Source organism: Ixodes scapularis, unplaced genomic scaffold (assembly GCF_016920785.2).
Source record: "Ixodes scapularis isolate PalLabHiFi unplaced genomic scaffold, ASM1692078v2 PGA_scaffold4__175_contigs__length_147842914, whole genome shotgun sequence".
Classification (NCBI taxonomy): Eukaryota; Metazoa; Arthropoda; class Arachnida; order Ixodida; family Ixodidae; genus Ixodes; species Ixodes scapularis.
This window is the reverse complement of record NW_024609879.1, coordinates 144515934-144582637: the sequence shown is the minus strand read 5'-3', so window position 1 is coordinate 144582637 and position 66704 is coordinate 144515934. Positions and strand designations below refer to the sequence as shown.

At 46.4% G+C, this 66704-nt stretch overlaps 1 protein-coding gene and 1 pseudogene across 1 annotated transcript; one reads left to right on the top strand and one right to left on the bottom strand.

Annotated features, from left to right (window-relative positions):
- Nucleotides 1-7777: 7777 nt before the first annotated feature.
- LOC115311292 (inositol 1,4,5-triphosphate receptor associated 1) lies at nt 7778-35986 on the top strand (the record flags this gene model as incomplete). Its single annotated transcript, XM_040208917.3, is given in 9 exon segments — nt 7778-7798; nt 8294-8434; nt 10326-10460; nt 15653-15808; nt 22521-22598; nt 26570-26736; nt 29305-29442; nt 30099-30308; nt 34438-35986. Coding segments are annotated over 9 exon segments (1308 nt in total). The 3' UTR covers nt 34700-35986.
- Nucleotides 35724-46216, bottom strand: LOC115308266 (annotated as a pseudogene).
- Nucleotides 46217-66704: the final 20488 nt, after the last annotated feature.

Here is a 66704-nt window from a genome sequence, read left to right as displayed (position 1 = left end):
AGGTCTAAGTGCTCCAACCGCAGAAGGGGTCACTTTAGCGCTTCACCGTTCCACGTGCTTCAGGTCTCTGAAATTGACTGATTTAGTGGTTTTCGATGACTCTGAGCAAGTTTTCTAATTGGAATCGGCGTGTTTATTTACACTAAGTAAGAGAGTTATAATTAACATGTTTTAGTTAATCAGTAGACATTGTTGTGACGATTAGTCCTCTCCCCATATGTTACGTCCCCCTGGCCGCTTAACGTGACTGCGCAAACTGCATTAAAGTAGCTTTTATGGTTTTTTTTTTTAAATATTTTAACAAAAGTAAAAGAAAAGTCACTATAACAGAAAAAAACCTAGTTTTTGACGGTTTAAGAAAAACAGGGAGGGACTTAGTGTTTTCACGCTTTCTGATTGGTCCTTGGGTCGCCATTGCTCGGACACGAAGCGTCTGATTGGTTCCGAGTTATCGCCGAACGCTTACGCAGCAGTCCTCGTCTCCAATACGCGTGCTCGGAGTACGAAGGTCTATTAAACCTCCTATATACCGGGTGTTTTTGCGAAGACTTTCAAAAATCCTAAAAATTAAGGCGATTGAAAAAAGAAGAAACTCTCTTCGGGAACAAACTACCAGCCACGGCGGACGTCAGTAATTGCCAAAAACCTACTAATTAGCCAAATAATTAATTAAAACTTGTTAATTAACTTTTTAATCAGTGGAAATAGACATATGATTCCAATTAGAAAGTTGCTGAGCGTTATCGAAAACCACTAAATCAGTCATTTTCAGAAAGACTTTAAGCGCTTGAGAAGAGTAGTAGCGCACTAAAATTACCACTCGTGGAGCAGGTACAAGGCTGGGGCTAGATAAGAGGCGGAAAAATCGCGCGGGCGCCTTACCGCAACCGCTAGCCTTGTACCTGCTCCACGAGTGGTAACTTTAGTGCGCTACTACTCGTCTCACGCGCTCAAAGTCTTTCTGAAAATGACTGATTTAGTGGTTTTCGATAACAGTCAGCAACTTTCTAATTGGAACCGTATGTCTGTTTCCCCTAATTAAAAAGTTAATTAACAAGTTTTAATTAATTATCTGGCTAATTAGTAGGTTTCTGGCAATTCCTGACGTCCGCCGTGGCTGGTAGTTTGTTCCCGAAGAGAGTTTCTTCTTTTTTGAATCGCCCAAATTTTTAGGATTTTTGAAAGTCTTCGCAAAAACACCCGGTATATATATATATAAGGAGACGATATAGTCTTGCCAAGGGAAGGTGAAAAAGGCAAAAGAAAGGAAGTGAGCGGACGGACCTCTGTATGCACGATAAATTACCGGGAACGGAAGTGGTTTCGACTCCCGTGGGGCCACATGCGGAACATGTTCAGAATTAGTGTACCTCGGATGCGGCACTATAGAAGGTGGCTCGCACATGAAGAAAGTATCCACGCGAAAAAGGGGAAAATATAAAAAGCTGTAACAGCTGGGTCGGCGATATCTCAATTTCAGCAAAGCTAAACTCTGGCGCTTCCACGAAGCATGTATTTCAAAGTCGTTGACTTCCATTTTCCGGCAGTTCAAATCACATGCTGTTACCTCGGTTTTTTTTTTTTTTTTTCCTCTATTGTGTTTGGGGAGCTGCTGTTTGGTTGTGAACCCGAGCTCATCGCAGGATTAAAGGGACCATGAAATGATTTTAAAATCGAATTTCATCCACCGCACGTCGTAAAAGGTGTGAAAACTGAAACACAAAAACACAAAAATAGGGAGCCAAAAAAATTATTTGCTATAGAACTTTTAAAAGAAAACTGGACTCTTTTGCGCCTTCCTTCCTTCGAAAGCTCTCTGCCTTTTCGCTACGATGCATTCGCGGAAACGGAGCACGTCAGCCGAATCCACGTCGCCTATTGGGTTAGAGCCTACCTCACCAGCACCGCGATCGTAAACAATAAATAGCCGGCGAATGTTTCCTTAAAGTTTTGTTAAATAATATTCAGATCCACATTTTGTAGCATAATTAGAGATGTGTGGCGAAAATTGCCAAATTTGATAATGCTGAGAGCCAAGCGCCATCTATCGTGTGGTAAACGAAGCAACCACTGCGCGTGCGCCGTAGTGCAGGGCCGACTTCAGTCACTTGGGTCCGCTTGGGTCGCGACGACCGACGAACGTTTATTTCCTTTGATTTCCTTCCTCTCAAAACTCCGACTGACTGAACGTTTATTTTTCTACGTGTTCTTCTCGCGCGTGCCGACTTCAAGCAGCAAGAAAACAGTAATTAAAACAGACCACGACGAACAAGAACGCTGGATCCACAAACACCCGAGAAAAGCGACAACGGCCACGAATCCATCGACTCCGACAAAGCGAGCTGCTCAGAATATAGGCCTAGCAGGCACTCCGACTCGGCGCAGCGTTGCTTCGTCGCAAGACCGTCTGCCTACGACCGGCTGGCGTGCTAAATGGAATATGCCCGCGCGACCCTTGTAGACCCTTCCCGTATTATAGTTTGATCGCTGACTTCAATTTTAGGTTAAGAGGTGAGGTCAATCTCTTCCCCTTGTTTTCCGAGGCAGTGTTGACGAACACTCGTCGAAAAGGGACTCTCGTCGATTCTGTCTTCTTGTTTTGTGTGATATAGAGCTGAAATAAACGCCGTATGGATTACCTTCGTAACACGGTATGTACACTTTGTTATTGGTATGCCATTTTTATTCTGACAGACTGCACGTCACTGTCGAGCTATAACAGTTCGTGGGAGGTATACATGCAATGCCGGTCCAACCTTTCTTTGCCGAGTGTCGCATCAGTATCGAGTTGCAATCGTGAAAGATCGGTCCCGAAGCGCTTACCAACAGCGCGAATACAGCACTTCCATCAAACGCGCGCGTCCGCTCCGAGTGTGAACAGGTATTTACGTGGCTCTTGCTGACACTCGTACTTGAAACGTATCTTTTTTAACGTCGGCTCGCTCCTGCATCTCCGAGGCCGCGAAAAACGCCACGGCAATTTGTTTCCATCTACGTCGCTTTGCAAACGACTGACACGGGCCGCCTTTTACCAACAATGACAGTTGGGTTGACTTCTGGAGTCTTCACCGGAAGACTCGCTGCACTTCCCAACAGGCATACCGGCGTATGGGACTAGTCCCATGCTATAGCGCAACATATCTCATGGAATTTCGCTCAGCTGCGATGCGGCGATGAGAGGCGCCGATTCAGAAAATACGTCGGTGACATCAGCGCAGTAAAACCTACCGGCGCACCCCAACTCGTCGCCGCTAACGCTCCCGTTCTCCTACTGCCGAGAGAACTTCCGGTTCCGGAAACAGTGTACGTCACGGCTTGTTTTGCGGTCAGTTGGAGAGAAAGAAAAAGTCGATATTTCATTAATTTTTTGTGTAGAAGTTAATAAACCGAGACGAAAACGGATGCCTGTTCGGCATTCAGTGAACATTGACGGTTTAATGTAAAAGTTATCTGGGAAAAAGTAAAAAGGTCATTTCATGGTCCCTTCAATTGACCGAAATACTGTAAAGGACTTAATTTTCGCGAGTCGCCCACGATTCGCGAAAAAGAGGTCTCGCCATTGATGCATACCACCCTTCAATGGCGTAACCAGGGGGGGGGGGGGGGGGGGCTTATAGGGCTTCAGCCCCCCTCCCCAAAATCCAGCCAACCCTGTAAAATACACATGCATTTTGGCCTTCCTTCCTTTCCTTCGACACACGAAATCATGGACATCCCAGCCACTTTAGCCCCTCTCCCTTCCAGAAAAAGATTCCTAGCTACGCCACTGACCCTGATTCGCGAAATTTCTAGCCCGCGAAATATTCCCGGACACTTTACCGAATTCACGAAATATTGCCTGCGAAAATGAACTCGTTCACAGTATGCGGTCAAGCATAGAGCTTTCTTTTTGTCAAGTTGCCCTAGCGCCAGGGGGAACTTTGCGAACGCGTGCACACTGAACGACGCCATCGGCACGACACCCAGTCCGGAACTTCGTATTTTTTTCTTTGCGTTCGCGTTCGTTGGAGCTTTTGGCTTTTTACGTCGAAAGGGCAGGCATCAAGTTTTACAGGATAGGTCTCAAATGAGCACTTTCTACTACTCTAGTAAGCTTCATTGCACTACTATCCTAAAAAAAATAATCCTGAAATAAAAAAAGAAAAAAAAGCAAAAAAAAAAAGTCGATCGCTTGTTTGTGCTAATAGTGTATGCGGGTGCTGCAGTTGCCTATTTCGTGCTGCATTTTGTGCTACGTCACTGCGGCGAAGTTTTGCTTCCACAGTACTCCAACCAACGTTACTAAAACACTCAGTTGGGAAACTCGCCGTCGAAACCTGGGCCGCTGGCGTCCACCGAGACCGAGCTAAATGCGACAACAGCGCCACTCTTTATCGTTTGTCTGTACTGTGGTCACCTTGAGCTATTTGAAAGCCTGTTTTGGCGTAAAAACAAACGGAAAAGACTCTTCTTGTATGACATTTATTGGAGTTTAGTACCAAAAAAGGGACGCGTGATGTTTTTATCATCTTTAGTTCGCAAGGTTTTGAGGAACAATTAATATTGTTTTTATACAACCATGCCTCAGCGGGCCTTTCAGGTAGCACGTCCTGACCTAGGTGCATTTTAACTTCGGTAGTTCGACGCGGCGCGTGCGCCGGGGAGACGGGGATGGCACCCCTGTAACCTCTTCCGCTGTATCTGTTATTAAAGCCAAAATAGAAGTCACGTGCAGTTCCTCGAGTGGCCGCTGCGGGAGTAATGGTGGCGTTGTGTTCGTCATTAGCTCGGTGCTCGGAGACGGATTGGGGCCACTTTCTCAAAGCCGTCTGTATGGGAGTTTCCCAACTGAGTGTTTTAGTAACGTTGACTCCAACTAACTCTGTCAAAGCTAGTTGCGGGAAATCAGGCGCGAGATAAAGTCAAGTATACTTTCGCAGCAGCGTGCAGCTGCAACGCTGTCGACGTTACGCTGGCCTTGGCAATGTAGCAGGAAATAGTGGACGTCGAGTAATGATAATAAATCCTTTTATTTCCATTCATTGGTGGCGGAGACCGAGGGAAAAAAGCTACCCACAGGCAGCCTTGACGAGTGCTCGGCCCCCTTACAGTGGCAGCAATGAAAATAATACTAACATCTAAGAAAAAGCATGTTACGAAAATAAAAGATCCAGGGATTTATAAAAACATGAACTTAGTTCCTTTACGCGGCAAACAAACAGTATCAGAAACAGAACGAAAACACTCCAAAGGCAGCTTTGTCACACAATATAAATATCTAAAGAGTTTCTAAAAACATGTATCATAGTGAAAATTGCACAGTTTTTTCGCAACGTGCATTCATGCCGTCAAGATTGCCGGTCTTGGCAGCTGAGTAATGTGAGCTCGTTCTGAGCATGTGGTCTAAACGGCGCACTCAAATATGGCGTCCAGTTAGTATACCCGCTATAACTATACAGTCAAAGCATAGGCTTCTTGGCATCGAATAATCTAAGAAAAGGTACATTCCTGATAAATAAAATAAGGATGAGAGGCTGGAAATCGTCGCTTTTCACACATTCTGTGGATGTAAGGTCGCCTGTCGTAGCGAAAACGGACAAAAAATCTTTCTTTGTCACGAACGTATAAGAATCAATCCATAAAAGTAAATACCCTCGCGTATTTACTGCCGAGGTGCACGGGAGATTTGGCCAGGGGCGCGTTTGCTGGGCTTGCACTAGCACGCAAGAAACTCAACTGATAACGTGCTAGTTGTCTACAAGGTCCGATGGACACAATTGAACCCGGGTTTTCGGCCGCCATTGTAGAAGGCTGAAACTCGGTGTGAATTTACACCTGCGGTGGCGGTAATATGCGACTTTGGTAAGGTGACGTTACCTGGATCAAAAGGTCAAACCGAAAAAATAAAGCTTTTCGATAAACGTCAAACCAACAACGAGCGCCCATGGCATTTATTTCGGGGAAGAAACTTGTCACCAAGGAAGCGAACAAAATTGTCTTAGTGACAAGTTCTTTTTTTTTTCTTTTTACCGAAATAGATGTTATTGGCGCCCACAATGTCATTTCCTGGTTTGACTATGGGGCCTATATATAGATGCACGGACTCGTAGAAGAGAAATCTCGTTTTTTTTCTGTTCGATGCAGGTAACCTCATATTCTCAAACTTTCGCCTTCTCTATGACCACCGCTGCGGCGTCATAATTTCACGGAGTTTCCGCATTCTGCGACGCGTTGTTTGTTTACGGGGACGAAAAAGAAACGGGGTTTCATTTTCTCTGTCGGACCCCCGTAGTTAGGTTTTCAAGCAACGGACATTTGACGGCTTCTTTCCCGCGTCGTGAAGAGGGATCTAGCGTCGAGCCGTCGCCGCGAACGCGGAAGTCGTTGGCGCAAAAACCATTAGGGTCGCCCACATTGTCCCTCGGTTGCGGATAGCGACCGCCTAAGAAAACAAAGAAATTGATCGGAGCCAATTGCATTCGACGTTCCCAGCTCGTCTGCTACTGTGGGCGTAGCGAAATGCTCGCTTCTGAATGAGAACGCGCGTGTTAGGGGACTATAGGTTCGAAAGGACCCTGGCCATTTTGTTGTAGCTGTTGCATTTCTAGAGGCTAGAGACACAACGTTCACTTCAGTGCACGAACACACTTTTTATCGGGCTCGTCAGTTGCTGGAATGAGGGTGTCTGATGACGGTGTGTTTTCGAAGGAATGAGCGTCGGCCGCGCCTCCCATCGTCTTTTCGACGCACTGCGGCAATTTTATGTGCGTTGCGTTAAGGGGTACCCATGAATAGAAAGAGCGGTTCACGTTTGCCTAGCATTTTTTGCGATATTAAAACCGCAAAGGAGAGCGAGGCAATAACAAAACGGGGTATACGTTTCGGCTTCGCGGTGTCTTCGCTGTTTTCTTCGTGTTCGGAACTCGCAGTAGTGAGAGAAAAAGAATCGAGCCACTTCCACCCGAGCGTACATCGGAACGGCCCCATAATGCCCCGCGCCGCGCGGTGCAATGTGGGACTGCCGAGAGGCCTTTTGGGATTTCCCGGAGAGGTCTATTCGCAAGGGGTTGTTTTGTGCGAATCCCGACCGAAATGCTCCCGTGGTCCGACGGAGGCCTGTGGCGGAGAAGGTCTTGCCGTGTAACCGGGATTTCTGTTGCACGGGTGTGAGTCAGTCCTTTGCTGGGGCGTTCCAGATGCCCTCGTTGTTGGTTTTGGGACGTGAAAACCCCAAATTTGCATGTCGTGTGGTGTGTATACCCTTGGGGTTATCGGTTATTGCTTCCCCGTTTTCCGGGGTATAAATCTGCACGCGCTTATTTTTCTGGTTTTAGTCGCACGCGAAAAGGGATCGAGTACTCGATCTTGTTCCATCGGTTGGTGGGCACCCGTTTACTAAAGATAAATAACTTACCGCGATAAGTGATTCGAGGATGAGTCACTCTGAAGGCCGTCTCACTTAGTGCAGAATTCATCATCATTTTTTTTTTTTTTTTATTGGGATGAGGATTGTTTTAACGTGTAATTATTTGTGTTTTTTTTTCTTTTTTTTTTTGTATGCCTCTTTTGGAGGGGTGGGTTCGTTGTAAAATTCCACGATTGTATAGCATTTTATTCATATCTTCCAGTCCCGCTTTGGCCCCTAACGTTTGGCGGTAATGTGAAACCGATAATGAATAAATAAGTGATGCACGAGTATGTGCATTGTTACCTCATGTTTAGCGTTATGTGTTGCAGTTTTTATCCGAGTGAATATATTGTTTTCTGGTTTTGTTCCATGGCTTGCAGTTCGGATCAGATGAGCGAGGAAGAAATTGAGGTAAGAGACCACCTTGCTTGTCTCGATGGTTTCCTGTGCATGCTTGATGTATACGACCACAATTGAACAGATATATGGCTCACGCAGCGATGATTTCATCGCTATCTGGCCCTTTTGTTCTCATCGCATGTATTAGGCTTAACTCCTAGTTTTCGGGGTTATCGTTTATGGTCTTCAGAACAGGACGATAGTAACGGTTGCTGCATGTTCTGGTAGTGAACATGCGCCACGACGACATCCAGAGAACATCAGCAGCAGGAAAGAGAGTTACGTCTAAACGGTAACCAACTTTGGGTTTGTTTACTGTTAGGACAGGACTGTAGCTACGCTATAGTTTGGATACCCTGGTAGCGAGCATCCTCCACCAAGTCACTGAAACGACATCAGCACAAGACCAAAGTGCTGTACTCCCGGAGCGTGAAACGACCCTCTTTATGTGTACGGTTTCCAACTTTGGGGTTCCGTCCTCGGCCCCTGTCCGTCTTCCACTCTCAGACCAAGTTCACCACACTCTCGCTGGGATTCAAGACGGACCGGCTGACGCTGGCGAAGCGGCTCGAACTCCACCAGCGGCACAGGGACATCGCCGAGGGCAACATCCACTCGGAACTGGACGCCATCCGGGACCTGGCAACCGTGAGCAGACGAGATCCTGTGCAGTTCAAGTTGATTATCCTCAAACATCCGTCAAATCTAAACGAGTCAAGAAAAACAAAACAAAAAAAAAAAACTCTTCAATATTTTAGAGCAAAAGAATTGCAGAGACACCGAATACCATATGCATATCCAAAAACGCTTTGTACTTGGAGCTGAACGAAAGATGGTTAGCATCAGTTACTATCAGGTCAGCCAGCGAATTCCAGTCATTGATGCTCAGCAAAGGCTGGGAAAATGTGTGTCGAATAGTTCGCGATTCGAACAGTTCAATTTTGAGAGGACGTAATCTAGGTTGGAGGATGACAGTAAGTGGATCTTTCATGTGGAAGATTATGAAAGAAGCACAGCCGAGACAGTGTTCTACGTCTAGATAAAGCCGAGAGATTAAATTCGGGTTCGAGTTGTGACACACGCTCGTGAGCAGTGTTGTGTTCGTTACCGAAAGTTATTAGCGGAATAGCTTTTCTCGTTTGTTAGTAAAAGAAATAATGCATTACTAAAGTTTTAATAGATCGTTCCGTGGACTCCAATAACGGTACCCGATATTCCGCTGCCGCCTTTGCGCATGCATCATATCGTTATCGAGGGTATCGGAACTATCTACTAAAACTCTCTAATGAGATTCGTTACCGTCCTCCATATGTCACGAAATACCGTTACCGTAATCACTTCCAAAAATCTAACGAACGTTACTGTATTTCGGTATTTTTCAGCAGCGATAAGCCGTGGATACGAACTTCGACTCAAATTAAATGAAACATTTACAAGGAGATTTAATAGTGTTTGTTATATCTTTGATTCGACTTTTTGTAGAAGGATCCTTTTTTAATCGGATTGGAGAAATGAAATAGTTTCCTTTTTTCACTCATACCTAAAAGACGAAGGACAACACATTACACAGAGAGACTGTGTGTTGTGTTGTCCTTCGTCTTTTCCCCAGTCTCGGGGGTTTGTCCAAAAATTGTGTTAAACCTTCACCAGCTTGTTTGTGCCCCAACTTTTTGTTCGTTAAGACTAAGGTGGCCGTTTTTTTTTTTTTTTTGTCTGGTGACTTCTTCGAGTGAAGCTCGTCATCCAGGTTCTTGGCACAATTGGGTTTGTACTTGGTCCGAAGTTGTTACTAGTAGCGGCATTTCCGTAAGAGATGAGTCGCGTCTCCTTTTATGTTGTTCGTGCATTTGTTGCATGTGCCAGAGCGTCTCCCTTGGCTCCATGCGGCCACGCGTGCCGGGAAGTGGGTGGCGCCCGCCGTGATGCGGGTGTGGAGGACCTTGTCCCTTCTTCCCGTCCCTCTCGGTAGAGGGTCTGGGCGTCTGGGGCAGGCTTTCCCACAACCTTGTTATGTACCTCTCCTTGATGAGGATCTTCTTCTCGCCAGGAACCGACCATTTTCTCATCCGGAACCTTGAAAATAAGGGTTTGTACGCAGGATACCATGCGACCCTGCATACGGGCGCGTTGGCCTGGGAGCGGTAATGGTGGACAGGCCCGCGCCGCTCGCCCGGCATTTGCCGTTGCTAGGCCTGACGTCATTTCTATGGGAGGAGTCTGGGAGGAGCGAAGCTACGGCGAGATGTCACCGAGGACCATAGATGTCCAGACTCTTCCCCTCGTGTCGCACGGGATCGCAAGAGGTTGTGAGGCACTCGGTCGTAAACAGTCGCGAGCGTGGGAGAGTGAAACGGAGAATAGTTACGGTAACAGTTGTGAACAGTGAGCGATTGCGTTGCATTTTTTTTTTAAATATAATTTCTTACACGATTGCACTGTAAAATGCATTTAGTTACTGCAACCCTCATTCCAGTACGTTTTCATAGGTTCCTTTTTATTGGCGAAGTTTGAGGGTGTGTGTGTGTGGACGGATGCGCAGAAGCTGGACTCTCTTTGTCCGGAAGACGAGAAGATCCGCGAGACGGTGGCCAAGATCCAGAACCACGTGGCTGTGATCCAGCAGTCCACCGACCGGGTCTCCAGTCAGGCCGAGGTGTACGGCGCCGTGCAGCAGGTGCGTCTACCCTGATGACTTCATTACGGCCTAGCCTCGAAACAAGTTTGTATTTGATACTTACTAATTAGTTCGCGAATTAACTTCTTTATTAGTGAAAATAGACACAAGGTTTCAATTAAGAACTTACTGAGCGTCATCGATAACTACCAAAATAAGTCATTTTCCGAAAGACTTTGAGCGCGTGAGAAGCGTAGTAGTGCGCTAAAAGTTACCACTCGTGAAGCAGGTGCGAGGCTGGGGCTCTCCTAAGAGACGGAAAAATCGCGCGGACGCCTTACCGCAACCGCTAGCCTTGCACCTGCTCCACCTGTGGCAAGTTTTGTGTACTGCTACCCTTCTCACGCGCTCACAGTCTTTCGGAAAATTACCGATTTAGTGGTTTTCAATGACGCTCAGCCAGTTTTTAATTGGAACCATATGTCTATTCTACAAATTAAAAAGTTAATTCGTCATTTTTATTAATTAGCGAACTAATTAGTAAGTACCGCGCGTTTTCTGATGTCCGCCACCACGAGTAATACAGTCCCTAGAAAACGATCTCTTTACCTGGAATACACTAATTGTAGGAATTCTTGTCAGTCTTCGCTGAAACACCCGGCATATATTAAACACTTACTCGCTCTGTATACATGTCGTGGCGTCTGCGGCGCAAACTCTACCCTAAAGCGAAATCCTAGAACAAATAGCACTTTGGTGCGCTTGCGCTCGTCATCGCCTCATTTTAATTATTTACTTCGAATTATTTTTTTTTCTTTTTTTGTACTAGCGAGGCAAGTGCGTGCATCTCTACGTTCCCGGCTTTTGTAGTTTGTGCTCGGGTAATTTGCCTGGGTTTGTCCACGTCTGCTCCTGCTCCGTGCCGACGGTGGCGCCACCGTGGCGACTTGGCGTCAAAGCCGCGTGTCGGTCTATACTCGGAGTTATTAACATGAAACATTTATATGGGTAAGATATATATATATATATATTTTTTTTTTGGGGTGGGGGTGGGGGGGGGGGGAGGGGGCACTTTGTAGTTATTGGGTTTTTATGTTGTATAGGACTATAGGACCAGGACGCCTCTTTGCAGAGGCGTACTGGTCCTCCAGTCTGTCCAAAGTATACTCGCACAGGCCGCCACTGATTCAGAAGCATCTCTTGTCGCGATGAAATTGAGAGGATAAACGTGGAGTATTTCTTTCAGTCTTGTCTTCGCAAAGCTCGATGAGGTAATTGTGAGGTTGAAACCACTCGCCTGGCGACAGTCGAGCGTGGCTCATGGATTGGACCCGAGAACTGCGTGAGCACTTGACTTCCGTTCAGTGCCTCGGCGAACACTCGGGTAGTGGCTCGTGTCCAACTACTGCGGTTAATGAGAATAGCCGAACTCTAGCAATGCCATGAGCTCAGCGCGCGTTTTCTATTTTGCCAAACCCAGCGCGTGGCTATGATTAACGTTGGCGGCGTATAGGATATCGGCATCAGGCCACTCGGCCGCTTGTTCTGGCTCCGAGTTGAGGGCCTAAACGATGCTCGTATTTCTCTTTTTTCTTGGTTTCGATTGCCATTGTTTAGAAAGCTAGCAGTGACGGATTGCGGAGGATTAGATTATCATCGCTTTCCGCCACTGCTAGTTTTGCGGCCTGCTGCACGAGGGGTACTTTGGTGCGCCCCCAATTTTTTCCCATGGGCTTCGAGTCGTTCTAAAAAGAGTAGATGTAGTGGTTTTCGATGACGCTTTCTAAGTTTCTAATTAAAACTACATGTCTATGTTCACTAAATAAAAAGTTAATGAACGAATGTTGATTAATTATCCGACTTATCGCAAAGATTAGCCACCCCCATAATGTCCTCCTGGCCATATAAGTCACCTGCACAAACCGCATGTAACTTTGACGGCTTTTTCTAAACAAATCTGTAAAGATTAAAAAAAAAAAAAAGCTATATTCGCGGTAACGGAGCACGCCAGCCGACCCCAGCTCACGAATTTGACAGGAGCAGTGCGTCACTATATACGTTTGTCACAATCAATCCGTCGACGAATATTTGGATTCGCGTTCGTGCTCCAACGAGTGCCGTGACCGCGCTTATCATCGCCTGCGAATGACCAAGTCCACGGTGTGCTCGAAAAGCGCAGTGGAAGTTTGGAGTCGTCGCATACGGGGCCCAGAAATCACGTCACAATCACGGGATTTCTCATTTCGCTTTTTGAGTTGAGGATTAAAGCCAAGGAGGAAGATGTTGAAAAAATCGTTTCATGGTACCCTCAGCGACAAAAGCGCGAGCCACTGGGCATTTTTTTTTTTTTTTGTTTATGATTGGTTCCGCGATGAAAGAACACTTAGAGGATCACGACGAACACCTTATGATGGTGCGATTTCTTGACAATGTCCGATTGGTTCCATCAGCTCGTGACGTCCGCTGCGTCTGGACTGGAGGCGGAACGAATTGTAGATGTATGCGCTGTTTCGTCTAGGTCAAGGTTCGCGAAACTTGTTCGAACAAAGGCCGCTAGCGAAACTTGGGAACGGATGCCGCGAGCGAAAGTTGCTCGAACAAAGCTTGCTACCGGACCGGAAAACTCATTTGCTCGAACAAAGGCTCCGCGAGGTTCTTCGAGCGTGGTCTTTAAGTGACCCTGATATCGCTCGCATTGGGGTCTCGGTTTGCGCGAGAGTTTCTTCCGCCCGTCATCAGCATGCAGACGAGGCTAGAGAGGTCTGGCGGGGAATTTTTATGGACCTGGAGGTTAATTTGAGTCAGGGTTACTAGGAATTATAGCTATGTACATCTATACGACGTTTGTGAGGTGATTACTAACTGTGTGTGTCGGAGAAGAAAAACCGCCGGAAGGTCGCCGTGGATGTGGGTCACCTTCCCTCCCTGCGTGTAGCGTCTTGCGCGGAAATTTCTCGACAAGTTGGACCGATTTGCGACACGCAGTTTCCTATCTTAATCCTTTAAGCCTAACATGTTACTGCTAATCTCACCTGTTGCTGCGCAAGTTGTTGGACTCTGTGGGCGGTGTTTAGCATAACCGGAACTGACTTTAACGCCCTTTGTTTGTTTTTTTCTTGTTTTTTTTTTCTCGTTCCTCGTATCAAAACGCGCGATGTAGCATTTCGTAAGGTATCGCTGTTTTTGTTTTGCTTAGGTGTGCAGGGGACGGCACACTTAGCTGGAATGCGGGACCCCGCCCGCACGAGGCTTATTGCGCCATGCGGATTAGTGTGCGACTCTTGCAATTTGTGCGCGCACATTTCCGCGCGCGCATGCGCTGATCGAACGTATACATCTAATAAATCTAGAGCGTCGACTTTCCCGCAAATCACTTAGAGAAGCCAATCGCTGCAATCTACATAGGGACCTCCACGAATGATGAAGCTTGAAAAAAGTTTACATCTAAAAAAGAAAAGAGCCTGCATTGTGACACCGAACATGAGTATGACACTCATGTTCAGTTTAGACCTAAACATTTGGCGTGTGTGTATTCTCGTCGATCACACCGGAAAAAAGAAAATGGTTGGCGGTTATATATACCTTTTGACGCGCGGCTCAATGCATCATCTCAAACCTGTATTCAAGACTCGCCAATTAACCGCGATCCCTAAAACAACCATCGTCTTCCCTTTATTTGTGAGCTACAGATTCCTCAGGGTTAGGTTATTTGCTCGGGGAATTTACCGCCGCTAGCGAATAGCGCATTTCACGCGTGCCGGGACGATGTATAAGGTAGATGTACATGGGAACCGAACGGAAAAGAGCACGGTACCCCTTGGTAATTCCTCCTGAGCCGCAGTATTGCCCTAAGGCGTTCTTGCCGTGGGGAGTGGTGTTTAGGGGGATTGCAAAAGACTAGGTTTCCGCCGCGATTCCAAACGATAGCGTGAGCATCGCCTCGTCGTGAGGGGCAGCCCTTCAACCGAAACGTACTATGGGCCTACGGCGGCAAAACCAAAGGGTACGGCTATGCAGTCGGTGGTATTTCCAGCCAAAGCTCGATCGGCCTTCTCGCCTTTTTTCTTCTTTATTTTTTATATGTCGATGATGGTGACGTGCTCCGATGCATTCGCAGAAACGAACACGCGATTGCGAAACGACAGGCGTATGTCCGCGCTGTAATTTCATTGAGGGATTAACCGTAAATCTGATGGCGACGCCTTCTGCCTCGCGGGCTGCCTCTGGCGTGGACTTAGTCACCCGGCCCCGATGTCGACATCGCTGACGGGGACGGCAGAATGAACGGTTGTTGATTCTGCACTTCGGTGCCGGTAGGCGATCTTTGTTTATGGCTTTGACTGATTGAGGTCCCGCTCTGCGGGGACGCCGTGCGTTCGTGGCCTTGAGAGCTGGTTCAGTGGCGAGAACACTCTATGGGCAATCCCGAACCGTAGATGGCGTTCCAATCTGACGCACAGAAATGGAATATTATGCACTTTTGGGGCTGGTTCAGTTTGCTTTATACTGTATTGGGAGTGTCATGTCGGGTAACTGGTTGCGCCGCACTGCTGTTTGTCCCGCAAATGATCGGAACACTTACAGTGTAGGTTCTTCCAGTGTGAGGTACCCTTTTGGGGGTACGTTAATAAGCATGCCTAACGTTTTTTTAAGCTGTGCAAGAAAGGTACACACTGCACCACCATCGCACATTGTGCTTTCCTTGTCTAAGTTGGATTTTTTTCTAGGTGCCATAATAGCTTCAGGTATTTTCTTTTGCTCTGGTGTTTCGGCACGGTTAGGGCCCTGAGAAAGTATTCGTACAGTTTTAGTCTTCCGCAATTAACCGCACCACACCCAATGTGTTTTCTCCCATAGTCCTAAGGTGTTATCTTAATCGGTGACAGGCTAAGGATGCAGTGGAAGCTCCGCCTCCAGCCCGCTCTGGTTGCCTTCCACCGTGCTCTGGCTGCTCGTGCAACCAGGTATTAAGAAAGTCAAAGCTCGCGCTTTGGACGGAGCATGCACTGAGTTCTTAACTTGTCACCGACGATAGGTACGAATAGAGGTTTAGTAATATTTTTATGATATGCGGATATAACTACTACCGCCTTTGGTGGAGCTTCACGAAAGTCATGTTCCTCTAGGGTTAAGGCCCGTAGGGTGAAAGAGGGTGCGATAGACAACCTGAACGTCGGTTCTCAGCGGGTTACATCCCGATGCGCCACTCGAAGCTCCTGGAGACATTGTGTCGGCGCGGTGTGTCTCCTTAGGAGGAACGCATGAGCAGGGCCTTCGAAGTGATGGTCACCCACGTGGAGAACCTCAAGCGCGCCTCCGAGAAGGAGCACCGGGAGTTGGAAGAGGCCCGCAAGCTCCTGCTGGACCACCAGCTCCAGGAGGTCGCTGCAGGCTCGCCGCCCACCAAGGTGCGCTGAGTCTCCGGCATGCTCAAGAAGACTGCATGGGACGACCCTTCCTCCTTGCGCATGGAACTGTCGGTGGCTTGTTGTGCATCTTCTGCTGGTCGCTGGTTGTGTCCGATGTCCCCACCGGGTCGCGCTCCTGGTTGCACCGCTCCTGCTGTAGTTCCTGTGGTTGTGGTTGTCCTTGCGTCTGCTGCTGTTGGCTTGGCTTGGCTTGTTAGCTTGGCTTGCAAGCTTTAGAGGCACGTGGCTTGCTTTGCCGTGGAAGGGCATGCCTTTTTGGTACAGCAAGCTTAGCGCCTGACGGGCTTTTTGTTTTTTTCCTTGTGAACAAGTTGACGAGTTGTGTCTTCTTTCTAATGAGAAAATATAGATTTTTTCTCGAATTTGAATAATTTGGTTTTGTGTAGCTTTATGGGTTTGCTGGTCACATAAAAGATAACACCTGCGGTACGCGGATGTCATCTTCTGTGCTATAGTCGGTTACAGCTTAAGGTAGCGGCAAATGCCCCTCAAAGGGAATCATATATATCCATTCGCCACCTCCGCATCCAATAGCGTCCCATCGTTTCCGTGACGTCGCGGCCAACGCGCCGAGGAGGGTCTTGCTTTTCTTTACTTATTTGCTTTATCTTTCGACTTTGACTTAGCATTGTGGAAGCCACGAGTGGGAGATTAGAGTTTTCCCCCTCCGATGGAAACAAATACGACTTTCGGGGTTTAGCTTCACCCTCCGATGAATACAAAGGCTGCTTTCAGGGGCTCGGTTCCCCCTCCAATGAATACAAAGGTCGCTTCCCTAAAAAGTGGGGTCGGAGACAACTTGGAATCCATTGAAGCGGAACAAGGAGCGTTTCCAGTGAACTCTTCTTTCGACTGCGGAGAGATTTGAAACGGGCGCATCACGCTTGTGGGAGGAGTTTCTCCTACCTTCTTGGACTTGTAAGCGACTATAGCACATGACTGCAATACTATCCCCGCCCCGTTTCTCTAGCGAAATGTGTGGTCTCGGCGCTTTTACGAGTCCTTTTGGATTCTGCTTACGGTCTGTTAACGCAGAAGTAATTTTAGTGTCTGGCACAAAATACAGAATAGGCAGAACCCACTTGAGTATTTGGTACCGGTCTTTTTCGAGGTATAGAACTTTTTTTACCCGAAACATGGCAAAAGGCGCTTGACTCAAGAAAACCAAATTTTTGTTGATTTTTTTTTTCTTTTTTTCGTAAAGGCATTTGACTAAAGGGGGCTAAGTGTTGCCGTTTACTCTCTTTTCGCACCATTTGTACGAAGGACGTAGTCCACGTACTGCTCCGATTCTGGCTCCGTCGGAGTTCCTCCCGGTTTGAAGGGGACGGGCGGACACGTCAACTCCCTTTTTGCACTTGTTCAAAAAGTGTAGTCTGCACGGAGTACTCCAGTTCTGCTCTTTCTGAGTTGTTCCCAGCTTAAGAGGGGACGAATGCTGGCCGCATACTTCCTTTTCTCACCGTTTCTTCAAAGGTCTGCGCGTACTACTCCCATTCTGGTTCCGAGTTGCTCCCTGTTTAAAAAGTGACGAACGGTGCGAGCTTACTCTCTTTTCGCATTGTTCAAAGAGTTTAGTCTGGACAGACTACTCCACTGCTGGTTCCCTCTGAGTTGCTTCCGGTTTGAGAAGGGGAAGGGGGGGGGGGGGTCTTCGCGCACCATTTGTTTGAAGGGTGTGGTCTGCGCGGACAACGCTAATACTGGCCCTCTCATTGTTGCTTCCGGTTTGACAGAATACGAACGGTGGCGCTTACTCCCTTTTCGAACAGTTTGTTCAATGAGTAGTCTGCGCAGAGTACTTTGATTCTTGTTCCTTCTGAGTTGCTCGCGTTTTGAGAAGAGAATGGTGGACGCTTACTCGCTTGTTGAAAAGGTATGGTCTGTGCGGACTGCTCCGATTCTGGCTCCCTTTTAGTTGCTCCCGGTTTGAGAGGGAACGAACAATGGGCGCTCGATCACTTCGATTATTTTGTTGAAAACATGTAGACCGCACGGACTATCTGATTCTGGCTCCCTCTGAGTTTCTTTCGGTTTGAGAGGGAAAGAACGGTGGGCGTTTACCCCCTTTTTGCGTGTAGCTTGTGCGGACGACTCCGGTGCCGACTCCCTCCGAGTTTCTCCCGAATTGAGATTGAACGAACAGCGTGTGCTTACTCTCTTTTCGCACAATTTATTCGAAGGGTTTATTCTACGCGGGCTACTCCGGTCCTGGCTCCCTGCTAGTTGCCCGCCCTGTTTGAAGGGCAACGAACGGTGGGCGCTTACTTCTTTTTGTTTCTCATTTTGTTCAAAGGACGTCGACTAGGCGGATTGTGTCTGTTTCTGGCTACCTCCGTGTTGCTCCCGGTTTGAGGGGGTACGAACGTTGGGGTTTGCTATCTTCTCGCACTATTTGTTCAAAGGGTGTATTCTGTGCTCTGGCTCCCTCTGGATTACTCCCGGATTGACAGGGGACGAACGGAGAGCGGTTACTCTCTTTTCGCTCCGTTTGCTCTGAGGGCGTACATTTGACGCGGAGTAGGTCGCTTCTCTCCTCCCGTGCGCGCACTTCGAACTATGTTTTGCGCTGTGCGGCCCCTCTCTTTGTTCGGCGAGGTGCGTGACTTCGATGAAGGATGGAACGGTGTCCTTCAAACCGCCGTAAACATAGGCCGCGTCTATAGCGTGATAAATAGCAGCTAATGGTTCGAGAGACCGTCGAATGCTGGGGAAAATTCCCGTTTTCCACTTAGTAAACATGTAATTGAATGGAAACGCACACAAAAAGTGACTGGGGTTTGGACTAGCATACGAACGGGCGGCACGCCGGTCGTTTCATGAACAACAGGAGTAATGCATCTGGATGAGTGGCGTTTTTATTTTTATTTCTACACCGTTTAGTTTCCTGCTTCCGTGTAAAACGGCTTGCCGTCGCCTCGTTTCTCATTCTAAAAGCAAACAAATAAAAAAAAACGTTGTGTGCGTTTTTTTATTTCTCTTTTTTATTGGTACGCGTTTTTTTTTTTAATTGATTAAAGGTTGGGACGTTCCTTGGGAATTTTAATGAACCTGTGCGTGTACGAAGGGGGAGGATGAGGAAATTTACCGCGGCCTTGCGTTGACCGTTGGAATGATTCGGTAATTCTTCGTTATTTCGAGGCTTTTGGGTTCCGTGCGTAGCGTCCTTTCTTGGCTGGGCATAGGTCGGGGAAGGCGAGGTAGGAAATGGACTTCTCCGGAACGGGTTACTACGACGAGTAACTCTTTACCTGTTTTTGGTGTCGAGGTAAGGACTTCTTTACTTTTGTTCAAGTTCACCCGTACGATGTTTTATACGGCGAGCCCGAGAAAAAGTGGAGTCATCAGCGACCTTCGTTTGAATATAGATAAATAGCTATTAGATGTTGAGTTAGTTTTGGTTATTTTTAACCTGTGCTCTTGTTTCTTTTTTATAATTTATATAAAAAGGTTAAGATAATAGACAGTTATCTAGTAGGTGTTGTTGGTGAGGAATTAAGATACGGAAGAGAAGAAGAAATGAACTGACTGAAGTCATCAGTTCGTTTGCCGAGCAGAAAGCAAAGAAAGGCTCGTTGTCCGTTTTGGCCGTCCCTAACAAAAATCGTGTACGTAGGACGCATTATACAGGGTCGTCAGGTGGCGCGGTGACGTAGTTGCACCACGTTACTGCCGTGCTCTAAATCTTGGGGCTACGTCACGCCGGTGTCAGCCCGCTAAACTTAGGGATGATTTCCGTGTCGAATGTTTTATATCGTTCATTTTCCTCCATGGCCAGTCCTATATCACGTGTGAGACGACTGAAGGCGAAGTGTAGGTGGTCAACACCGCTTTAGAAAGAGGAAAGTAACAAATGAACACGTGAGGGAGCACGACTCGCGGTTTGTTACGTTGTCTGGCGCGTCCTTTATGTTTGTCTCACGCCACCTGCTCCGCATGTATTAGTTGCGGAATGACCAGCTCTTTTTTCTCCAATAGATAAAAAAAAAAAAAAAAAAACGTTGCAAGCGGACCCGTTTGAAACTGATATGGGTCACAGTTTTGTTATATCTTGTATTCTTTGCAATGGTCGGTGTCTCCGTTATGTTTCAACGGTCGCGTTTTTCTTCCTATTGAGTATCTTAGACGAACGTAACGCAAGTTTGTGAAGCAGCTAGAATACTGCCCTGTCTCGTTGGGTTTATGTTGAGACCGGACTAGCTGCATGCTTGGATGGTGATGGCATTGCCGCTTGTTGGAGTACTTGCACGAGTTCATCGCATTGTCATTTGCGGCATTAGCGAGGCAGAAGCTGTTTTATACAAACTGCGATTTTAATTTTTTTTTTTGGGGGGGGGGGGGGGGGGAGGGGGGCCGGGGCGTATTAGGCTGGTTCACAGCTTTGCGTTTGACTGTAATCGGCCTCGTTGGCATGTGACGACTTCCGACAAGTTAAATTGCTGGCGCCATCTATCGGATAGCCCCGGAATACTACCGATCTGCGTACATTTCCTAATGTTTTACGCGTCACTGTTCCACCGTGGGCTCGAAATAGTTCGGACAACAATTAAAAGCGGCCATTCCTCATAAAGAGTGCTTAGATATGATCTCGCATACAGTGCAAAACCTTCAGCCTGTAGCTACACGCTGATGGGAATTGTTCCGGGGCCACCCGATAGGTGGCGCCCGTATATTCTCTCTTCGTAAGCAGTCAGAAGCGGCGGCAGCGCAGTCGGTGACAGTGAAACGCACATTTCTGAACCCGCCGCGCAAGTGAGCTGTGTATAGTGCTTCAGTGCATGGCCCCCATATTTGTCTCATTCTAGTCTTGTAGATCTGTAGCGCACTATAATTTTATAGTTGTTACTATTTTTGTTTTGGTCTTGGCTCTGCGTCAAGAAGCGTATGGGCAGCTAACTTTCTTTCTTTAGGCATTAATGAGGATGGGTCGATATATATTCACGGGTTAATTAGTCTGAAGGTTGTTAAATGCCAGTGGGAAATGGAGTTTTGCGCGGGTTGCGCGGGCTGTGCAGTGGTGGGGGTGGTGCTAGTATGGTATACTCCGCGGTGTGCTGCAATTGTTGCTTGATGGTGGCGCTGGCATCTGTCGCGGGAGCGGAGTTGCCTTCTGAATCGAGGGTGGCGTGCATGGCAAAGCATCCATTCCTGTCTGCTGCACCTTGAATTGCACCACTTGGGTGGCTGCACAACATTCCATGGATTGTTGATGACTCGTGTCGTGGACTTTTATAGATACGAGACATACGGTGTAGTCCACTTCCCGTTGTTGTAACTTGTGGGGGGTTTCCCCTTCATTTATACTGTTCACGCCTCTCGAGAGTGTAGGATGAGTGGCACATGCGTAGAAGGCTTAGAAAACGTTTCTCACAAAACCAGGATTCTTTTGACTGGAAACTGGCTTCTGGAGACGAACAGATTTAGTCGTTAGTTCTTAAAAATAAAAATAAAAAGATCCTCCCAGCTTGTAGGGTGTCTTCGGGCTCTCTACCTTTTAGAAGATAAGTAACTCAAGGCGGGAACGCTGTCTCATGATTGGCGTGCATAAAAACTAAGGGCCAAATAAGGAACTATTGCGATTACGCAATGAGCATATACGGGTATTCGTGAAGTGACTCGAGCCTTGGCACGTTGCTGCTCTTGCAATCATGCGAAGGTACAGAGACGGTAATCTCTTGTGGTCGCCAACCAATCAGACAGCGTTAAAAGCGCACCATCATCATAGTGCTCGTCATATTTGTTTATATGTCTATGACCTCTGAACCAATAATAAACAGAAAAGACATAGTGACTTGCACTTTTACCGCTGTTTGATTGGTCCTATCATCTCGTAGCGTCTGCTGCGTCTGGACTTGAGCTGGAACGAAGTATAGACATATTCTTTTTGACTTCAAATACGTATAGTATGAACTTCAGACTGGTAGCTTTTAACAAGAAACGAAGAATACTGTCGCACGGTGGACGTGCATGAAAGAAGGTGGACAAACAAGCTAGCTATTATGACCGTGAAATTGGCATCTACAGCTTTGTATCAACGAAACTGAAGCTTGGCATGACGTTCGACTTTGCTGCAACTTGGAAAGATATACGTTTGAAATCTCTCGTGGTGACCGCAAAAGCTAACCGCGTTGCTCGAGACATAAAGCGCGTAGAATTACTTCGGACAGTCTAACTTCTTACAAAGAACAAAGCTCAACAAACATTGCGCAGGAATACCGTTGTGAACGTGCACGTAAACAAAGATGAGCCAACAAGCTAACTATTGTGGTCGTCGAGTAATTGAAGCGTGCAATTGTGGTAGACTTTGTCGCAAAGGTATAGTGGCTGCAATCTCTTATGGTTATCGCGGAAGCTAGCCGCATTCCTCAAGACGTCAAGTTACAGGTTAACTTCATACAGTCTAGCTTTTAACTTAGAATGAAGCTCAACTATAATGGCGCAGGAATACCGTCGGATGGTGAACGTGCACGGAAACAAAGACTACCTAACAGGCTAGCTATCGTGATCCTGGCTAGAATGGTTATCACGGAAGCTATAGCCGCGTTTCCCAAGTCGTCAGGTACATAGGTTAACTGGGCGTTTCTGCGCATTTGTAATCCCACGGCGAGTTTTCCAGGTGCCCTTCTTTGTATCCGGAGACATGAAGGGGACGCCACCTGAATTGTCTTTGATCGGCGGACTGCCCTTGCAGGATCCCCGCCGCCGGGCAAGCGTGGCGTGTTTGCGTCGCCCCTCGAACGAGGAATCCCGCATCCCCGTTGCACTCGTTGTAAGCCGGAGCATCGTTCTTGGAATCGTTCTCGGCTGCAAGGGTTTGGACGCACCGCCCCTTCCCCTCCCCCTCTTTGTGTGGGCACCGGCCTTTATGTTGTTTGTACCGCAAACCCAGTTCACGGAGGCGTCCATTTTCCTTCCTCGTTTCCCTTTCCATTACTGACATGTTGGTGACGTTGTTGCTTGTGTGGCATGTGTTTGTTATTTCGTCCTCGTTTCAAGCAGGTACGCATTCATGTTGCCCCCTTGAAAACGCAGTTGATCCCTCGTCGTCTTTTGGCCGTCTTCCAACGGTTCACGCCATTTCCTTAATGGCGTCTAGTCCCTAGCCTTGACTTGAGCATGCGAATTTCCCTGGCTTTTTTTCGGGCACGCAAAGGTCCCTGGTGCTTTAAAGGAAACATTGCTACGGACTTCCTTTGGCTGTCCAACAGTGCAAACCCTATCCTTTATTACTATATGTGCTTCTTTCCTGCTTTGAGTATGTGATGGTTCCTAGCCTTGTCCTGAGTACACAGTGGTCCCTGGAGACACTGCCACATACTTTCCTTGGCAATCCAATTATGGGCTTCCTTGATAACAGCTTCTCTAGCCTTCCTTTAGGAATGCAATCGTTTCGGGACATCTCTTGATGACTAATGGTGCCCGCTCCGTTCGAAATATGTAACGCGTACTTGTACTATTTATAGGTACACGTCCTTGCCTTGCTTTTAACTCACATTGGTCGTTTGTCTTGAACGCAATGCTTCCTGGCCCCTCCAAAAGATGCAATGCCCGTTTTTGCTCCTCAGCGGTATGCGTATTTTCTCGATGACACCTGTCCCCTAACCTTGCTTTCAGCATCTGGTGGTCCCTGGACTTGTCACGGACGCGATGGTTCCTGAACCTTATAGAAGATGCTCTTGCTCTTGTCCCCTGGGTTTTTCCTCGGGAATGCAATTGTCTGAGTAATAAACCTACTCTGAATGTAGAAAAAAAAAGTATAGTTTCCTCAAGCCTAAACCTGTCCTGCTATTCCCTTGGGGGCGTAATGGTCCCTGGCTTTCCCATTGATGACTCAAATGTTCTTGGCTCTTCCCTGAAGATGTGGTTGTCCCTTTCTTATGTGGGCAATGAAACCTGAATGCCTAATATATCCTCGCTTATGCGAAGGCCCCTGGTGTTCCGTCCCCACCGCTGTGCGGCTTTCTGTGCACCTTGTCCATTGAAGAACCTCCGTGAAGCTGACTTTTGGCGGGTTGTCGTGGTCTCTAGTGCAGCTAACTTGCACGGCCGCTCCCGTTAAGGGGGCGGCCTGTGCATAGCAAAAATGGGATGAAGGCGCACTCTATGAGAACAGCCCATTACATCCCGCATTGTGTTTTCTATTTACTGCACTGCAAGGAACTACCATGTCTGTCGACGAATGTGGGAGTCCCCGCGCCGGCGTCATTGTACTGTCACCATCCTACCTTCTCATCCGCTTCGCAAAAAAAAAAAAAAAAAAAAGAAAGTATCAAAGTTAGTGTTGTCCCGCCAAAATAAACCTCGGGGGTAACTTTCTTGACTGGTCCCTATCCTGATTTTGCCATAGCTGGAAGGCGCATCTGGAGCCCGTGAGCAGGCTGCGCTTCGAAGCAACGATACTTGAGCTGTGTTGACGCTTCAGTTCACTGTTGCCAGTTATCTCGATACTTTATCTGGAATCGCGTTACACGGTTTTCCGTCTTCACCAGAAAGGTTATACAAACGGTCCGCGACAGAGCCAAACGACATCCCTTGTGCTTCGACGATACCGTGTCTGTAGCAGGATGGGTAAGACGGGTGCAGAACGCGGCAAATCCTGAACGCTGGCATCGACAATCCCGAGAAAATGAAGGAAAAAAAAAAAAAGCGGCTGAAAAGCGAGGGAAAAAAAGAAGCATGCGAAAGGTTAGGCGTGTTCGTTTTGCCGCGACGAGTTGAGGTTGCTCGAGCGCTCGTCTACTTTATTTAGTTTCATACAATGCGCGATCCTGGTGTTCTCCTGCAAAGTAAGCTGTTGTTGAGACCTTACAGGTGGGATGTTTAGTTCCTGCTTCGTGTCTATTAAGGCGGCGCCAGCGTTTCGGGGCCATCGGCACCACCTACCGGGCCCTCCGCGTCTACTCCCCGCTGTTCCGAAGCGGCCCGAATGCATAAGTCCTTTCCCTCTAGATAACTATAATAACTCTAGGGTCTATAGTTGAGGAAATAGCATTTGCAAATTGTAACGATCGCCTATATGGCTCCACTTTTGCAGTGAGCACCAAAATGGCGTAGCCCACGTAGTGTCTGCATTGCCGACTGTGTAGTGGGCTTCTGAACTGCCTCCTTGCAACGATGCCAACAAAAGAGGGCGGAGACTGGCGCTGAAAGAATCAAACGCACAATTGGGACGGACAAGCAAGCTTTCATCTCGCAACAGCCTATTCTTTCTTCTTATTCATTCAGTTAAGCCGACACGCCGCTCAGTTCCCTATTGGGCGGAGGCGTCCTTTCGAGTCTCCTTCAGTGCAGACGGTCTGTTTCCTTTGAGACCGACGTTAAGAGAAGTCCCTGGTTTGGATGATTCAAGGTGTCGGTCTTTGTCTTTTGTTCCACGCTGCTTCTCAGGCCCCGAAGGGCATCCTTCGGGCGCCCAGGAACTGAGGGAGAGGTAAGTGCAAAGCGCTGAAAGTACGACGAACGGTCGACCAGGAATGTCGGGCACTTCCCGCTGGGACGAGCTCTTTGCCCAGGCGCCATTAAAAATCAAAGAAACTAAAACGAAAAAAAAAAAAGGGGGCTCGTTGTGTTTTGCATTCCGGTTTTGTTGTATCGTTCCGGTTAGTTACGAGTCTCGTGCCGCCAGTTTTTCCTCTTTTTTTTTTAGATTTGTGGGTTTGTTGTTTATAATGGCTTTGTTAGTTTAATGCGTGTACGAATAATTTTTTTTAATTATCTAAACCTGGTGCTAGGATCTTTGTATAAAAAAAAAATTAAAAATAATAATACGGCCGCTCTTGCACAAAAACGGTGAACTTTTTTTTTTTTTTTTTTAACTTGAGCTAAGTACAGGTCTGTGCTCGATTTTTCTTCCGGGCTGGTATTTCGAATTATTTTTGACTGCGTGCGTTGCCGAAAAAATAAATCTCAACAGTTGGTACGCGATCCCGGCAGAGCTGAAGAATTTGCTTTTGCGTTTATTTTGGCTTCAGTTTGACCGTACAGACGGATGTCCTATGACTATCCGCACTTATTGATCGAGAGCACGTGACAATGACTGTACGGCGGAAAAACCGACTTGTGGGATCTTGTGGACTGTCACTCGGCTCAAATGCCGCTCGCCACCGAGTAAACTCGGTGGCTTTCGAGTGGCTTTCGAAGGGGCTAATTAACTAAAATATGTGGATTAACTATTTCTAATTTCTGGAAATAAACGGATGGTTTCCTTTAGAAATTTCATAAGCGTTGCCGAAAACCACTAGATGAGTCAAATTAAAAAAAAAAAAAAAAAAACAGAAAAACTTGTAGCACACTGTAACCACGGGAGAGCGCTAAAGTTACCATTCGTGCACGGGAGCAAGGCCACCCGCGCGATAACACCTGCGCCCACCCGGTTTTTCCGTCTCTTTGTCATCCGCGTTTTCTCACCTCCAGCCTTGTGCCTGTTTCACGAGTGGTAACTTTAGCGCACTACTGGGCTTCCCACGAGCTCAAAGACTTCCTCAGAATTACCGATGTAGTGGTTTTCGATGACGCTCAGCAAGTTTCTAATTGGAACCATCTGTTTATTTTCGCTGATTGTAAAAAAGCTAATTAAAAAAATCTTAGTTCATTATATGACTTACCATTACAGTTGGCCCGCTGTAATACGTCCTCCTGGTCGAATAACTCCCCTGCAGAGACCACATTGATGTAGCTTTGGAAACCCTAAAAAACACACGTACACGTACCCTTTGCCTTGTTTTGGCCGGCCGTTTCCAGGATTCCAGGGGTCGACTGTTCAGCGTGCCCAACTCCAACCTGGTGGCGGGTCCCGTGCGGGCGCTGCGTAGTCTGGGGGCGAGCGCCAGGCGATGCTCGCTGCCCATGGCCCAGGCCCTGGCGTCGTCCGACGACGCGCACAGCCTCTTCAGGGACGTCGTCAAAGCGTACGTCATCCCCGCTCGATATGCACTGCGCGGCGTGACGTCTGCGGCCATTGTGAAGGACCTCGACGCTGCACGCGTACCTTCCGCAACATGTGCTTCTCACCGTGGTATTTGTTTTTCTCGGCAAGGACAGTTGAGCAGAAATAACCACCGGGGTCCGAGCATGGTCACCGCGACAGCGAGATCTAATGCACTTCTCGCGGAGTGAGCGAATATGGCGTCCGTAGACGATTCGTCTGCTAACGCGAGCGATGAGCGCGGTTCGTCTGCTACAAAGCGTCATTCGCAAACGAAAAAAAAAGGAGAACACTGTACGTTGTTTGCTAACAGACCGGAAAACAAGTTGATCGTCCGCTACGAATCGAGCGCCTCGGCGAAGTGAGATCGGACACAGGCTGAACTTGCGATCGCCTGCTTCTTTCGCGTCGGAAGCCATTGACAACTCGCTCTTCGTCCGCAAATATCAAGTTCTGCTTCCGTGCACTAGCTGAAATCGACCGGTGAATAACAGGGTATAAGGACAAGCGCCTCGCTCTCACCGTGACCGAAATCGGACCCTGGTACGGTTCGATGACGTCAGCCGCAAGCCACGCAAGCCTTGGACACGCGCTCAAAATTTGTACTTTTTATGCGGAATTGCATTCTTACGGAAGCTAAGATTTTGCCATCGTCCGTTGTGCGCAATGCTCATCATGTGGCAGAGAGGAAGGTATTTGAGTTGACCACCTGCGTATATCCTAAACAAAAACACACACACAAAAAAAAGAGACGGAAAGAAAACCACGTGGTGCCACGACGGTTGGAAGATACTTGGCCAGCTGCCAAGAACTCGTAAATATCGACAAATTTGGAAGACGGGAAATAAATGTTGCGACGCCGCGATGCTTCGGAAAGACTTGGCCAACGGCCAAAAGTTTTCGAAAACAAAAGAAAAACGGGAGAAGCACGAGGCGACCCCGCGAGCCTTGAAAATAATTGACCTGCTGCCAAAAGTTTCCCGAAAGAGCAACGAAAGGGCGAGCAGTGGGAGGAGAAAAAGCGACGCTTTGCAAAGACGGTTGCGCCTGCCAAGAAAGGTCCAGACGGGACGTCAGAAAGAAAGCTTGCCATAAAAGAGCGGCAAGTGTCAAAGTCAACGCAATTTCATCAATGCTAATTTCAAGGTTCTATACCGCATGGCACCATTTGCGCATATGCAACATCTGCGGGTTTTTTTTTTTTTTTTATTATTGTTCATTTTGGTATGGAATTCCTACTCACTACCAGTTTTAATGGCATATTTTTCGCGGCGTCGTTAAACGGATAAAGGTGGTGATCTGGTGTTACTGCTGTGTAGTGGTCCGTGAATATCGCTTCCGATTTTACTTTTTTTTTTCTTTCTTTTTTTCTTTTGCGATACAAATCTATCTTAATTTCGGCAAGAAATTGTGTGCCTGCTCCTCGCTCGTTGTCTTCCCTGCGTGGCTGGGGCTTCTGTGGGAAAGCCCTTCCTCCGGGGTTCTCCGGATGAGCTGAATTGGGAAGTCAAACCAGCCTTCGCACGCTACTCTCTAAAAGAAACGCCTGCCCTTCTCCTTTCTCAGAAAGCACATCGTGCCAACCCCTGCGGTCTGCAGAACGAGCTTGGCGGCCGACGATGCCAGAAAAAACAAGTTCTGACTTTAGAAAGGACGTTCGCACCGTGACTTGGGCGTGACATACCACATCCTTAAATCACTCAGTTCCATGCAGTCTTTTACGCGTTACTAAAAAAAAAAAGTAATTGATTACAATAATAATTAATCTGGCTTAAAAAGTATTTCGTTAGATTCCTCTATTACTTGAGAAGGAAAGTAACTGACCCATTGCTTTTCCGATTACTTCCGATTTTCAGAACGACAGATTTTTCTGCCATTTTGTGCATGGGTCTTCTGCACGGTTCATCATTGGATTAGGATCACCGAATTGTAAACTACTTATCTTAATCCTCCAATTTCGGTAGACCATCCCCTTTGTTGGAGGCTTGGTTCGAAGATTCCTTGGTAATAAACTTGTAAACACAGGGTGCCATTAAAAAAAAAAAGGAAGGGGTTGTTACAATTACAAGTAACTTTTGTACTAAAAAAAGTAATCAGATTCCTTTTGTGATTGCTTAATAAATGTAGTCAAATGATTACAAAATTACTCCAGAAGATAATTGATTATGTGATTATTCGTAATGACTACCATATAATTGTTGTACCAGGTCATGGGCTCAGTTATCAAGTCACTGCTGCTTCCAATCTTCTGGAGAAAAGTAGATGCAAGGCAGGCGCGTAGCCAGGAGGGGGGGTCCATGGCCCGCCCCCAAAATCTTTCATTTTGCTGGGGCCTCCTTCCCCCCCCCCCCCCCCCCCCCCCCCCGAAACAAAACCCTGGCTACATCCCTTATGCAGCTGCATTTTTTAGAGTTCTTTGTCGGGTCATTTCTGTGTTATGGGGTCAAATTCCGGGTTGGCGGTTACTTAGAGGGACTCACGTTGCAGCCGACGCGTTTGAGAGAAATTAGGCTTGGCGTCTCTGTGACGCACCTGATTGTGTGTGCCACAGGGAATGTCATCCGGAGGAAGACATCCCAGCCTGCAGCAGCACCAAGGCGGAGACTTCCCACGGCGTTCGGGACGCCGAGCCAGACGCCGAGTCTGCCAGCGTTTCTCAAGATCTCAACGCTCAGGTCATCGAAGAAGTGTGAGTTTCTGCTTTGTTCCTGCCAGTAATCTAGCTGTTCGACCCCTATTTCCGTGAGGGCTTATCTATACTCATTCGACAATGCCCCAGATTTTTTTCTTTTAACTCGTGCAATTCTGGCTTAGCAGGTTAAACACCGTTTACATGCTTTCATTGTTTCAGGATTCTTCATTCTCAGTTGAAAGGTATAGAGGCTTGTGGATTAAGCACTCGGATATTCAAAATGTACTGTTTTAGAAAGGTGACGACATTTATACGGAACCACACCTCTTTAATATCGACTAGGAGCAACAACTATGCCACATATGATGATACTGAGATTTTTAAAAATATGTACTTGCGAGCTTTTATGAAATTCCTTCAGATATGTATTTTGACATTGCAGAACCCTGCCTATCAGTTACTCCCTTTTACTTTACGATGGATCAGAGCGGATGTTTTGAGCAATCCACGCCAATCTGGCTCTGTGAGCATATCACCTGGCTACCATGTGCTTCTTCCGAAGATCGCCTGACACGCACCCGTCATTCGATTGGCTCCCATGGCTCGTAGCGTTTGCTGCAGTCCATTGTACGGTTTTCTTTTCGTATTTTTGAGGGGATTGGGGTTGTGGATGTGTTTTGAGTTTCGCTGACGTCCGGTCCTCGCCATTTCAGCAGCGCCGTGAGCGAAGGCATGCCCCAAGAGGCGTCGACCGGAGGATCAGACACGCTCCTGTTGGACGACTGCCTAAACGACGACGAGGAGCTGGACAAGGACGAACCGGAGCCGAGCCGCGGTCAGGGCCAGACCGAGGGGAGGATGGCGTGTTCCAATTTGGCCCTGCTCGAGTGGGCGGCCATAGTCGTCACAAGACTCAAGTTCTGGTGAGTTGGGACCGCCCACGAATCGAAAATGGTCCTGGAGTGGCAGCAGATAAGTAAAAATCCTGTTCAACGCCCTCCCCCGAGAGATCGCCCATGCCAGTCTTTTTTTTAGGTTAATATTTGTAACATAATGCGATGTCCGACCGGACTTGCATCAATAAGTTGATCTGCATTACCGGTACGTGTGGCAAACGAGTTCGTAGCAGTTTCCCGCGGGCTCATCGCACCATGAAACTCGCATCTGCTGCGTTCACGGTCTGTGACATCAGCTCCCATTTCACATGGTTTGTAAAGGCTGCCCCGGGGTTTGTCACTAATTTTGTATAAAGTTTTCCTCTCGCATGTCCAAAGATCGCCCACCCGATACTTTTCACCATTTCTCTTCATTTTGGGCGGACGTCCTTACGGGGTTTTACGGTATGCACGCTTAATTAGTCTACCAATCTGAAAACTCTGGAATTTTGGGGATATCTCAAAAGCACCTGGAAACGTCGGAGAATTGTCGGGGAAGCCATCAAAACGTTGTGAAGTCGGGAGAAACGGGTGATGTGGATGGCGCGGCGACACGCAACGAGGCGAGAGGGTGCTTAGAGTGCGCTGGCGGGGATGGGCTTCACCACTGAATAGCGGTCACCCGAGGCATCGCCAAGCGTGCAAGCTACCGCCCGATTCACTGGACCAAACGGGTGTACCCCAAACAGCCGCTGCCATCCCGTCCTCCGCAGTTTCTTCTTTCGTAACGGGCGGGGAATTGGATCGAAATATTTAGGGAACGTCCTCGTAATATTTAGGGAATTGGATCGAAATATTTAGGGAACGTCCTCGTAATATTTAGGGAATTGGATCGAAATATTTAGGGAAAGTCGGGGAACCTGAGAGAAGGCAATTCGATACAGACACCCCGATCAGGTCACGGGAGCCAGCGCGTCACGCCGTCATACACTCTGGCAGTCAGTCGTGAGAGTTTTGGTAGAAAGTAGTAGCGAAGGCAAGTGTCGCCTTCGTCGGAGCGTCCCAAATCGCGGCTGCCCAAGTTTCCGTGGAGCGCCAAGCTGCATGAGCGACCCACAGCAGAAAACGGGCATCTGCCGTCTCCACATAGACTGCTGTGTCGCCTCCGGGAATCCGGGAGGCAGCGTCACGACACGTCTATGACGTTATCGGGGGGAAATTGGGAGACCGCAGATGAGGGCATGCTAGACACACACTCGTAAGAGACACGTTTTAGGCGCCACAGTTACAACATGTGTTGTACATAAAGGTTGTAGCTCCCATTCCAAAACGGAAACGAGAGCTCGTTTCTCGTTCCTTTTCAATCTTAGGACGAGTTTCCGTTGCGAGTTCTACGGCTTCAGAAGGAACGCGTTCCCGTTGCGTTTTTAGGGTTAGGAGGGGTCGTTAGACTAACGTTAACTTTGAATCTTTTAACCAAACATTGCGCTGAGTAATTCGTAAAAGAGAGAAGTGAGCGAATGAAAAAATCCCCATCGAATTACGTGTCGAGTCGTGTGCACAATCACATTTCCAGTTTTGCGTTTTCGAGTGTTTCTCGGTGTCTTCCTGATCGCTCGAAGTCGGAGGTTTAAATAGTCACTAACGAGGACAAACGCCTACTAAATTCGGGTAAAATTACAAAAAGGAGCGCAGGTCCTTCTGCCGTTCCCTCAACCGCGAAACGAGTTCCCAATCCAGTTCCTCCGAGGCAAAACGGAACGGCGGTGTTCCTCCATTCCTCCTAAAAGGAACGCATTCTAGAAACATTGTTTCTTGGAGCGTTGTTCCGTACAACGCTGGTTACAACGTAAGAACTGCGGGAGAGGCAGGAGCGGATCCAAGGAGGGGGGGCGACGGAAACGGCCGCTCCCCCCCCCCCCCCCCCCCCCAAACAAAGTCGACCCCTCCCCCCTTCTCGGAGGGCGATTTGCCATGGGTGGACCCTCCGGTGCACAAGAAAGAATGGGAGAATAGTATTCTTACGAACTTTCCCCCCTACCCTCCCCCCCCCCCCCCCCCCCCAAAAAAAAAAAACAAAAAAAAACGGAGTTCTGGGTCCGTTCCTGGGGAAAGCTCCTGCCTCAAAACTGCCAGAGACAGCGGTGTCACAAACTTCACTCGGTACAAAAGCTTAATTTCTCTGCCTTTGGGGAAAGCGGGAGCTTCCGGCGGTGCCCTTCCTTGCGCAGAGTGTGCATGGGGCTAGGGTTTCATAAAAGAAAAGTTCCCCAGAAAAACCGTGGCGCGAGAGTGCAACGTGCGAAATTTCACGCCCCGCGGGACAATTTAATTCGTGTATAGTTAAACACCATTTCCGGTCCCCCGCTAAATTTGACAAGAAGCGGTTCCCAGCTAAACTTAGGGGAACTGGAATTCGGGTTCCCCTTTATATTCGGCAGAGTAGGATTTAGCGCATTTCACGAGCGCAGAAAAGGTGGTAAATAAAGACGTCCAGCGCTGCTCGAAACAATGTGCGCAGTTTGTGTCTCCCGACGTAATTCGTGGTATTAAGATATCTTAATCCCGTCCTTTCCTTTTTTTTTCTGAATTGGTGCATTAAAAAAAAAGGCTGCTATGCCCAATGTGCCTCGGCACATTCGGCATCGAGCCGAGCATTGTCTTTCCAAAGCCGCGCTCCTCGACGTCACTGACGGGGAATTTTCTCGGCGGATCTGGGCCCGTTTGCTCGAAGCACTAACCGCGGCTAAAGTTAGCCGCAGTACCCAGGAGAGGGATTTTGAGATCACGTGACTGGCTCGGTAGGGATGCGGGGAAACATGGCGGTGCCCCAGTGAGTGAGCGCCGCTCGCTTTGGAACTAATATGTCGTTGTGGTTGCAATATCGGGCACGTTAGTCAGCAACGAATAATGCAGGAGGCTTTCGCTTTGCCTTACCTCACTTAAACCGCAAAGCATGAGCAAAGACCTCGCCGCATTTTTAGATAGTGTTTCGATTCTGGCCATTCCTAAGCCTAAATGAACGCAATAATTGGCGGCATAGCAACGTCTTCGGAAAGGGGATTGTTGATACCACACAAAAGCAGACGGCGTCCCAACAGACCTTTTTTCTAAATTATCCAAGCACCGAGGTGCATGCTATGACTATAGTTGCACGCGTCGCACGTGCTTGCGTCTGCAGTAGTAACCGCTTTAAAGCAAAAAGTATAAAACAAATTTTGCCTTGCACGCGCGTTCGTTAAAGACTTATTATGATTTTTTACTTCAAAACTTTTATAAGAGGAAGGCCAGGGCGCGTGAGCCGTAGAATTACACTTCTAGCAATGTCCTCCTGATGCTTGGATAATTTAGAAAAAAGTCTGTCGGGACGCTGTCTGCTTTTGTGTGCTATCAACAATCCGCTTTCCAAAGACGTTGCTATGCCACCAATTATTGCGTTCATTTAGGCTTAGGAGTGCCCACAATCGAAACACTATCTAAAAAATTCGGCGATGTCATTGCCCATGCTTTGCATTTTAAGTGAGGTAAGGCAAAGCGAAAGCCTCCTGCACCATTCGTTGCCGACTAACGCGCCCGATATTGTGGCTACAACGACATATTAGTTCCAAAGCGAGCGGCGCTCACTCACCGGGGCACCGCCATGTTTCCCCGCATCCCTACCGAGCCAGTCACGTGATTTCAAAATCCCTCTCCTAGGTACTGCGGCTAACTTTAGCCGCGGTTAGCGCTTCGAGCAAACGGGCCCTGGAGCGGTTTTGGAGCGCTTATTTTCGTTGCCCTCTTCTCGCGCGTGGAAGTGCGCGACGGCATATTTTCCGCTCTTGAAGTGCGAGCATAGAGTGCCTTTGGATCGCTCCAGATCCACCAAAGCCAAACACACACACACTGCTGATACGTCGCGCAGAAGGCAGTCTGCAAACACTGTCTGAGGCACGCTTCTTCCTCGTACAAAGGTCACGTTGGTCGTACGAAACACTATCCGTAGATTCGGTCTCCGCATGCATTTGCACGAAGCAAGCGTGCTTCGAAATTGCCAGAGGCGTGTCTGCAGGTAGTTCTGTCATATTCTTCGCAAAGAACGCCATGGCTTTTGTCGGATGTACGAGCATCCCGTAAACTGTCGCTTAACCCTAACTCGGTCCTTGGAACTCAAAAAGAGCCTTTTCCCCTGGCGCAGGCTGAACAGCAGCCGCCGCGTCCTGGCGGGCAAGAGGCGCCTCCCGCCCATGGCCTCGGAGCGCGTCACGGCGGTCCGCTACGTGGTCAGCGGCTTCCTGCTGGTTGCCGCGCTCATCAGCGTGCTGGTGGCTCTGCTGCCGGGGGCGTCGAGCGAGCCGCGCCCGCTGAGGACCCTCGACTCCATCTGGGACGCGCTCAGCTTCAGGGGACCGTACCTAGACTTGCACCGACGAGACGGAGGTCCTCCGCCGCCCACGTGAGGACTACCAGTTTGTGCGAGCGTGAGGTGTTTGTTGCGGTCTTTGGTTGACTTCTGGGTGCTTTGTCCGTTGTGTTCCGTTCGACAGTTGTTCTGCTTGAGAGGATTCTGCTTGAAAGCGTCCTTCTCTCGAGCAGAATGCTCTCGAACAAACTTACCCGAGGTTGTGGGGTTTTTAAAAAGGAAGTGACTTTACTCGAGGTTAGGGTTTTCTAAAGGGTGACGCGAACACCGGGAATTTCTAGGCTTCTCTGTGTTTGTGTCGTCCTTCGGGGAACCTCAATCTCGGGTAAAATCGCCTCCCTTACTACTGCCTTTGTTTCTTTTTAAGTCGTTCTTATTTTCTTTGTATGAGTACGCAATGTCTCTTTGCTTGAGTACATAATGTTTCTTCTGGCATAAATTCTCATTCTTCAGGCATCTATCTTTTCTTTTTTGTCTACTTTACTTTAGTCGCAATGCTTCACTTAGCTCTGCTTTTCTTTTTTTGCTTCCGATTTTTTTTATTTTTTTTTTATTTGAGCATGCAGGGTCTTTTGCACCGTGAATTCTCATTTTTCATGTCTAGTGTTTGTCCTTTCCTTTCGCTTTAGGGTTTAAATCACCTCTGGTTGTCATTGTATTTCATGGGTGTTTTTATTTCTTATTTGTTGAATTGTACAGTGTTTCTCCTAGCTTAAAATTCTAATTGTTGAGGCCTCCTTGGTTGTTGATGTTGTGGAGTTTGAATTCTATTTAAGAGCGCGCTGAAGTTTCTGCGTGTTTTATTCTCTGTTTCATAGCAAGTGGTCTTAATGCGGGCGATGCCTCAATCTGCCTTCGTCTCCTGGATTGCTCTGTAGCCCGCTTGTTGAAGATAAGAAAAGAAAAGAAAATGTGTATAGTGGTGACTCGAGTGTTTCTGCTAAAATGTGTTACTTGCGTCCTATTTAAGGTGTGCGCGAAAGTTTCGACGTCTTCCCAGTTCCCCGACCCAGGTTGCTTGTTAATTTTTGTTTTTTAAACAAACAGACTTTGTGCGGTGTTCAGGCCGAGCTCTTTGGATCACACTGAAGTAATAAAATTATGTCTGAGTTACTGTTTCATTTAGAGAGTATGTCTGATTTTTTTCTCGTGACTTAGGCAAACACTTTTCTGAAACACTCTATGAATAGTTAAAGGAGTCGTTCAATCATATCGAGTTGGAATGTTTCTTATTTTATACGGGGTTCCCAAGAATACTCACACGCAACGCCACTGTCCAAGAAGTCTCTTTGTCAGGGTGTAACTTCAAGGACTTTTTTACAGCAAAGCTGTTTATGGCTAGGGTTGTATGGATTTTTCGTGTGCGTGGCCAAAAACTCCACGCTCGCAGCGCCTTCTTTGTATAAAAGGTTCGAAGTAAACAACCAAAAATAAAGCGTTGACGAACGCGTGTGCAAGATGCTAATTGTTTTAGGTTTTTGCTTTAGAACAGTCACTGCTGCAGATGCCGGCACCTGCGGCGCGTGAAACGCAATTCCCTGCATTCTTCTTGATGCTCGGGTAACTTAACAATAGGTCTATTTCACTTGTCTCGTTGTAATGGGGAGGCCGCGGACTCCCGAAGAGCAACGCGCCTACGAAGAGCAACGGTGGGAACGGCAACGAGAATGTCAACGGCGCTCGGTGGGTGGCAAACACCACCGATGAAGTTCGTGCACAAAACGCCAAGCGCATGCGGCAAACCGGACAAGACGAACGTCGCGCGAGAACGCATCAAAAAGACGCAGGTACCATGCTGCTACGTTGGACAACTGGAATGGAGCATAGGCTAAGTTCTGTGTCACGTCTGTGTCGTGTGCTGAACAGCTTCGCTGGTCATCCACCTTCAGAGAGTGGAATGGCTCATATATTGGTCACGAGCATCGCGTCAGCACTCGACTTGGGCTCGTGCCAATCGATGCCTCGACGAACATTCGTGTAGCGGCCCGTGTCCAATCGTTGCGACGGGATTAGCCAAACCAACAATGTCTGCGACACTTTTAATGCCCTGTGTTTTGCGAAACCCCAGCCCGTGGCTATGATCAACTAGATTCACTGTATGGGTTCCCAGAGTAAGGCATTCCTTTTCTTTTTCCGTTTTGCCGACAACATACTCACTCTAGCCGATCATGTTTTGGCTTGGCGAGCATCCTTGAACCGTAGCGATGAAGTGACACAAGGGCCGCTGGACTCACCTCCGTCAGCGCTTCAAGCGGTTACAATCGCCACCATCTTGGGTCCAGCAAACAGGTGCGCACACGCACGCTCTGCTGCTCATCGAACTCGCGTTTACGCGCCGTCTTTTCCACGCGGTTACCGACGTCAGAAGCAAGAAGGTTGTGTACTTAGTGGCACAATGCCTGCTTGTTGCGCTTTTGGGTGCAGCAGCAAGTCGGAGGATAGAAAGACACTCTTCCGGATAACGTTTGGAAAGAACGCAACTGCAAGACGGAGGAAGAAGGCTCCGCTGGCCATAGGAAAACGGAAAGATTTCTAGCCCACTGCAACGAGCAAGCTTTGTGAGGCGAGTGCCGATGACACCTGGTTCATTCCGCGTATCGCTCGTTGCCTCGCAGTCGAACAGGCGTCAGCTGTGTTCGGTTTCGCACGAGCGACGCTCTTGCGATTTGGTAAGCGACGGGCTAAGCTTAAGCCGGTGTTGGGCCAGATCTCTCGCAATTTTAGATCTGTAGCAAACTTAAGCTAACCCATCGAAGGTCGCGCGCATGGGATTGCCCCTTGGAGTGACGTACCCAACTAAAGCGGGTCCTTGTGACTCTGGGCAAAATTGCTTTCATGCAGTTTATATTCTCGCTGCTTTCCTAGTTTCGTGAAATGGTTCTGAATAGCTTTCAGAAGGCAGTGTTTTCCTATCAGATTGCCTCAACATGCTACGTCTTTTTATTACAATGACTTCTAGGATCATTTCGAAGAGTCTCAATTCGAAACTCATAGAGCCGAATGCAGAAAGCTCCTCGAACGGAGCGCAGTCCCTACGATTCTTGGCGCTGGACTTGGTCATCGCAACCAAGGAAAAGAAGGGTCAGCCAGCAAATTATGTCATGCAATGTTAATTATCTACGGAAGCTACTCACAGCACCACAGAAGCTTTTGTGTAGCCACATCGACCACTTTAAATAAACCTCTTTCAACACGCTTTCATAGCCTCGTTGACGCGTGGACCCAAGATAGCGGCGACATGGTTTCAGTTTCAGCGCGGGAACCTATACAGTGACTCTATGGTGAACATTGTCAGCATATGATCGACACCACATCTCGCGGTTGCCTGTTTTTCCGCTCAATTTAGAGCGGAAATTGACGTCTTAGTTTCGTGGTCGTGTGACGTGATGTGACATCGATTTCTCCGCTAAATTTGTCGGCGGAATCGACGTCTCGTGACTCGGGGTCATATGACGTGGGCACGACGTGTATATGCGTACAATCCTCGGTGGAAGAAATATATTTAGGTGATGACTCTGGCCGCTCTTCCCGCGGGGAGCGAGCGACCAGACCGTGTTCCGAGCTAGCCCCGTACCAGGAGTGGTTAGTTCCGCGCCGCCGCGGAGGGCGCTGAGCTATGAGCATCGTGGGTATGAGGTCCCTCCTCGGTGGCCATGGTGTCGGCGGCTTAGCGTGCTCGCCTTTTTCGCGGTATAATGCTGGTGTGCGGTTAGGGGCTGGCCTCGTGTTTTCCTTTGGTGCTGTGTCGATCACAGGTGCCACCGTCGCGCACGAAGGTGAGCCTTAACTCGAAGGAGAAGGAAGATAACACAGATTTACAGACTCTGGCGACTTGGTGGCGGCGTGTCGACGGTGAGGTACAACAAGAATCGGTGAGCGAGGGAATACGGGACCACCGCTGGGAGAAACAACCGGAGCGGTCGGTTTGGGAGGGATCCCATACTTTGGAGCCATCTATCCCCGTGCGAGTGAAGCGCTCGATGCGCCGAAGATAATGTGGTCGCCGCGTCGGGCAGAGAGTCATCACCAAAATGTATTTCTTCCACCGTGGTACAGTCGCACCGGTCTCTAATACCCTCGTGACACGGTCACACCTAGCACCATTGGGGACGAGATGTTTCGGTGGCTCCCTCTTTTGGCTGCTATCTGCGACGTCACAATCCGGATTATTGATTGGCAGCTACAATTTCGACGGTGCGTGTAAAAAGCGCGGTGAAATCTTGCGGTAATCGCGTCCCTAAACTCAACACCGTCGAAGTTCACAGTCTAGCATCCTTCTTATTTCCATTAGTGAAAGTAGAGTTCATCATACTCGAGACGTCGTAGGGAGCGTTTGGCCAAGACCACAGCGGCGCTTTTGGTCGCACACGTCACCAATTCTCGCGGACCACTTTCTGTGGCTATGCAGTCAGATTAGCTACGGGCGCACGTGCGCTTGCGCATCTTGGGCGCCCATCAAATCTGCGCACTCTTCACTTCTGAAATAGTCATAACCGCAGTTCAAGGTGACTTAGTCGCGGTTAAAGCTGCCCGTGTAACGGGGGGATTAGTTCATCCAGAATATATGTGTATGCGGAACGCAAGTTCGTCTGCTACTCTAGACGGTGGTTTTAAAAAGTCCTAAGGACTAAGAAGAGAAGGAGGAGAGCGCTTGGCCACAGAGCAACGTAGCAGACGAATCAATTCTGATTCGTCTGCAACGTTTGCAGGAGTTGTGGTGACGTCAGAACGCCAAGCTCTGATTGGCTCTGATTGAAGAATAGTGGGTAGACCTCAAAGTATGCTGCCTCGCGTTCTACCCACTATCCTTCCACCAGGGCCAATCAGAGACCGGTGTTCTGACGTCACCACAGCGCCTGCAAAAGTAGCAGACGAACTTGCACTCCGCATAGTTTGCGCTCAACACATTTTGTGCTCCCCTGTCTCGATCGGCGTCATCGAGCTTGTATAACTAACGGTACGATGTATAAAAGAAGTGTTGCCAGTGTACAATTTCCAACAAAAGGTAAGGGCGCAAACGAGCTGGTGGTGGTTAAACATTTCGACAAAAACCCCGAGACTGGGACAAAAAGGGACTGACAAACACAAAGTCTCATTTGAGACTTTGTGTTTGTCCGTCCCTTTTTGTCCCAGTCTCGGGGTTTTTGTCGAAATACAATTTCCATTCGTACTGTTTTACACGGTCAGCATAAAATGCTCCTTGTCGGGGAACTAACGAGATCAATTTTAACGGGACTACGATTAGGGTGAAATACCAATGCGGGCAGAAACTGTGGGAGAGGAGAGGACGGCGGAACGCCGAACTCTGGTTTGAATGATTAGAGGGTAGACTCAAAGCTAGCTGTCCTTTGTCTTTACTGAGTGTTTGCTCTCGAAACGCAGGACGCCGGCGTTCGGACGCGTTCGGAGACGTGGATATGTGCGGTGCGGAAATTGGAAACGCCTTTAGCCAAATCATAGCTACGATTTGCGTGTAATAAATACGCTCTGTTCTTGAGGTGAGCCCGTTGGTACGGTGTCAAAACGTACGAAAGGATTACGCATAGAAGGACTCGACACGCTAGTTGGACACTATCTTGAACTTCTTGCCACCATGGACGCGAAGTTCCATTGTTCGCCAGTGTTGTATGGACAACAAAAACTTTCAGCCTTTCCTCTGGTGACAAAGGAAGGCCAGCGAAACTGTACTATGTTAGGACGACTTCAAGGATGACGCCTGGAGGACGACATCTAGGATGACCTCAAGGACGACTTCGAGGATGACCTTGAGGATGACCTCAGGGGCGACGACGTCTAGGACAACGTTTAGGACGACTTCTAGGACGACCTCAAGGACAACGTCTAGGACGACCTCGAGGGCAATGTCTGGGACGACCTCAAGGATGGCTTCTAGGACGACCTCAAGGATGGCTTCTAGGACGACCTCAAGGATGGCTTCTAGGACGACCTCTTGGACAACCTCAAGGACAACGTCTAGGACGAACTCAAGGACGACCTAGAGCACGACATCTAGGATGACGCCTAGAGAAATTCAGCCTTTCCACTTTGGGGAAAACCAGAGTGGAAAGGTTGCCGCCATCTATGAGCGAGGCCGGCAAGCCGGTTGTCTGGGGGCCGCCGTCATAGATGGCGGTAGCTGTCCAGAGTTTTGTGTCGACATTTGTTTGGTACCGGACACGATCCTGGAGAACCCAGCCCTTAACAGCGCCCCTGTAAAAATGTAGCAGTCCCGCGCTATTTTCCTTACGCAGCGCGCCTAAGCACGTCGCCTCGCGTCTGCGGCTTCGCATCCCCTGCAAAACAGATCGTGGCTTCCCGCAGTGCTTGGCTACGGAATGGCACAATTGCAATATTCTGCTACGCTAGCGTAGCAGAATATTGCAATGGTGCCACCGCATCTCCATAAAATTTCACACAACTTGAAAAAAGTTGTCCTGAGGTACGATGCGCCATTGGTGTTTTCCGCTCCGTGTAAGCTGGCGCAACTTTGCGCGAGAGTTGCCGATAAGAAGGACGAAGGCCCCGCTTGCTCGGTGAAGCACGAGAATCAATATGTTGTTTGAAAGGTGGGAGTTGTTTACACGATTCCACTAACGTGCGGGAAAGCCTACGTCGGTCAGACGGGTTGATGTGTTAATCACAGACTGCGGGAGCATGACTTGTCGTTGCGATCAGTGGTGGGAGCTGTAGAGGGGCATTTGCCACTGCATTGTCATGGATGTGGGTGTGAACCTATCTTCAGTAAGACGGGTATCATTGGCTATGGAAGGGACAGAGTGAATCGAGAAATTTTAGAGGCGCATGCAATTATAAAAGCAGGCGCGAACTGCGTAAGCCAAACGGCACTGGGCTTGAGTAGTGAAGAGATGTTTTTTTTTTTTTGACACGTGGTGAATGTATCATGTGACATGGGCGGGGTTGCTGTTTTCTTTGTTTTGTTTTCACGTGATTAAATTTCAGTTGAGAATCGGCGCTTGTCCTGTTTGCACTTCCTTTAGTCCCCGTTTACTGTGCGCTGTTTGCCTTTTCGCAAGCGTAGCATGTACAATTACTGTAGCACCGCCTAAAGCCCCTGTGTCTGGGGAAAAGTAGCGCATTCTCCTTCCCTCCTGTTTCAAAAAAACCCTCCTTACCCACTTCTGACTTCCGGATGGATGGATGGATGAATACTGCTGAGCCCTTTGGATCGGGCGGTAGTTTACGCCACCTAGCCATTTTGTTACCGGTTTGTGACGGAGACGCCCTCTGGATGTTCCCAAGCGTCTCGACGTCTCGGTCAGCTGGAGCTGCGCGATGCAGGTCATGTGGACTTTTCTCGTCACATAAGTGAGGCAATGAGCTCATTTAGAGCCCGCATTCGCATCCGACCGCCCTGATGCCGCTCTAGATCTGCTCGTCCAAGTGTGGATCCCAGAAGTGCTTCGGATGATCGTCTCAATCGTCCCAACCGAGTCGCAGTATCGGTCAGTGTCTCGTGGGTACCTGTACCCCCCTTCGGCTTCAATCGTTTTTAATCGCCATATCAAACCGCCAAAATGCAACTCTATTCTCCACGATTTCAGATGATCCACTACTTATTTTCAATGTGTGGAGAGAAAGCATACTCGTGCTTGACGTGCTGGCTTCGCTCGCGCTTACGTTGAATCGGGGTAGGGGGCTTCCCCGTGAGGGTCACGAGAGTAACGTCGAAACGTTACCCTCGTGACGCCACGTGTGACGTCATTATGGGAAACACGTGACGTCTGACGACACGTGACGTATGACGTTATACGCATCTAACATTGCCAATATTCTCGCTATATTTAGCGGGGAAGGAGGAGGTGCATACCCTACCCTCCGTACTCTCCCCTCTTCCTCCTCAAGAGCTGCGCTACACTTTGGCGTTACAGAGAATTGTAAACGTCTTTCATGTTTTTTGCTTGAATTGATAGCTTGTATTGGCATATCACGCTGTACAACATAGACCTGGGCCTCAATTTTTGCTAACTTAAACATCGCTCAGGAAAAAAAAAAAAAAAGAAAAAAAAACATTAAATAAATGAATTACTTTTATAGTGTGAGTAAAGCCACGTAGTACCCGTTACGAGTAAAGAAACTACGCTGATTTCTATTATTCCCTGGCGAAAAGAAAAATATCACGTACGTTTTCCCATAACAATACACAGGAAGACTGGACAAGTAGGCTGTTCGCTGTCTGCTTATAGCCAGTTCGTTTCACGGCACTCGCTGCGTGAAGCTGGTTCGTTTCGGCCGGCACTCCACGAGTGATTGCACAATTGAGAGTGCGCCAAAATGCAATCCCCTCATGCTTCGCTCCGGCGAAACCGGCGAGGAGCGGGAGCAGAGGACAAGGGATCGTCTGCTACGATGTGTCGCGGAACCGAAAGGAAAAAAAAGTAGATTTTCTGATAAAAATTGCGTCCCGCGGGCAACGGAAACAAACGCGAGCTTGAATTGTGAGCGTCTGCTATTTCACGAAGGAAGCAGTTGACAACCCGTACTTTATTTGGAGGTTTTAAGTCGCACCTGTTGCCGTACAAACGCTGAAATGTGCCAGTGTGTAAAGAAATGCTCAGAACAAACGCATCAACGGCCCCCGAGATGTTTATCACCATCCGTGTGTGTGTGAAAAATTTAACATTTGTCGACAAAACTCCCCCAGCAGGAACCTCCGACTGCCCAATAAGCATCAGAGAAAGCAAAACATAGTCACTTTATCCGAGGCTTGGGCAACAGCATCATGTTTAACATTTACCTACGCCAGCTAACTTGCCCCGTCGTATTTTCTTCGAGAAAGCTCTCGTTTTCGACGTCCTCACCGAGGCTAATATCTGATCCACCTGTAACTACGATCGAAATCGAAAGTCCCACGAAAAGTTTTGCTGGATATTCCAACAGACTAGTTTTAAGCCGTACCCTTTCAGTGGTTCTCGCATATTACCATGCTCAAACGGATCAAGCTTCTGCTCAGACAGCATCATCAGTTTTCTTCAGTGGAAACGGTTATAAGTATTGAAAGATCGCAACCAGCTGCTTTGTAGAAAGCTGGTTGCGGAAATTTACGCCGTCTGTAAATATTGCTATGACAGCCGAGTTGCTTGAAGTCATCGCAACTATAAACTACAGGTTGCAGCGACCAACGTTTGTAGATAAACGTTGGTAGCGACTGCATTCTCGCATTCCCACCCATCACTCGGAACAGAAAGGCGCTAGTTTCGGTTTGAGGTCGGTACGTTTTCTACAACGTAGATGGCGGCAGCATCAGTCTTCTGCACTTGGGGCATTTGGCGAGTTCGTTTGAGTCCAGTTCTCCGTGCAACACCCTGCGAGTGCGATGCGTTCTGGGAGAGAACTCGAACGGTGCCAGTGCTTGTGAAACGAACTCGCTATTAATTAGCGACCGGAAGTCCCGTAGACACTAGAGCCAGCTGAGCCTCTAGCGTTAATTGCAATAACTCTATGGGTCTATCACGTTTGCTTGCGCTTTTTCAGGAGCTTCCTTTGGACTCTAAAAGTTACTCATTAATCTTAGTTTTTTGTTGCACTTCAAACGAAGATGAATAAGTAACTTTTTGAGACCATAGGAAGCATCCGAAAGAGCGGAAGCACCACGTGACAAAAAGCGGCCAGTCACGTGATAGATGGCGGCCACTGTTCCGCGTCGCCCGCGGGCGCCAGCTACAAATCCTTATCGCGCCGTAAATGTGGTTCTAGAAATGTTTCTTTTTCGTCGTAAATTCGTTTTATGACCTTCTTTTCCCAACCAAGCTGTTTAAAAAAAACGTATTTTCCCCTTTGTATGTGTCTCTTAAGAGTCTTTTTATAGCCTTCACTGAAGAACCGAGCAAGCTTCAAGACTGAGTCTTCCTTGTCCCTCTGGAGTTCCTCGTACGTCACGAAGAAAACGTTGCGCTCTTTCCTTCGCCCGTAGGCGGAAGGGACGTGGTCGAAGAAGTCCTTGAAATTAAAATCTCGTTCCAGGAACGCGTCAAGAAATTCATCGAAGGTACCGTCCTCAAACGTACACACCGACATCTCCCGGACATAGCGGTAGCAAGAGACGCAGCAGTCCGAATGATTGCGCGCCACGTACACGTATACTTGGCCTTCGGGTCTACTTTAATTCGGTCCATGGAGAAGTGCGCCCTCAGGAGCCTCAGAGACTCCATCCCTTCAGACACCCTCTTCTCAAGGTAAGGTGCCTGCCTCGCGAAATCCATGCATGACTCCGCCGACTCCTCGCTGTTAAAGATTAGTTTCAGAATCTGCTGGAGGCAGTGGGAGCCTGACATCGGGAAGGAAACCTACACAAAAAGAAGAGGATGTTACCGAGATGGACACTGGGCGAACAGCTCCTAGGTAACAACTCTGTGGGGTGAATTTTCAATGTTTCCATAGCAGAGGCCAAAGCGGGGCACAAAGAGACCTCTTGCAACACCGAAGCAGTCCTAGTGGCGTGGTGCCGCGGAGAGCTACTCGGAAACACATTGGTTCCCAATGCGCTTCGTGAAACCGAAACAGGTTACGATGTGGCAACATGAAACGACCGAATACTGCGCATTCATTCCTTAATTGTGACTTTCCTTCAATTTATAATGCTGTAGATGTTGCCTACGGATACAAATAAAATGCTGAAACACGTTTGATTCTTTTCTTTTTTTCGGGGGGTATTTTCGACGTAAAAGTGTTTGTGCGCACGTAAGCAAAATCAGAAGTGTACTGGGCCGATCATCCTATGCCATCGTCTGAATGCTGTGCTGTGCTTTGGAGTGGTGCCATCAGAGCGGTATGAGACGCGGCCGGCCGTATCCCTACTCCTCGCTAAGTCTAGTCAGGTCTTTACGGCCGCTGCAGAGGCCCGTGTTTCAACGGGGGCTCTCACGAAGAGGAATGGTTGCAATGAAGGCGATCGCTGCCTTCATTTGCATGCGGTGTTGAGATGGGCTACTTTGTCAACGGGGCAATCGAGATCGAAAGCATGCTATTCCTCTCCACGGCCAGAGTTATCGCAACGCGCGCAGTGTTGCATGCAGGGATTTTTAAAAGAAGCGCTATTGGACAGAAGTGTTCCGGCAGCGCTCGGCAGGGACCCCTGTTCTCGTTAATTGAACAGGTGTCCCAACCGCACGCTGACGCGGCACTCGTTTCAGATCTGCGTCCCGCGGTGGTCTCCGGTAGATGATGTGTAGAAAATCTAACCCTACTTTCTAGTTACATAAAAGATGTATGGCTATCTTTTCTTTAAAATTCAGGCGGCTGCTTGCGCTACTTATCTGGGGTTCTTACAACCATGAAGTCTCGGAGTCACCTTTAGGTGGGAACTACAAAATAAAATAGACCAGTATATCCACTTTTGTGACTGCGACTCGTAGCCATCAAAAGCGAGCGCACAAGCTTTGGCCAAATTGCCACTGTGGTTGTCAGACTCTAACGTAAGCGGCTTTACGACGGATACCGGACTCGTGCAACATCAACTGCGGGCTTTCTTTTTTGCGCACACCTGGTCCTTCTGTTTCCCATTGACGTCAGCGTGCTCGAAACCGTATTGCTGCATGCATGGCCGAGAGGCCATGCATGCAGCGTACTTCTAGAAAATTCGCGTTTGGTCATACTCCAAAAGTTCGACTATCAAACATTTTAGTGATGTTCGAGATACCGTGTAAAAGATCAGGAGCCCAGCGTGGCCTTGCAGACTGGCACCCTCACGCTCGGCGCTCATTACTGCTTTCACTGCCTCACGACGGCTCGGCGCTCAGTACTGCTTTCTCGGCGCTCATTCTTTCTTTTTGGCAGAAGTTCGCCGATTAAACTTTTATTTTCACTTCCATTTGAATATCCAATCGAACAACGTTGAACCGCTCCTTTAACTGCTCGTCAAAAACTTACCTTAGAAAATGAGCTGAGAAATGGGAAGGACACTTTAGGGATTGTGCCGTTATATCGTTGCACGACTGATATTATACCTCGTTTCAGCTTCAGTCCGAGCGCGGCCAATATTATGAGCCGAAGGGCCAATCAAACAGCGAAAGAGGCACAACGTCATGGCGTGCTCTCTGCAGTTGTTAGGACCAGCCGGTATAAGCCGTCTCTCTGTGCGTGCTCATCCGCCGGCTAGTCCTATCAAGCGCAGAGAGCACGCCATGACGCTGCGCTTTTGCGCTGTTTGATTGGCCCTTTGGCTCATAACATCGGCCGCTCTCGGACCGAAGCTGAAACGAAGTATAATATTTAGCTTGCAGACTACCATATCTATAGCCAACCGGCAACGGCCAGGCGGCGCCAGCAGCGTGAGAGCGCACGGTTAGACCCTGTTTCGTTGTAACTTGGCAAAGGGTGAACGATAAGCCCCACATTGCATGCCGAAGGCTTTTAAATGCGCGACGTATACTAGCGCAACGCACACATATTGGAGCATGACGCAGCGAAAAGCCTGATACTTCTCCGGAGTTGAGGCGCGCTCCGGTGATAAGCAGTCACGTTTCAATTGGCCCGCCAGGGCCGTAGCTTCCGCTCTACTGGCACGTTACGCGATCACGGCTTCCTGGGATACCCACTATTTCTTGCTTCAGACACTAGGCTCAGCGGCGCCACCAGAGTAAAGGCTCACATTTGAACAATGCAGCCGCCACTCCCAGGGGTACCCAGTATTTCTTGTTTCAGCCGCTGGATGGCGCCAAACCAAACAGCATTGCAGGTTGCCTATTCAGCTTCGCTTCACTCCCTCTCATTATCTTCACGCGATTCTCAAACAGATCACAATCTGCGCTTCAATGCGGCCTTGATGAGCGCTTGTGTCGAAATGAAGCAACACGTCCGCCCACTCGAACAGATATGACACGCGTCGGTCGTCCACGCTATCACTCCTCCCGATCAAGGCAGGAGTCCGCGTGTGAAGCAGGCGGCTGGATGTCGCGTCCCCTCTGACACGCCAGCAACGTAAATGCGTCTCCTCACGCGTTCACGTTGGAAGGACACGCCCGGCGATGATTTTCGAACAAGCGGCTATAACAGAGGAACTCCGCCGATTTTTTTATCTACTAAAGAAAAAAGAAACATTTTATTTATTTATTGATCATCTCCATCGCCCAGAGGGCATCATATAGTAGAGGGGTTTCATAATAAAAAAAAAAGGTTTTTAACACATTTTATTTTATTTCATTTATTGTTGCTCAAATACATCTTTTCGGACTTAATACAGGAGCGAGGATTTTAGAAAAAATAACAAAAGAACAATACGTATAAAACTCTGGGTTCAAAAAACAGCCAAAACAATAAAGAACAAAATCAGAGGTGCCCTCGATTGACTCAGGTCATTTACACAGTGCCACGCAGATTAAAGCGGAAACAGATGATCATCTTGGAACTAATTCAGCAATACATGATCACATTTTTTCCTTAACAACAAAACGTCACGTTCTGTTGCCAGAGAGTCTGGAAGCGCGTTCCAATCTGAAATACACAAAATTAACGGAAATGAGAGGAATAGATTACTGCGTGTTGCCAAAGGTTCCACTTTTTTGGGTGTTATCACATCGGGTCGAAATAGGGTTTGCAGGTCTACAGAAGGTTTGTCTGAAAGTAGAGTCACTGTAATAAATTCGATGAAAAAAAAAAAAAACACAAGCGCAAAAGTGTCGTTCTTATCTCCAAAGAAGAGAGACCCAGATTTTGTTTTGAACTCGTGGCACTGGTTTAATAAGAGGATTTCCCAGAAATAAAGCGGACGGCTTTATTTTCTGAGGCTTCACAATTTCTGACAAGGTAAGTTTGGTGCGGGTTCCGGATTATATTTGCATATTCTAGTTTTGGTAGAATTATAGTTTTAGAGGCAAGTAGGTGTGTTTCTTCGGGTTCCTGGCACAGTGTTTGTTTTAAAAAACCGAATTTTCTGGATGCGTTTATTATGATGTAATCATTGTGCTTCTTCTAAGTTAAGTTGGACGTGAAATGGACACCTAGATATTTGTACGACGTGGTAACTTCTAGTTCGAGAGAGAGGAGGCTGTATTGGGTCAATATCACATTAGTTTTATTGGTAACTCTCATTAGCCGGCATTTGCTGATGTTAATAATCAGCTGCCATTTTAAGCACCAATACTAATTTTGTCGAGGTCAGTTTGTAGAGTGCGACTATCATCTGTGCTAGTTATTTTTCGATATATGACAGAATCGTCTACAAACAATCTGGCTGTTGATGTTAAGGGGGATGGAAGGTCATTGATATAATTGAGAAACAAGATGGAGTAGCCGGGGTCATTTAAGGACTACCAACATCTCCCATAATAAAGAACTTATCTCTCTCTGAGAAACAAGGGCGGACCAATTACGCTACAATAAGGAACGCCTGATGTAATGGAAAGTTTTGAGGAAAGGGTATCGTTGAAACTTTACTGATTCTGTTCTACCACGCAGAAATGCTGCAACCATTATGCCATAGATGGGTCTATTTGAAGACTGGAAACTTTTAAAGAGTCGACCATGCGGAACTGTATCAAATTTTCTTGCAAAATCGATGAAGATAACAGCGGTCTGGGTGCATGATTGCTAAAGTGCAAATCCGTGACAATCTCAAATAGTTGTGTATTACATGAGTAGTTTTATCTGAAGTCATGCTGATTCGAAAAAAAAGGCAGTCATTGCCGTCGAGGTGGGACATGATAGCTGTAAAAATGACGTGCTCTATTACCTTGCACGGAACGCTTGTGGGGGAGATAGGCCTATAATTGGAGGGGTCGGACTTTATATCAGGTTTGAAAATTGATTGGACGATAGCAAAACCCCAGTCAGTTCGAACAATGCCAGTGTCAAGACTTTGCTAAAAAGCAGAGATAAAACAACAGAGGCCGAGTGGTTTACCATTTTTAGTACCTTTGAAGATATGGCATCATTGCCGGCGGCGCAGTGAAACGGAAGTTTATCTATAAGTTTGAAGATACCGTTACTTGTAAATGAAATAGGAGAAATGGGCGCAAATTGCAACTCCGGTGGCGAAGGAAGTGGGAATGATTCTTGAGTGAATGCAGTCGAGAAAAAGCTATACAGCACATGCCCCGCCTCGCTGTTAAACAGGCAGTCACCCTTTTGGTTTTTGAGCAACAAATTACTTTGAGTTTCACTGGGATTTAAGATTTTCCAGAACTTACGAGGGTCGGTCCTTAACAGATTTAGCAGTTTGTCTCCGAAAAACTCTCTTTTCGTTTTGAGAATTACTTTTTTTTTTAAATATCTTTTTAGCACAGCCTATGTGCGAACCAATCATCGTCCCGGTTAGTTCTTTTTGCTTTCTGGAACAACCTCTTCTTTTTGTTCAACATATGTTTTAGGTAAGTTGTGGACCAGGGTGAGAGATATTGATTTTAAGAATGTTGGTTGACACCAAATTCTGAATTGCGTGTTTAAATAAAGTCCGATTTTCTTCGACGGAGTGATCTTGATATTGAACTAAAAGTTCATATAAAAATACATTTAGCGAGATATCCATGGCTTTCATATTTGCCCGAGCGTAGTTATATATTGTCTTGTGATTGTTTGCCCGGTTTCTGGAGGTAAAGCTAGTTTAAACGTGAATAATCGTGTAATCATTGATTAATTTAAGAACTTTTATCGTGCTAACTTGGCCAAGATTGTTGCCTAAAAGTAGGTCTAAAACCGCGTTGCCTCGGGTAGTGGTGGTTACTAGTTGGTGCAGCCCGAAACAGCTAGATACGGCAAGAAAATCATTGCAGTGACCCGGATTTGCACATTGAAGTGAGGGACCAAGCGTCGCCCAGTCTACACCTGGAAAATCGGAAGTCGCCTGCTAATATTACGTCGTCGTTTGGGTAAGCTCCCGTTAAGTGCCCCAGACAACTATACATGACATCATGAAATTCACTGGAGTTTTTGTTTGGCGGACGATAGCAAGCACCGATGAAAACTTTACTTAAACTCAGCTGCAGAAGTATCCACAACGTTTCAAAAAAGAGTCATAAGTTATTAACGTACATTTTAAATTAGCTTTATCTGCAATGATTACACCACCACCCCTTGCGTTTGGACGGTCTCTACGATATAAGTTTTATGATTTGTTCAGTGTCAACTCTTCGTTGTCTACGCGTGACGTCAACCAAGTTTCAGTTCCAATGGTCAGGTTTGCAAGAGCTGGTGATGTACTCAAATTAGTCTTGCTTTGAAAGTAAACTACGAAACTTTACAACAAGAAAGGACAATGTCGGATTGAGTTGCAGCTGACCAGGACAATGAGTTGGCCTGGCTGCAGCGGCGAAGACATGACGCCTAATCAGGTCGTCCTTTTTTGCGTTCAGCTCCTGCTTGCTGACGCGCACATCGGGGAATGCCCTGCCAGATATCAACGCACCCACGGAACTACGACCCGAGGTCTGGCTTCCTTCGCTGAGTCAACCTGGGAATCGCCTTTCTCGTCAGCAATCGACGGGCGATGCGTGGACCCAGGGATGGGCAAAATACATGCAAATATGTATCGAAATACAAATAAAAAATACTTCGTCAAAAATGTATTTAATTACAAATCTAATTACATTTCCGAAAAAGCATTTAAGTATAAGATACAAATACAACCTAATGTATTTGGTCTCCTCCAAATACTTTTCCAAATACATTCCTCAAAATTTTTGTCAGCGACTTCAGGGCACCTGCAACGGGTTTCTGGGTATCTCATTTTAATTTTGCATCGCACACTCGGGAGTTAGTGTGCGAGGCTCTAGTAACGTAATAGAAATATAATAAAAAAAATGTAATCAGCTTGGACGTAATAGGTGAAAAAAGTACACAGCTTCAAGCAGCTTTTTTTTTTTGTCGATTACATTTTGGTATAGACCAACACAGAACCGAGACGACCAAGACGCGCAGCACTAGCTAGAGAATCTTTTTATTGTTGCAACTCGCACCAGTTACGAAAATCTGGACGACCCGCGCATTTAAAATGTTCCAAGCAAACATATGGATGGAAATCAGGCTGGAAAGCATCACAAGTTGTCAAAGGCACTTATTTAGCCAGTCTGCCTGCGAACGTCGATTTCGTCACTATTTTTGCTCTAGTTTAGCACCGTAATCACAAAGTCACTAAACGCTTGTGCTTGATTGAGAGACACTGCATTCAGTGCAGAATGTAGTTTTCTTCTTGCTCTGGACAGTGACAATAAATTTCAGGGATGTATTTTCGCTCACAAAATTGTATTTAATTACAATTGTATTTGAAATACCCACGTTTTAGTATTTAAATACACACGTCAAATACATTACCCAATTTGTAATTAAATACAAATGCAAAATACACAAAGTATTTGAAATACGTATTTCAAATACTTGTATTTGAAATACTGCCCATTCCTGCGTGGACCAATGGAAGGTGCCATCATCTGTGACGTCACGGGATCCCAGCGTTACAAAACAGATCTATCCCAACCATCACTTCAGTTGACCTCGCTGCAGCGGCGAAGACATGACCCCTAATCAGATTTTTCTTTTTTTTTCGTTCAAGTTGGTGTCACGCACTTTGATACTAAGTCCTATAGAAGCAACAACTTATGTTTGCTGCTCTGCCGGGCCAAAAAGTTACTTCAAATGTGTTATGAGTGTTCTGTAGTTCTGAAAGAGCGTCTGCTATTAAGTGGTGATGTGGAATTGAATCCCGGCCCTGAAATTGAGGTACTGCTTGAACAGATTTCTAAAGATAGCGCTGAAATAAAAACACCCCACCTAGAAAAACAGCAGAAGATTACGCAAATTGAGGGAGGACTAGCTACAATGGAATCTAAATTGAGTAGGCCGGAGACTCTGGAAGATAGGACCAGCAACACTGAAACGCAAGTTGTGGAACTACAAAAAACCGTAGCAGAGTTAACCGTTACCATCGACAACATTGAGAAGGGGAGCCGACGTAACAATCTTATTATTCATGGATTAGACGAGGCAGAATCGGAAAGAGAAGATATTCTGGCGAGGCATGTTACGGAGGAAATCTCCCTGAAACAACTAGGTGTAGGGATCAAGAGCATCGAAATGTTGCACAGGCTTGGAAAAAAACAGCAAGGAAAAACAAGACCCATTATTATTAAATTCATCGACTACAGAGAAAAAATCTCAATATAAAGGAACTGCTCAAAGCTAAGGGTAACGGCTTCACGAATTTCTGAGGATTATTCTAAACTTGTCAGGACGGCACAGAAATGTCTTTGGGAAAGTTCTCAGCAGGAAAGGGATAACGGCGTTCAAATGAAGTTGAGATTTGATAAAATGATTGTGGGAAATGAAACTTATAGTTGGAATCATGTTAGCGGTGAGAGAGATAAATGTAATAGCCAGAATAATAAATGATATACCACACAAAAGACCCAATGAAAGTTACAGACGTTGAAAGTTACAAATTTATATGCAAGAAGTATTATAAACAAGGTGTCGGAGCTGGAACACATTTTGTTGACGTACGATTTAGATATAATCGTAATGACTGAAACCTGGCTTAACGGAAATATAGCGAACAACAAAATCGTGCCTCCAGGGTATGAAATAGTTCGAAAAGATACGCAAACTTTGGGCGGAGGTGTTGCAATAGTGTTTAAATCAGGAATTTCTTTGGTTGAAATGGAAGAACAAAAACAGGCCGATGCATATGGTGTAAGGTAAATACATGACTCCTGTCTTGTATTGGGAGCGCTATACAGGCCTCCTTAACGCACCTCTTTCGATCTTAGAAGAGACAAACTCGTATCTTTTAAAGCACTCTAGAAGTGACAGTAAAATTCTGCTAGCATGTGACTTTTATCTGCCCTCGATAAGTTGGGGCTTCTTATCGACCGGTTCTAAAGAAAGTGACAGCGCGGATTGCCTTTTAGATATCGCGTTCACGTTTGACCTGGTCCAGATAGTGCAATCTTACACTAGAATTCAGGGAAATTCAATGTCTATACTTGATTATATTCTGCTTAGTAGTGAATACAGAGTTTAGCGTTGAAGTACTAGACGGGATCTCTGATCATAAACTGGTGCTGCTAGAGCTACCCCTACGTTTCCACGGGCCTCAAGTTGTGAAGAATAACGTGCTGGATTTCAGTCATGCAGATGAGGTTAGTACTATACATTGGTCCCTTGAGAAATTCACTGATCATTCGGAGCATTGTAACGCGAATATAGATGAGCTTCGGCATCATTTTAAAACTATTGTGGAGGAGTGTCTAACTAATATTGTCCCATTCGAAATGAAGATTATTAGGCGCGAGTGACCTCGGATTAATCGGGAAATAATACATTTGAAACGTAGGATTGCTCGTGCTCGTAAAAAGCCAAAACCACTGGATCAGAGATAAGGAAAACAATCTGTAACAACTCTGTCCCGGGAACTAAAACGTATGTTATCTGAGGAAAGGTTTCGCTATCTAGAAAGATTCCTTAAATCATCTCCAACGAAGTTTCATCTATCAGCCAAACAAGAGGCTGGTAAAGCATTTAAAATAAACGATGATATAATTGAAGAGCCCGAAAAGATAGCTGCCAGTTTTAATGAACATTTTAAATCTGTTTTTACTAACGATGATGAACGGCTGCCAAATTACACTGTTGATCAGGCTCTGCCAGAGTTGCATGACCTTATTTTAACTGAAAAAGGCATCCTTAATCTGCTTCTTAACGTCGATCCTAAAAAGTCAATGGGGCCAGATTTACTTCCAAATGCTTTTCTGGTACGTTATTCTGAGTGGATAGCTAAGTACTTGTTGATAATATTCCGAAAATCATTAGAATGAAGCGCTGTTCCTAAAGAATGGAAAAAAGCTAAAATTATACCTGTTTTTAAATCGGGCGACGAAAAAATGTTCCAAACTATAGGCCCATTTCCATAACAAGTCAAGTCACGTTGTAAACTGTTAGAACATATATTTTCTTGGCACATTTTCGATTACGTTGAAAAGGTCTTAGCGGTGAGTCAGCATGGATTTAGAAGAGTCCTGTCTACAGTAACCCAGTTGATAGAAATAACGCATGATCTTGGTAAGGTAATGAATAGCAGAAGTCAGGCAAATGTTTTATTTCTGGATTTTAGTAAAGCCTTCGATAAAGTTCCTCGCAACAAGCTTTTTTTGAAACTGAATACCATACTTAACTCAAATAAATTAGTGAAATGGTTAACCTCATACTTAGAAGAAAGAGAACAGTACGTTTGCTTTAAAGGTTATGAATCTGATTCCCTTCCCGTCGACTCCGGCATGACCCAGGGCTCTGTCTTGGGGCCCTTACTTTTCCTATTATATATCAAACGATATCACTAAAAACATAGATGTCAACATAATATTATTTGCAGACTATTGCGTTTTATACGAAGAAGTTAAGTCCTATCAAGACCAAATAGTTTTAAATAAATGCTTATAGAGGATACAGTCTTGGTGTCGGGAATGGCAAATGAAGCTGAACACCTCAAAAACTGTTTCAATGTCCATTACCCGGAAAAAGTGTCCTCTGGAGTTTTCCTATTGCATTGATGGTCGACCTATTCAACGTGTCGAAAAATATAAGTACTTAGGATTATATTTTAGTAATGAACTATTATGGGACAAACACATTGATTACATTAAAACAAGAGCGACCCAGCGGCTTTGGGCCTTGAAACGTCTCCTGAAGCACTCTTCCCCCAGCACAAAACTTAGTCTATAAAACGATATTAAGGCCAATCTTAGAATATGCAAATGTTGTCTATGACCCGTTCACTAAAATTAATATTAATAAGCTAGAAGGTGTACAAAGGAAAGCAATGCGGTTTGTTTACAACCAATATGAAACGCGAAGCTCCCCTTCAGAAATGTTGCAACAAGCTAACCTGCTAACATTAAGCGAAAGAGCGCGGATAGATAGATTAAAGATGCTATTTTTAATGACTCAGGGTAAATTAAATACCGACACTTCCAGATATATTACATTTTCAGGCAGGTTAAACACCAGATCATCTCATGCACGTTCAATACTGGACTATCAAGTGCGATTTTACACCTTCAAATACTCCTTTTTCCCTAGGACCGTTGTTGAATGGAACAAGCTGCCCGCGGATGTTGCCAATTCAGACTCTGTTGACTATTTTATCGATAATGCCATTGTCTGCTTTTCAAAATACAGGGTGAAACAAGGAGATGCCAAGCTCTTTAAATCGACCGGACAATTCGGTTTCTTAACCCATCGCGCTACGACTTTGTGCAGCGTTGCCCACAGATGGTGCATTTTTTTTTTGTAAAATTTGTAAAGAGCGAACTTACCTGAGGAAAAAGTAAAGAAAGAAAAAGGCTTAGCTCCTATGGAAACGCAGCGACGCCACCAGTCTGCAAACAACACGGCCCCGTTTCGCACGGGAGACAAGAGATGGCGCAACGCCGCCAACGAACGAGCATACCGCGCCGAGAGCAGGCCTTTTTAGCAGACGATCTTTTCGACTCAAAAGCGGCGCGCGTTCCGCAGGCGGCGACAGTCGCAGAAACAAAAAAGACAGACGCGGTAACAGCAAGGAACTGCAGTTCCTTGTCTGCAAAAGGGCCGGCTCTCGGCGTCGTCTGCTCGTTCGCTGGCGGCATTTGGCGTCGCGACCGCTTGCGCCATCTCTTGTCTCCCGTGCGAAACGGCGCCGTGTTGTTTGCAGACCGGTGGCGTCGCTGCGTTTCCATAGGACCTAAGCCTTTTTCTTTCTTTACTTTTTCCTCAAGTAAATTCGCTCTTCACAAATTTTACAAAAAAAAATGCACCAGCTGTGGGCAACGCTGCACAAAGTCGTAGCGCGATAGGTTAAGAAATCGAATTTTCCGGTCGATTTAAAGAGCCTGCCGTCTCCTTGTTTCACCCTGTAGATAGAAATTAATTTTTCTCATGTTTAGACGACTTGTTTATAGTTATTGTTTTGTATGCTGGGTGCTATATATATTGCATAATGCTTTAGGCCTCATTTCTGTACGCTGATGCGATCAATTCAGATTCTGTCATATTAATATTTATTGTTTTGTATGGTGGGTACTATTTATATTTATATTGTATAATATTTTGGGCCACAGTATCCCTGGTCTTGAATTGTAGTCTTCTTATTATTTGTATTTTTATGCCTCTCCTACCACGGTACATCGGGCCAGGTAGTATTTATAAATAAATAAATAAAACAGAGCGTTGACGTACATTCCTGCTTCGTCAGTCGTCTGCACGGACAACTTCAGGTGGCCTTTGAACAGGTACGACACTCTCAGTAGCATTGACATGCATATACGTCTCATTACCAACAGGCAATTCATCAAACGAAAGTTTTTACCTAATATGATGATCCCTAAACCAGGCGCCAAAGTCTAGAAACGTTTTTTTACGTTATTCTTGGTGAAAACTCCCCCAAAACCCATACCCCCTTTAACACTCTTTTTTTTTTTTTTGATTTGGCAGCGTTTTGGAGAACGTTATCTTTGCCTTTGAAGCTGAGAAACCGGACAATTCTTAGGCGATTAGAACCTAGACTCTTTGGCCCCAGTCGATGTGCCCTCTCTATTTCACTAAGGTTAGGCGTCACTTTTTCTTTGATGAAGTTAGATACCACTTCTGTGTAACTCCAGGTTTCGTTCACACGTTCCGGCAAACGCCGAAAATTATATTGTTTCTGCGCATCTCCCCATTCGTGTCATCCAAAGAGTTATTTAACATAGAAAGTTGCTCATGCGCTCTTGCAGATTCCCGCTTCATAATACCAAAGGTTGTGGTGACGTTAGCCAGGTTCTTTCAGGCTGGACACACGAGCACCCAGGTCTGCAATACCTCTGTTGATTTCGTTTAGTTTGAATACGTTTTCTCTTTGGCTTTGATTGCCAATCGCCATCAGACTATCAATGGAGTTTTTGCAATTTATTCGTTTTTTCAGCGTTAATGGGACCTTGGTTTAGCTCAACGTCACCTTCCGATGGAAGTAGCGGAAAAAGTACAGTCAGGACAGCGAGCAGTTTGAAAAGACTAAACGCTCCCAAACCAGAAATGTTGAAGTTTTTTAGTGACCAGAAGTTCCGACTCGTAGTCGGTACGACACAACGTCAACACCCATTCGTACACTCAGATTTGATCTGCAGCCAAATAACTCGGAAGATACGGCAATGAATAAGGAATCACTGAAGTGTACACACCTGTGGAAGGTTCGCTACACGTTTAGTGCACTGGCAAAGCCTGGCTGCAAATCCCGAGGCGGCCATCCTGCCGATCCTTTTTGTAGCCTTCTGACGAGGTCACCTGGTTCTGACGCGGCCCCAGCTGACGAGATGACTCTAGAGACTAGCGTTCCAAACTTGAATGACGACGCTTGAGACTGTGGCGGCACGTGGCAAACAAAAACGCTGCCAGCCGGCAACAGACGATGATCGCTCAAGAGTGGGCGATGCTCCTGTGGAAGATTCGCGACATGCTTAGTGCACTCGCAAAGCTTGGCTGCAAGTCCCCAAAAAGCAGTGCATCAAAGCACATGCGACGCCGATAATTTCACAGACGCCGATACTGTCACGGATAAACATCAACGATGCGTATGAAAACTTTCTTGGTAGATTAAACACTGTTTATAAGAAATGTTTTCCATATAACACAATTACCACATAAAAAAATCGTTATTCTTGGATTACGCCTGTTCACATTAAAATGATAAGGCACAAAACTTGGTTGTACAGAGATTATATCACTACGAAAGACCTAAATAAATTAGATATCTTCAAGAAATATCGCAATACCTTAACAGCAGTTCTAAGGAGGGCAAAGCGTGAAAATTATGATAAACTGTTCTGTGAGGCTTCGAGAAAACGTTCATATATCGTTTGGAAATCAAAAAATGAAAATTTGCAGCGCGGTAGATCGCACAGTTCAATAGAAGAACTTAGCATAGATGACAAATTGGTTTCCGAGGCCGCGCTGGCTGAATGTTTTAATTCCCGTTTCGTAAATCTGGCGTCCAGGTCATACTGCGAGGCAGCTGTGGACGGCATTTCACGAGGAATCAATGAATCTATCTTTCTTGACTAGTTATGATGAAGTGTTTAAACATTTATTTCTATCTTTCTTGACTAGTTATGACTTGACTAGTTGAATCAATGAATCTATCTTTCTTGACTAGTTATGATGAAGTGTTTAAACATTTATTTCTATCTTTCTTGACTAGTTATGATGAAGTGTTTAAACATTTATTGGCCTAGAAAATAGTAAAACATGTGATATTGATGACCTCCAAATTAAACCAATTAAATATATTCTTGACATTATTGCCGCCATATCTTGTACACATCTCCAATTTGTGCTTGTCGTGCGGAGATTTCCCTAGGAAAATGAGACGTGCAAAAGTGTCGGTGCTGTATAAGGGTGGGGAAAAGAATCATTTGTCCAATTATAGGCCTATATCGGTTCTACCTATTTTTTCTAAAGGGCTCAAAATGATTATTTTGTGTCGGTTAGATAGTTCGTTTGTCAAACACTCCGTACTTTCTGAGTCTCAGTTGGGTTTAGAAAGAGAAAGCCAACAGAATCCGCACTCCTCTTACAAAAGGAAATTATTCCACATAACATCGAAAACAGACTTTTGACATTAGGCATATCTATAAATTTTAGCAAAGCCTTTGATTTTAATAATCACAAAATGCTTGTTGACAAATTATACCAGTACGGCATTCGCGGTCCCTCACTTTCATTTTTGTCTTCATGTCAAGGAGATCATACGCAGTGTGTGTGCATTGATAGACATTTATCATCTTTTCTGCCGATCAGATATGGTGCCCCACAAGGTAGCATATTGGGGCCCTTATTGTTTAATATTTATATAAATGATATCATGTAAACTGACGAGGACTCTCATTTCATAATGTGTGCAGACGACACCAGTCTGTTCCTCTCTGACGCGGACGCGGATAACTTAATAATCAAAGGAAATGTCACGCTCTCCAAATGTGCAATGTCGTCAAAGTCAAACGGGCTTAATGTTAATGAAACAAAAACTAAAGCAATATTATTTAGATCAATCAATAAACATGTAGCTCTAAACAAAACTCTCCATTTTAATTCTAAGCCAGTTGAACTAGCGAAAAATCATAGAACATTGCGTGTTATATTTTCAGAAAACTTGTCTTGGGATGAACATACAAGTCATATTACCAGTAAATTATGCAAAATTGTTGGTATTATTGCTTGATGTCGTTTCATTCTCCCCGACAATATAAAATAACAAATATATCATGCATTCTTTAAATGCCAAATAACGTATTGCCATCTCATTTGGGGTACGACGACAAAATCAAATCTAAATAAAATACTATTGCTTCAAAAGAGAGTGTTACGCTTTCTTGAAAACGTTATTTATTTATTCCATACCGAATCATTATCTCAGAAATACAAAATTATCAATATATATATATATATAAGTGAGAAGAAAAAAACTCTTGGTGAAAACAGCAACAATGGACGATTTATACTTCGACGTTTCGGCCTCCCGCCACCATATATATATATATATATATATATATATATATATATATATCGATATATATATCGATATATATATATATATATATATATATATATATATATATATATATATATATATATATATATATATATATATATATATATATATCGATGGTATTAATACCTTCTGACTAGGTCATTTTGTTTTTCATCACCAGAAGTGATTGGTTTTCTGAGGCATACATCAAATTTAACCAGAAATTTAACCACCTTCCGCACCCACTGCTCGGAGGAATGGAAGGTGTCCCATTATCGTACAAATTACGGCTTGCAGTCTCTTCATTATAACCTATCCTCATTGCTCAATAAATATTCTTTAGATAATCTTGACACTTATTGCTTAGATCGGAAATCAATGTACCCACTTTTTGTATAATACGTATTAAGTTATGTTAACCTTTTAGTTAACGCGTTTTTTGCATATTTATTACCCTGGTTGTTTTTCCTGCTTCTCTGTCACCATCTGAAAAGCTCTCGGGGCCCGGACCTCGTCAAGCCAACAAAGATGGCTTCTGTGTCCGTGGCTCCGGCATCTGTACTTGCAGATGCAAATAAATGATTTGATTTGATTCGAAATGTTTTGCAATAGTATAATGTACGAACAGGAATATCGAGAAGAAACGAGTACTTTTAAGACTGCTAACGCGTAAAAAGGCGAAAGACAGTCGAGGACAACGCCTAGGACGATGTCGAGGACGACGTCTAGGACGACCTCTAGAACTACGTCTAGAACTACGTCTAGCACAAATTTTAGGACGACCTCTAGGACGATGTCCAAGATGACTTCTAGGACGACCTCTAGGATGACCTTAAGGACGACGTCGAGAACGATGCCTAGAGGATGACTTCTAAGACGACGTCTAGGACGTCCTCTAGAACTACGTCTAGCACAAATTTTAGGACGACCTCTAGGACGATGTCCAAGACGACTTCTAGGACGACCTCTAGGACGACCTTAAGGACGACGTCGAGAACGATGCCTAGAGGACGACTTCTAGGACGACGTCGAGAACGACGCCTAGAGGTGGACACTGATGGAGGCTGTGGCGCATTTGCCGTAAAAGTAGCCGCGGTTGCCTCACAGTTGATCACACGATGCACACAACGAGCACAGATGAAGTCCGAAGCGTGCCTTTTGCGCAAGGTGCTCCGGCGGTGACATCACGCTGATGACGTATGACGACGCTGGATGACATTACGTGATGATGTTTAAGGGCGTATTTTTATGGCCATATTTAGGTCACAACACCGCTTGTTTTTCACGTACTGTGACAAGTAAGGTCGTCCTAGCGGTCTAGCACCACTTCTGGGAAGACCGCAAGGACGATCGGGACGTCCTTGAGCATACGATCGAGCGGCCCGTGCAGCGCAATCGCATTTTTATGGCCATTTACTCCGATTTGTCGTTCATAGAAACAAGTAAGGCTTTCGCCTTAAAACAGTATTTCAAAGCACAAAGACTTCATAAAAAGTTAAAATACGCAAAGGACATCGCAAAAAAGAAAAAAAATATTATTTCGCAGAAAATTATACATCTGAATGCGAATGGCTTCGTGATTCCCAATTACTATCTCGTTCTCCCAAATTTACTTTAGCTAATTGAAAAGGTAATATTTTGTCCGCCATCGAAACCGAAACTTCGTTTTCGCTAATTTTTCCCAGCATCCAAACGTGACGTCACTGGCGGGAAACGCGGTGCGCTGCCGGCAGTCAGGTGAGCTCGCGCCCGCCTTCCTCTTTTCTAACAACGAGCAAACGGGCTGTTCGTATTAACGGAAGTTGATAATAATATCCATTTGCACAAAGTGTGACCTTTGCCTAAGTGCTAATTAAACTATGAGAGAAGAAAGAAAAAAAAACAAAAACGAAGCAATGGGGATTTTGAGAAAACCGTTCTTGCAACTGCTCCAACCGCGGCTGGCTACTTTCGAGACATTTCGTTTGGCCTGTACCTTGCTCGCCCACCGAAGCGATTAACATGGACGTGCTGGGTCCTGACCAAACACACGTGGACTGTGCTTCTCCTAAACATTGAAATGGTGTATATAATATGGAATGAACCGCACTCGGGAATGCCAGGCGGCAGAATTACTGTTAGTGAAGATCGTGCTACTATGAAAATTAAAACAAATCCGCAACCACCAAGCCGAACATGAGGTTGCACTGACAGGTGTATAAAACACAGAACAATAATCTATCCATGTTAAAATAAAGGACAGTTCCTCGAATATACAAAAGTGCGCCGAAGTGTCGAATTTAGGCATACAATTTGAAGTTCAAATAAAGCAACAAATGCTACCAGAACGAAAATATGTATTCATTGTAGGGATGCCGCTAATTGCCCTCTCGGTTAACGGTGAGAACTCGTCAGCCTACCCGACTTGAGCTTTCGGTGAAGGGCACTTTAATGGCTCAGCACTTTCTCTTGGCGGCACCGTCCTAGGCTATGTACGGTAACCGGCTGATCACGGCCGCGTGGGAAGCGAGCCTAGAAGTCGAATCCCCAGTCTGTCTATGCTGGAAAAAGCGGTGAAGAAACTGCATCGTGACGTCGCCCGTCGGTGACGTCGGCAAACAGTGGCGATTGAGTTGAAACTACATCGTCTTTTTTTTCCTACAGGAAATCTCAGAAAAGCTCAAAACTCCGCAATGAAGAGTTTTAGAAAACAATCCTCTTAAGTATCCGAAACGTACAGTGGAGAGCAATTTAATTAAACAAATTTTTGATTGAAATCTGTCGCATGGAATATTTAGCTTACTTAAATTACGCAAAAACTATTAGCATTAGCTGCAGCCCTTTACTTTGCAGAGGCAGGCAGTCAGGGCCGACAACGTGGAGAAGCGCAAGTTTGGTCCTCGCGTGTCGGTCCGTCAGATTAGCCTCCTGATCGATTTTTTTTGACCGAGAAACAAGTTCTAGGGAGTGCCACCACTGACAGTCCTCTGACGAAGCCAGAGCGGGACAATTGATGGGACAAAAATATGGGCGAGCCAAATACTCAAGGCCCGGCTATCAAAACGCGAGCTGAATGGAAGGGGCACTGGAACACCGTGTGTGCCAGGCTCGAGCCCGGGAGTTGGACATAGCCCCTGCTGATCGGCAGACCGGAGGTGGCATCAATCAAGTACCGACTCTAAACGCCGAGGATTAATGCACCCTGTCCCTCGTGGGAAGGGACTCGTCCCGAGGATGCGGGGGAAAAAGAATGCCTCCGGGAGCGCATGGTTCCGAATCCATCGCCGCAGTCTACCGCGGCTTCACCTGCAGCGTCAGTAAGTACAGCAAGTTCCGTTGATCGATAATAGACACAACGCTGTGCTCGACTTACCGAACACAAATGTACGAAACGACGTTGCGCGAGTGCGCTCAATCGTTTCCAGGAAAGTTTAGGAAGGCTCTAGATCAATTGATGGAACGCTGCTCATATTAATAAAAACCCAAGAAATGTGTCAATCTTGGATGCTCGCAGTTGCACCCAGACATAATCTGAAGGGTTGCATGGATAAGGTGGGTGTCAACTTCTTTAATTGCATCTTAGAGGACTGTGCAGCTGAAGGTGCAATTCCTGAAGTACAAGAGGAGGCACCTGCTTTAGAAAAGGCTCCTCCTTCACCCACAAGCGATAGGGAACTGAATATTGCACTCATCGATTGCAGTGTGCGATTGCAGTGGCCACACACCGCACTATCAGCTTGGGGGTGGAAACGGCGTATAGGCTATAGTGCGAAAGGCACATCGCCAGAAAGGTGATAATATGAATGAACCAGCAAGGAGAAATATCGAAGGTCTTACATCGATGGCCTTGTCACGACTGGTGCACTGTTAGAAAATTCCATCATTCTACGTGGAAAAACCGAATAGAACATGTCCCGTTTTCTGGCAATGCATCTAATGTGCTGTTTGCGTTCAAAAACTGGAACTGTACCATATGCATTGAAACCTGCTACTTAGGCAATAAGCATGAGCTGATCCGAATCAATAAAAAGAGCCTTACAAGGTTACAATTTATAGTCGGTTCAACCTGTATACAGAAATTTACCCCATCCAGAAGTTCCAAAAACCCAGCAATTTTTATGGAACTCTATCAGACCGCGGAAGTACAGCGCCCGTGAGCCGTGGTTCGCCGCGCGCAGGAAGACATCTCTCTCGCGCGCATGCGCATTGCGCTGGCGTCTGGCGCGGAACCGCGGAATAGGCCCGCTGCTGGACTTCGGAATCCGAGCTGGACATAGCTATCGCGTGTCAGCGGCGTTGACGGCCTTGTTTTCTAAGGTAAGTAAGTAAACGTTAAGTTGTTCCGAACGCAGTGTTAGCTTGCTCTCTCTAAACGTGTCGTATATTCCAAATTCGGGACGCCCAGCATGTAGCGTCTCGCCTTCCCATGCGCATAGAGGTAGGCCTCGTATAGGCCACAGCTAAGTGCGCGACTGCTTAGCGCGAGCTAATAACGAGCTACCACAATTCATTTGCAACGTGCATCCGGCACCATCAAGATTGCCGGTCCTAGCAATGCGAGCTCGTTTTGAGCACGACCACTGAAGCAGGCGATGGAGCCGACGATGTAGCAGACGATGGTGCTCATCCGGGCTACCTAGGAGGCGCTGAGGGAATCTACTAGTGATGACGTTTAGAGGAGGAAACGCGCACGCCTTGTGTTCTAGGTGGTATTGGCTATACGCACGACGCGAAACTCGTTTAAAACGAATGGTTACGAGTTTCCCAAGTGGTGGCGTAGTTCAGTGGTAAGATGTCTGCTTGATTCGCAGCGGACCCTGTATATAGTTCGATCCCCCGTGTGAGCTTAAATTCTTTTTTTTTTTACATTTAGTTTTGTCGAGCATTTGGCGATATTTACAATTCCCATTTACAATAAACACTAAAAAAAAACGAATGTCATCATTGAAATTCGGTTTAACTAAATGGTATGGGACTCCTTTTTCGGTGGTGCAATCGAGGACAGCGGTGCGTGGGTTGCCGGTGGATGCCGCGGTAAATAGTTTTGTACTTAGCAGCCGCCAGGGATGGGCAGTATTTCAAATAGAAGTATTTGAAATACGCATTTCAAATACTTTTTTGTATTTTGCATGTGTATTTAATTATAACTTGGGTAATGTATTTGACGATTGTATTTAAATACTAAAACGTGAGTATTTCAAATACAATTGTAATTGAATACAATATTGTGGGCGAAAATATATCCCTCAAATTTATTGTCACGACAATTCTTGTTTTTATGCTTGTGGTTGTAAGATACAGTCTCCATCCTTTATTCGGCCATGGGATTTTTCCTTTTTTTCCTCTGGCTTTATTTTAAAGGCGCTGCCCAGAGCAGGAACAAAACTACGTTCTGCACTGAATGCAGTGTCTCTCAGTCAAGCACAAGCGTTGAATGCTTTGCGATTACGGTGCTAGTCCAGGGCAAGAATAGTGACGAATCGACGTTCACAGGCAGACTGGCTAAATAAGTGTCTGTGACAACTTGTGATGCTTTGCAGCCTGATTTCCATTCATATCTTTGCCTGAAACATTCTAAATGCGCGGTCGTCCAGGTTTTCATAACAAATTCTTTAGGTAGTGCCGCGCGTCTTGGTCGTCTCGGTCTTTGTTGGTCTATGGCAAAATGTAATCGACAAAAAAGCTGATTGAAGATCTGTACTTTTTCACCTATTACGTCGAATCTGATCACATCTTTTTTTTTTTTTGTGGTTATATTTCTGTTACGTTACTAGACCCTCGCACACTAACTCCCGAGTGTACGATGCAAAATTAAAATGAGATACTCAGAAACCCGTTGCAGGTGCCCTGAAGTCGCTGACGCAAATTTTGAGGAATGTATTTGGAAAAGTATTTGGAAAAAACCAAATACGTTTGGTTGTATTTGTATTTCGTACTTAAATGCTTTTTTGAAAATGTAATTAGATTTGTAATTAATTACATTTTTGACGAAGTATTTTGTATTTCGATACATATTTGCATGTCTTTTGCCCATCCCTGGCAGCCGCACACTGTCGCCGCTTCGCGGCGTGAACGCAGGCCGGGGGGGGAGGCGTGGGAGGGGATGATGATGATGATGATGATGATGATGATTAACGAGCTCCCCGGTGATACACGCGCCGTCCGAAAAGGGTTACCCAAATGGCATGACCTCTGCGCGTCATGCGTACAGCCATTTCCGGTCAGTTGCACGACGTTTGGCATATAGCTTTACTCTACTTTAAATGCATCTGAAAGCATGGTGGAGCACTGGTTTCCTCTGCTACTCGACCGTGTGGTTGACCTTGGCAGCTTGCTAAACATGCGGTCAAATAAAGGTGGTATCTATCTGCTTGATGCAGAGAAATAAAGCAGACTTTTGCTTCTTAGGGATAGTAACGGATTATCGTCCAATATTTTTAGTCTCCGAGTGAACTTATCCGCGCTAAGCCAGTAATCAGTCATCGTCTTGTTAATACTCGTGTGCGTGTTGCGGATGCTCCGTGGCTCCGGGTGATCTGCGCACTAAATGGATGCCATTTTATCGGGACTGATATGCCCG